Here is a 69446-nt window from a genome sequence, read left to right as displayed (position 1 = left end):
ATACAGACTGCACCCGAAGTACGTCTATAAGGCACATGCCCTCTCCTCGCCTCAGAATTATAACATCTTCCCAGGTCCCATGCCTGCTTATTTCCCACCTTGCCTTCTCCTATCAGCCCGTGTTATCTGATCAATATGCTGGGGCAGTCGGAAACAGCTGATTAGCACTAGCAGGAGAGCGCTGACACCTCGCCAGAGAAATTACAAGGAACAGAAGAGATAAGCAGGCACCCTGAGTACACCAAGATAATGCTGGTTTGGTTTTCCTTGCACTCGTTCTGCCTAGGTAGCACAGATGTGAGCATGGACACCCTCATGTGAGAATGTTAGCGAGTTCACCAGAATTTGGAGATACATATTTATGCTGACAGACGAATGTATATGATTCAGTGGGAGAAACAGCATCAGTCAGCAATGCTTTCTTTTCCACAAATTATAGAAGACAAGAAAGTCTATAAATAATACCCCTTTAAACTCCTTAGGAGGCAGCTAGGTGAGTCCCTCAGTTACATCAAAGGCAATTACCCAACTCCAAGACATCCAAGAGAGCCCTGAGGCCCCCGGCACAGCCACCTGGACAGTCAGACCTACCGCACAAGGGAAGAGTGATTGGATTTTACATGCTGAGCGTGGTGGGCCTGCTGGCACATCCACAAGCTAAGGGACTACAGGGCACCCTCATTTGTGCAGAGCAGAATGGTATTGAACCTACAGTGCTGGCTACGAAGCCCTCTTCAGAGGGCGAGGGAGAGGGCAGGAGGTAGTACCTGTGTGCCACGTGCAGACCGATTCATTTACATGGCAGGGTGACATGGAGCTCGACTGATCCATGGCTTTGGCTGCTGCAGCAAATCCTAAACCTTAGACTACAAGACAAATCAGAGACTTCCAGGCAGTAGACTTCCGTGGCTGTAGTTAATGCGCTTTCCTGTCTGTGTGCAGGAATGGCTCAGACAAAGGCGCAGCAATGACAAATTACACACCCTCCTGCAATTATGGTCACAACACGCAGGATGTATTTTTGACCTAGCGGCTCTAGCAGGGCCCCCTTTGAACGCATAAAAATCTTTTTTGTTTATTATGCGACAATCTGATGACACCATGCACATCAGAGTGTCTAATTGCCTGGAGTATTCCAATGGGTGCTACTTGGCTGATCATAAACTGTCAGTGAAGGAAAATTACTGATAAACACACTATCTTGCCTCATCATATAAATAATTGGTGGTATTATGAATGCATGAGCCAGCACAATTAGGACCTGAAGGTTGTGCCATATGTCACAGCAAAGCTAATTTCTCCTAGATTTGCAATGAGGCCTATTACTCAATGTCACAAGCTTACTTAGAACTGGATTTGGCTTGATGTAAATCAGCCTATGTTACAGAGAATGGAGATGCTCTGACTTATGCCAGGTGATGAACTAGTCCGTAATGTCCATATGGGTCTGTAACTATCCATATGGACACAGACATGAACACTCTGCACAAAACCACTACTGTACCTTTTACAATTATGGTTCAAGATAATAAAAAGGCTAATGATGTATTATGTGCCCATCAGAAGCCCCAGATTAACAGGAGAGTAAAATTTTCTAATTGTTACAGGTCCTAAGTAGACAAAATAATGTCCATTTTGTTTTGTAGGTTGGTTGGAACTGAATTAGTGAGAAAGATTAACTTAATAAGTACAACACTAACACTGGAAATGTCACATATTGACAATGGATACAGACATGTAAATTTTAAGGTTAGAATGGGCACTGCAAAACATGAATTCACTGCATAGGAAATATGCAGCAGAGCAAAAGACCTGAATCCAGACCTCCTAAAAGCTAGTCTGGTATTTGGAGCATCTTTTCTCCAGTGCCACAAGCCCTTCATCTTCAGTAGGCGGGAAGGGATACGTGAGTGAGAGGTAGGGTGGCAGGAAATAAATCAGCCTCCTCCGTACTTCAGCGCAGACACGGCATGAACAAGGAAAGGCTGCTCTGCCTACCAATGGGTTTGGAGCCTCCTCGGAGGGAATCCTAGCGATGGCAGGATGTGAAATACGAACATATGTATTGCGAGTCAAGTGTGAATGCTCAGAAGCTCTGAGACTATACAAAGTTCAAGACAGGTCCACATGAAGCTCCAATGGCTGCGTGGAGGCTGCGGGAAGTAGTGCAAGGGCCTGGGCAGACAGCGCTCTGCTCCCTGCGTCCTTACCGAGGCAGGGCCTGGCTCGCAGCTTCTGGAGAAGGATACTTGTCAAATTCTGTACAAAGCATGAAACAGAGGTCTGGACCATTCCTGAGCACTGATTTTTCCTATGGCAATGGGCTTATTAAAATAGCAACAGTCCACCTACTTTGCTGGCAGTCTTCTCACTCGCTCAGCGCTCCTGATGTGCCTTGCTGTTTGCAAGCAGATCTGCCCGTTCCTCAGACCCTGCCCCAAGCTCTCAGTGCCCTGGGCAGCGTTGGTTTGACTGCACTGTGGCGATGAACGGAAAGGTGCCTGCTTATGGCTGATGTCTCACATTGCATTGTGCCTTGAGATTCTTGAGTGTTTACAGGCTACACTATAGAAACAGAGCTTTTTCTGCATCTTCTAAACCCATGCAAACCGCCAGCAGGACAGAACAGTTTATTTTATTCAGAACAGGATAGCAGAGCTAATAAGCACTAGCAAAGCGAGCATTAATAAGGTGCTATAAATACCAGTGTCCCCCTCAGAAGCAGCAAGGGGGGCTCAGCTTTCAGCTCTGTGCCTTCCAGCAAACCCAAGGCTTGAACCCACACAGAAATCCCCTCTGATCCGTTATGGGCTCACATTATCCACAGCACTAGCTCTTTTAATTTGACATTTTCCTCCAGCTTTTCCAGCCTGATTCAAACTCCAGCCACCGAAAGAGAATTTACATTTCCAATTCATAGGCAATACAGTCCATTAGGTTTAACAAGTGAATGAACTTCACATGTAACCTACAGCAAGCATCAGCTCTGTGGCTATTCATTTTAACTGATTACCTCGTTTGCTATATCTAGGAGCCCCTGGCGTGGCCATGGCAACTGGTTTTGCTTAAATGCAGCTGAACAGTGAAGTTAATTTTAGATTAGGTGAGGAGGAGGCTGGTGCACCAAGGGAAGCTCAGCACTAGATTCCTCCTCTCGTTCTCTTTAATGGAATTCACTCTGCCTGCCAGTTTCTTTGCAGTTGGCTGTACCCTTGCAGTCATGCACCAGGCCTCCAACGCACACATCCACTGTGCTCCCCGGGGTATGCCAGGCTTCAGACATCCATGTACCAGACCAACCGCAAGTTCATTAGTCATCCACAAGCTCTCCAAGCCACCGGCACATCCTCTTCAACTCTGCTGGTGGGTTCCTCTGTTCTACCTGGAAGTCAGCCCTCTATGTTGGAGCTTCTCCGCTAGACTTTGTATATAGTCAGTGGAAAAAAACAGATGGGGTGGTTTGTCTCATCCCAAAATAGGTATCTAACCCAGGTGGGTTGACTTGCCCTCTCCATTCTAGCACTGCATATATCACTGAGATAGTTTTCTTTTGGTGTGTTATAAAGGTGTCACCAGTATCTTAAAAAAAGAGAGAAAAAAAGGCCTGTGAATAGTTATATGCCAGCTCAGTACACTCATGCATGTATATTGATGTGAATACTCCTACTTTAGCCAGAGAAAAAACATAAATATGCCAGAAGTGACCTTAAACATAATTAGTACTTTGGACTTAAGAGGCATGTTTTGGTTGTGCTTATGAGGATGTGAAGTAGGTGGTAAGTGGGCATTTCCTAAGCCTCCTTATTACAAGTGCTTCCTCCAGAATTGCAGGAAGCAACCAATGCAAGACAGATTTCCTAAGTCTCTTCTTCCAGCCAACACTCACCCTGGAAAGCTTTCTCGGGGGCTGTGTTAGCAGGGCCTCCTTTGCTTTTTTGGGTTTTCTGCCTCTTCACTGCCTGCTTCTGTGATATTTCTGGCTCCCTGCGCTCACCCACACAGACTGCTCCACCCAGCCCCAGGAACCCTGCTGCGCGTACACCTCCTCCCAGCCAGCTTGGGCTGGTCCTTCCATCACTTCAGCTATTTCACTCCAGCTGGAGCTTACCCACCCTTTACATGTAACCTGCAGGAAGGGCAGCCACTACAGGCATCAGGCTGCACTCAATCCCGGCAGGACAATATGCTCTGTGAAGCCGTACACCGTCCAACAGACACAGGCACTTGCTGCTTATCGTACATTCAGCAGCACCCGGTCCACAGCCTGACTGGCCGATAAATAGCGAGTTGACTCCCCTGATGGACACACCACAAATCTGCAGGCGGGCAAATGCATTAAACACACAGCAATGTCAAACAGACCTGTATCAGCCCAGTGGCATGTGGTATAGCTACACATACAATGCGTGCACCCAGAGTCATGCGTTAGCATTTTTGTTATACATCCATACGCTGTATGCAAACCATGACTGTCTATTAATACATATATACATATGCTCATATAAGAAAGCAACAGTGAAATAAAAACAAAACCAAAGCATGCCTTGCTTTGGCTCCAAGCCGTTGCCTAGCGTAACAGGAATGTGTTTGTCTGCATTCATGCCTGCAGTACAGCCGCTGTAATGGGCTGTTTGTACAGCATTTAACACAGCGACGCCTGAGCACAGCTTCAAGGGTATCCGTATTGCAAGCAACAGCCAGAGGGAAGGACCTGGCTCATTCAGGGAAGGCACCTTCTAGATCTCTTAAGCAACTTTGTATTTACTTGGCAGCAGCTCTGCTGATTCACTGCGACCTTGACCCTCAGCCCGAGCAGGCAGCAGCCCTGCTGCCAGGCTCATAGACCTTCTCCAGGCGCCCCAGCCTCCGTTGCTGGGCTCAGTCAGCTGCAGAACGCACACTGCTACCCATCTCAGGTGACATGACTGGTTTTATGATATGCAGTGACAGGTAGCAGGAGGCCAAGTTCTGTCTCTTAAACAGTCCGCAGTAAATCTCTAGGGACTTTTAGGGGGAACCCTACGTAGGACAGGAGGAATGGACTCCATGTCCTTGGGGAGGCTGTCTCCATCCCGGTGGCCCTGGGTCAGAGCAGCTCTTTCCTCTGAGCCTTGTGGTCATAATAGAGACCAGAGTCTGTGCCCTGCTCCGTCCAGTGTGTCCCTTCCCTGTTGTCCAGCATAGCCATTGCCAGTCCTCCCCCACCCAGCGCTTCCTCATGCTGGAGGACTTTTGCTTCTCTTCCCACCCTCTCCCATGTCCAGAGCCCCGAAATAGGGCTGAACCAAGCCCTGGTTCTCTTTGCTTGCATGAGGTTGGATGACAAGATTAGCATGTTAGAGTCCCCTTCGTTTATGTCTTTTTGCTTTGAGTGCAGGCCTCTGTCCATCCAGGCCAGGACTTCAGAAGAGACAACAATAACCAGCATCTCTCTAGTAATTATTGCTAATGCCAAGAACTGGGGGAGAAGAGAGAGGGAGAAGGAAAACATCAGCTGCTACAGTCTTTTCCAGGAGACAGTTAAAAAGAAATTCATGCAGAGAAACCTATTGAGATTGATTAACCAACGTTGTGATTTGTAATTTTGCTTAATGCTATTAAAGAAAAGCATTGACCATTTGTTCAAGAGAAAGACTGGCAGGGTGCCAAGTTTTTGCATAATGAATTCAGAGGATTAATCCTATTAGTCTTCCTCCCTTCCCCCAGCCCCTTAACTTCTCTGAAGATGAATAGAAGATGCAAAACCAGCCAAATATCAGATGCAGCTCAGCCAGTATCTGGCTATCAGAGACCTTTGTGCCTGCCCTGTCAGACAGCAGAATGACTCGGAGGAGCAGCAGTAGGTGAGCAGAACAATGGGCGATATTATCAGCGAGGCTGGGAGGCCCTTTCAAAGCCTCCAGCAGCTGAAATGCGCAGAACAAGAGAGGAGGAAAGAAGCTGTGTGGCTGGGGAGTAGGCAGAGGCATATTATTAGCAGGTTGCAAATGGCGCAGGCGAGGGGGCTGCACTCCAGCACGTGGCATGCAGAAGGCATGCCATGGTGCCACCCTCCATCACTCGCACATCTGCATGCTACAAGGGTTTTGGCCCCTTTGGAGAGTCAGCAGGCACCTGCAGCTGGGTGTTTCCATCGAGGGTGTCAGGGTCTAGGTCACCCTAAGCAATGAGTCAGATGCTTGCAATTGCCAATACCACAGGAGGTGCCGTGAGCAGGGGTGACTCCTTCCTTGCATTCCCTCCCCTGCCAACACCTCAGCTTGCAGAGGGTGCAGCAGCCCCATCTCTGCGAGTACCTCTAAGGGCTCCGACAGGAACAGCTCCACACAGGCAGCCTCTGCTACCACCAACCCAACGCACTGAGCCCCGTTGTAGAGCCATCAGAAAGACTGAACTAATTTTCTGAGCTTCCTCTCCCTTACCTTTAAGTATCATGGCAGGGAGAAAAATAACTCTTCCACACCAAGTTTTCTAGTCCTCTAGCTACACATAAAGCATTGCTAACACACTTTCCCCGGGAGCCGGGCATGACATTTGCCAGTTTCCTTTGGTGCAGTGTGTCACCTATAGACAACATCACGTTAGCTTCACGTCATTACATGTGACAAACCTCTGCATTAGGGGCCATAAATATTTATATAGCATGAACTCAGAGACAACAGAGCCGACACCTTGCATTGCAAAGCGATTTAAGCACGGAATATTATTTACAGCTTCCTCAGTGATACTTGTGTCTCCCGTTCAGTGCCTCCCTCTGCATTATTTCCTCCAGGAAAGCAATGCTGCCCAAGTGTTCTCCTGTGCCTTCAGGCATCGAGGAGTTTTTCCTGTGTCATTTTTCAGCTGGAACTGATTGTACAGCCCTTTCCCTTTCAACCGAGCACATCCCACACAATCAGCTCTAACCAAACGACAGCAGAGCTAAAGAAACCAGAGCTACCTACAACACAGCAAAATACAACAAAACCCAGCTGATGGACTGCCCATGCAGTGTTGCTTTACTGGCTGTTTTCAACCACCAGAATGGTAAACTGCTCATTGCTTCATTTTTCTTAGCAGTTTATTTCAAAGCCAGACCTGATGGCACTAAAATGTGCCAGTCAACACCTATTTCCGAGAGGGTTTGCTAGGTTAAACCCTTTCAGCAGTACCTCAGGGCTGATGCGGCATCCCAAATCCAGCCAGCCACAGCAACCTATTCACCAGTGAAATTCGTGCTGGTAGGAGCTGCTGGAACTGCTCCTTCTCAGATGCATGTGCTCCCTCCTCTGCATAGCAATAGCACAGTACCTTTATCTCCCATAAAAAAAGGTTTCATTCCTTACCTGACCACAGGTGTGGGGAAGATCGCTGCATCACCACCGCACGTCCGGTCCTTAGTCTTCTGCAGAAGCTGTAAGCCAGGAGGGAAGCTAGCAGTGCCAAGGGTTTCTGGTTGTGGCCATGTGTCCTAACAGCCATAGATGCCTCAGCTGCTGCCGAGGTTTTTCCATCATTGACAGCAAGCTCAGGAAGGAACGACACATGCATCAGTGCTGCATCAAACCAGAGCATCACTGTGGTCTGCCAGGAACAGCAACACCATGGGGAAAGCAGACCCTCTTATTTAGTTTTTTGTTTTTTCTTTTCTTTTTTTCCCCCACAGCAGCTATTACACAGGTGCTTGGTGTCTTATATTTCCAATACTCTGATGAAAGCAATCAGCTGTCAAATATCTCCTTTGCACGTTCTTTGATGGACACTCAGACTTTGTGTTCTTTTCCATTAATAGTTTACTAATAAATTTCTTGGCATATGTGCTTGAAGAAACAGCCAAATTCAAAGCAATGTTCGGAGAATATTTCCAGAAAGCAAATTCAGAACTCAGTATCGTGACCATTTGAGCCCAAATCAAAGTATCCTCCAGCTGGGGAGCAGGATCACAGGGGGAAATATCCGATTCAAGGCTCATCCAAGCAGCTTATGCTGAAAATACTGTCTGCTGCTTGTGCATTAGCCACAGTTTGAGAAGCTGTTGCAGAAGTGATTCCACCATTGATTTTTAAAAGAAGATCTGGCTGGGAAACTTGTAAGCTGCTCACGAGCAAATTTCAAGCTAAGATTTGTCCAGAAAATTATTTTCCACAAGGTTTTCGCTCAGTTCTAGTTTTAACCTAACAAATCCATGCTTTTAGAGTCCTCAGACACCATTGCAGTTATCTAGCCCGTACCCCAGCATAACAAGCCATGAAATTCCTGCATCTCACACTTATGGGTTGTGACTGAACTGGAACATCTCACCGGGCTTCCTGCGTGCAGGGGCAAGGGGCCGGGCAGCATTTCCTCATATCTCAGCTAGCCGGACAGGCTCTGTCCACGCTCACGCGGAGCTTCCCAAGAGTCCCAGGAGGGTGGTAATGTTTCACCTGCAGAGTTATTTCACAGGAAGCAACGCTTGGTGGGACAAGCGCTTGTTGATCCTCACAGACTGCCAGGTGACCACCACATTAAATCAGCATCTCCTCAAGCAGGCGCAGAGGGATGGATCAGCAGGAACAAGCCTCTGGTGGTGGTGGATCAGCAGCTGAACATCAGGATGCTGGGTGAATGGTGTCCCACTGCTGCAAGGCCTCACAGGATCCTCCAGGCAGCATGTCCATGGTGGCTGAGCTTGAACCAGGAGCATGAGGCAGGATCAGACCCTGCCAGGGCCCCAGCCCATGGGGCCAGGCCTGCCCCAACATGGCCCCACCAGGCAGAGCCAGGCTGCAGGCCCCGGCCCGAGCTTAAATGGAGCTGGGGGCTGGGGGCAGGGCGGGCATGGAGGCCCCAGGTGTGGCCACTCAGGGCTTATTAGACCCCCAGACACCTCCCTGAGGCCCAGATCCTGGGGTTTAGGTGAGAAAAGCCTTTTTGGGTCAGCTTTGCTCCTCCTCCTCCTCCTCCTGCAGGCCAGGCTCTAGGGGGCTCCCCAGCCCTGAGGGGGGAGGCGCTAGAGAGGCGCCTCCATTTTGGGGCTGAGGCAGCAACCAAGTGCTGCGGGGCCTGGGGCTGAGGGCTGCTCTGCCAGCCCCGGCCTGGCTCCAGGCCCTGGTTTCCTCAGGGCTGGCCTGACCCCCGTGTCCCATCCCTGCGGCCCCTTGGGACAGCCTGACCCCTAAGGCCCCTCAGGGCGCCCTGTCCCCCCCCCTTCCCAGCCTGTCCTGCAGCCCCTCAGGGCAGTCTGACCCCCCCCATCCCATCTATGAGGCCTTTTGGGGTGCCCTGATCGTTGCACACAAGTTTCCAAGTTATTACCGAGAGAGGCGAGAGCGTGCGAGCGCGCCAAGCGCACTTACCCGGCAGCCCTCCAAGGGCACGGGGGGCGATTGCCAGCTCTCCTCGCGGCTCAGGAGGTGGCCTGGCACCAAGTGCGTGCGGCCACCCCGTCGCCCTTGGCCGAGCGGGGATGGCCTGCCCTGCCCTGCCGTGCAGCCGCCTGCCCACCCCGTGCGTTGGGGGAAGGAGCTGCCGCATGTGGGATGGGACCTTGAAAGGCAGCAGATGGGTTTGATAGGTCCTACCTGTGTCAGGGGACACCTGCCAGAATATTTAGCAGCCACCAAGTCACGTATGACCCACGGTGACGTACTGCTGGAAAGAGCAATCACTGCAAGAGGGAGAGCAAATCCTCAGAGTGAGTGTGTCTGTGCTTTTCTGTGAGCTCCTGCAACAGGAACCTGGCCTGGATGGATCTATAGCAGCTGGAAACCCCGTCAGATCGATTTCCACGGCAGCTGCAGGATGTTCAGGCACCGGGCACGTATTCTCGGTCCCATTCAAACTCCTTGCGTCCCCAGCTGGGACAGCCCTGCCACCAAAATGCACGGGACAACTGCAGGCTGGGGAAGGGTGCAGCTGGATGCTGCTGGCAGCTGAGGCACGGCACTGATAGTCAGCGGGGTTTCTGGATGCAAAAGAAACATCCTAGAAAATTGCTCCTGTCTTGTTTCCTCAAAATGTTTTGTAATGAGGCTTGCAAGCCATAAAATTTTCAATACTACGATGATTTTGCCCTCTCATTTCAAGCAGTGCGTCTCTGAGAATTAGCTGCCTGAATACCTAAAGACAGTCTCCGCTAAGAGAGGCTTATGAACGCATGATAGGGCGTCCTTCGAGCACCTCGGGCTCCCGCAGGCTGCTACGCAAAGACTGTGCCCAGGGCTCCTTTTTGGCTTCCCAGGATTATATAGGAGCAAACATCAGACCTCTCCAGCCTCCCCCAGTTTCTTCGTGATGAAACCTGAACCTGCTGCCTTGGCTTCTAGAGGTGTGAGGTCTCAGTGTTCGTTCTGCAGAAGAATTTGTGCGGCTCATCTCAGTGCCATGAGCAAACTTTGCAGTGAGAAGTCTGTGCATCTGTGGTGTCAGGAGGCCTCAGCTGCTGGGCTGCACGTGTGCATCGAGCCTGGTGCAGCCTGTGTACATGCATCTAGATAAGAAACTCGTCCTGGCTTTAGCAGCACGAGCTGGCTGCCCTCCCGCTTAAAGAGCGGGGCAGGGAGTGCCGCGCAGAGCCCAGGCCCTGCAGAAGCGGCCATGGGGCTTGGACACGGGTCCCACGAGCTTCACGGCTTGGGAGGCAACAGCGAGCAGACAGCCGCCACGGGAGCAGTCGATCCTCCATCTCCGTGCAGCTGCGTGCTGCAGCTGGGTGTCCCGAGGGCTGAAGTCCTCCGGCCCATGTGACTTGGGAGGCTGCCGGATGGATGTGATGAGTCTGTCTGGCCTCTCTGACCCAGCTCCCACTTGCCGCCGACGCGAGGGGCCGGGAACGGCCAGGGCTTGCTGCGCCGGGGAATCCGGGAGCCCTCGCGGCGGCGCGCACAGGACGGAGCATCCGTCACCGGAGCGCTGCCGGACCGGAGCCGCAGCCGCTGCCGAGGCGGCCGGGGGAACGGGTGAGTGCCGAGCACGTTAAGCAAAGAACATTGTGTCTTATGCCTGCCTGAGGGCTATTTACACAGTTCCAATTGATTTGTTGTAACCTGTAATTATTTTAGTTGATTTTGTTCATGCTCTGTTTGTTTTCACTCTCTGGAAGACGGGCAATATTTCTCACCGCTAAAGCGATGCTGAACGCGATGGGGAGGGTGGGGGTCTGGCAGAACAGCAGGTCTCCAAAGGGGCGGCCGCTCGCCTGCTTTCCAGCCACCCTCTGTGGGCAACGGCTGCTCGCTCCCCTGCCCTTCCGACGGGCTAACAGGAACGCACCTTTGACAGCTAGCTGGATTCCTTCCTCTTGTTTATCTCGCATCTATTCTTATTCTGGTGATTTGTTTTAATATTTCTCCTCCTTGCCTCCACGCCACCCTTACCATGGCGAAATGGCATCATTGCACGGTAAGTCAGTGCTTCCTGCCAACAGCAGAACAGAGATCCGGGGAAGCCAGTCTCGGCCAGAGCTAGCTCCCGCGCCACCGAGGACTGGCTCTGCCCGTGTCCCTACGAGCTGCATCCCTTGCTTCATTATCCAGGCTGCATTAGTAGCTAGAGACACCTCTGTGCTTGCTCTTTGGCTGGAACCGCTCGGTGTCACCTGAGAGCTAGAGGGAAATCCTGGATGGGACCCATGTGCTCGCCCCGGTCTGGGGGTTGGTGAGCAGCAGGTTTGTTTGTTCCTCTGATCCATTTAATGGGTCACCTTTCTCGTTTGCTGCCTTTTACTTCTCAGTTTCCTGGGAATGCTCTGCTGGTATTGCAAAGGAAGGGAATTATTATGCAGAAAAGAAGTGGGAGAGATGCTATAAATGTAAAGAGCAAGAGCAATCCTTAATCATCGCCATCATTAGTTAATTGCTGTAGCCCGAGTCCATTCCAAGGAGAACACAGAGTTTTAAATATAGATGTAGAAGCTGGATCTATTTTTATAATTTTGTGCTCTCTTTCAAAAGGATTCCGAGTGCCGCGAGTCCTGTGGATGTCAACACCGAGTACCTTTCCAAATGGAGTAGGTCTCACTAGCATCCAGTGGGACTTGGGCTCCTGACTGGGACATTTGGGAATCTGCTTAGAGAGGGCGATGCCTAACAAATGTGGAAGGATGTTTGTGTTTCTCATGTGTGGCTTTGGCACTCTGCACCGGCAGCGGAGCTGGCAAGGCAGAGCAAGAGGCGTTTGCTCCGGTCCAGGTGTACGGCAGAGCAGAGCGGAGGCCTGTGCTGCCGTCCAGATTAGCCCAGGCTGCTGGAGCCAATTCCTTTGGCAGTGCCGGCAGCTCGGCTGCATGCGGAAGGTGGCTCCGAGAGATAAAGCCCCAGTTAATGCCTTTTTCCCATCGATGGCAGGGCTCCCTGCGCCGCACGGCCGTAGGGATGGACGCGTTGCCCTTCCCGTGCTGTCATGCTCCGCGCCGTGCCGCGGCTGCTTCAGCGTGTGGCCAGGTTTGGCTCGAAGGGCAGCGTGACCATGTGCAAGACAGGGGATGTGCCCGTCCCTGTGCTCAGGAGCACACAGTGTGTGTGCGCACACCCTTGTGCAGGGTCCGTGGGGTGCACGAGCGAGTGTGCAAGTCCACGTGCGTCTCTGAGCATCCAGACACGACCCAGGCAGTGTCTGAATCCACGTGCTCAGCCCGGTTGGAAAACACATGTGGATCAATGCATGTCAGCACAGTGCTGCCGCCTGTCACAGCGCGAGCGGGTCACCGGAGCCACGGTCACGCTGAGGCACAGCTGGAGCATGGGGACGGGTACGCTTTGTCCCCGCGTAACGTGCTGACAGGTGAGAGTGTCCCCGTCTGCAAGAGCTTGAGTGTGTAATTGTGTGCGGGTGTCTGAGCATGTCCAAGCGCGCACGTCCTTGAGCTTTGCAAAGGAGGATTAAACGCCAGGCGCCTGCGGAGCTCTGCCGAGGGCTAACGCCTGATGGATTGAACCTGCTGGACTGTTGACAGATACCTGGGCTTAGTCGCTTTTCTGCACTCTGGCAACACTTGTACAGCATGTCATAACTAAAAATTCTGCTGCACTGAATTGAATCGTGTCCCGGGTGTGACAGTGCAGGGCGATGCGTGTGCATGTACGCACACCTCTTGGCGCAGCGCGTCCTTGCGCCTGTGTGTTCCCGTGCCTGCACACACGGACGTGTGGGTGCACACTCGATGGCATGCGTGCAGCCAGGCGCGCCTCAGCGGTGCACACGTGTGCGTGTGTTTCTGAGGTGTGCTTACACATTTATTTTTAAACGTGTGTGGTTCCCCCTATGCCGGGCCATGTCTTGGCATGTGTGTGTGGAGCAGATTAAGGAGAATTAGGAGCTTAATTACCTATCTCTTGGTCCACAGGGCTGGCATAATAAGGAGAGATGGCTGAATTGTGACTACCCTGCAAATACTCAGACTGAGCTTCAGAGACCAGGGCTGACCTCTAATATTGATCTCTGGTACCCTGGGGCCACCTTTGTCCCCCCCTTCTCCTCTCTCCAGGGACTGTGCGTGCGTTCAAGCCACCCGTAACTAAAAGCATCCATTCTACCCAAAGGTAGTAATTTCCCTGGGCTGTTCTGCAGCGGGGAGGTCGTGACAGCGTGCGCGTGGCCTTGCAGCGCATCCCCGAGGGGCAGCTGCCCGTTTGGGGTGAAATTCTGTGCTTTGTATGGGATGGGTTAATGGGTTCTCTTGGCTTTGGTGCCTGTGCGCTGACTCGTTCGAGATCCCAGGTCAGCCTGGCGGGGTGCTGGGACAAGAGGCTTTTCGCTAGCGTTGTTTTTCCTCCTGGCTATCTCCATCAGCAAAAGGGCAGCTTTCAGGAAGGAAAGGCAGATGGGCTCCCGAAGGCACGGGGAAAGCGGAGATAATGTGCGCTTGCTGCATTACAGGGCGCACAAAGCCCAGCAGCCGTATATAGACTTTCCTGCAGCATTTCCACGATGCTTCGCCTTTTTGCGTGGGAGCGACCGCGGCATTGCCTACAGCAGTGCCTGGCGGAGGGCGGCCGGGCTGCAAACGCTCCGTCCCCTCTCAGCCGGCGCGTCTCTGTCGTAATTCAGACATTTCCCCGCTCAGGGAGATCAGGAGCCCAGGGCTTGCCTTCTGCTCCGCTCGGCTGAATCTCCCCCTTGGCGGAAAGCAGGAGAGCAGTCCTCACACCTCCATCCCTTCCTTTTGACACCAGTGCTCCCAGGAAAATGCAGGGGGGGGATTGGGCAGAGGATCTCGAAGGGGATAGAAAGGGAAAAGTCAAAACTTAGTAAGACATTAAGACAACAGATTCATTAAAAAGTCGTTAGTCTCTGTCAGGAGTTGCTTTAATTAACAAATGCCAGGGACTGCAGTCCTGTCTCGCTGCTGCCATGGTGGCTCAACACTAGTGTGACCACCTGAATGCCGCTAATTAAATGCCATTTAAAGCTCCCCCAAACCTGGCAGCAAATCTTCCCTGCTCTGCCAATTTTCTCTGCAGCCTCCAAATTCACCTCGTTCATCACTGTCCTCCCCACACGGGGGGGCATTTCTTGGAAAACCTTCCCTTCCCCCTGCCCAAGAAGTGCTTTCCAGAGCTTGTTTCCATCTTCCACTTGCTTAGCCAAATGCCAAACTTCCCCTGCGTTTCTCGGTGGGAGCCGTGGGGGCGTTTGCGGTGCGGGAGCCGGGAGAGCCGGGCTTTCTGCGAAACGTGGGATGGGGAAGGGAGACGCCGGCTCTGGGAAAAGCTGCCTCTCATCTAAGCCTCCTTCAGCATCATCGACTCATGCCCATAATTAGCCAGGGAAGGTCCTGGTTCCTCCTTCCTTGTGCAGATGACATAGATGGGGGAGGATTCGTCAGCAGAGCACTACTGAGGCTTCTTGCTCCACCCTGGCTTACCCCAGCTTGGAGTTTGTATCCTGAGTATTTCAGTCTGTAAGTATAATAGCTCCTGCTAAAGCACCCTGAGCTCTTTGGCTCTGGCCACCTTTCACTCGCTCACTCACATCATTTCCCCTCGTGCCTGAAAATAGCCCGGCTGTTCCTTGAATAATGGGATTTCTTTGTACAGTTTCAGAACCTTAATACTTCATACTGACCTCTATTGGCAAAATCAAATCAATTTAACCACAAGTCCCTGATTTCCTTGAGTTTTTCTTTGCTGCTACTGTCCTTACGTTTCCTGTGATTTTTTGATCCTGCAATCAAAGGTATTTCTTTAGCTGCGCACACACTCAGGGATGTTGGCAAACACACGATCTTTAAAATACACAGCATCGTTACAGTGGGATTTACATAACAGTGCCACTGAAGGTATCAAAAAGAATCCGTTATTAGATCCAGAAGCAATTACTGAAATGCCTCAAATAAAGGGGGAGGAGTTGGGAAGGTGACGGGAAGCGCGGCGCTCGTTCATCTCTCTAAGTGACACTTGTCATTCTGCTTTACGCCCTGCAGAGAAGCTCCCGGCTACGAGCTGCTAGACGTCGCCCCACCGTCCCCTTGTATTTCATAGCCCGAGTGACAGAAGGTTTGCAGAGAGGCATCTGGAAGTCGTTCAGGCTCCACGCCAGTCGTCTTTAATCTCTGCAAGCGTCGTAAGCTCGGCCTCGGCGGGCCGGATCCCCCCTTCGCTGCAGAGCGCGAGCCCGGGCTGTGCCTTGGCAAAGGGACTTGCGGTTGGATGAGGCTCAAAGACCGTGCGATGCTCGAGTAAAGGAGCGAGGAAGATGGCATGAAATACCGTAAATCAGAATTATTCAGTTACCGCTGCTGAATTTTGGAAGCTGCTTTGGAAAGCACTGCTAGCAGACAGCCATCCGTTCAGGCCCTGCGGGCAAAGCTAGGGCCTGCTCCAAATCTACTCAGACGCCAAAATTAAGTGGCTAATTAAAGAAGCCCAAACCTGGATTGCATGGGCCAGGTTTAAGCGTCGCCTCGTGGGGTCTGCCAAAGATCTGTAGGTCTGTGGGACGTTTGGGCCTATACTGCCCCTGAGAAGGTAAACGGCAAATAAAACAGCCGAAACTTTGAGGAAATGCGAGTGTCGGCACTCGTGAGCTCTTCTCCTGGGGAGAGGCTCTTGTCGGGGCTGCGCGGGCGACCCGCGCACGCGGCTGCTGGTTTACACCTCGCTCCCGCGCCGCCGCGAAGCCACCTGAGCTCCCGCCCTCGTTTCACTTGCGCCCACGGATAACCCTCAGCCGAAAAGCAATGCCTGACTTCCACCCAGCCCAAACAGCGCGGAGGATAAATAAGCCGAGGATTTGTAGATGCTTGATCGTCATGGCAACCCCGCAGCCCCCCCCCCCCCCCGGCACAGCCTCCTTGCCAGCCTTTGCCAGCGGCCGCAGGCTGCACCATGATCCAGCGGTGCGATTTCCCCGGCTCCCCCCGGGTTGCAGGGCTGCAGCCCCCCGCGCCTCGCCAGCGGGGCCCCAGGGTCGGACCTGGCCCCCTTCCCAACTCACACTGTGAGAAATCGGGTTTTGTCCCTGTTTTTACCCCCGACGGCGCTAGAGCAGCCTTGGGGTGGCTCTAGGGCAGCTCCCCGCTGCCTGCAGAGCCACGACTGTCACCGGCGCCCCAGAGCTGGGAGAAGGGTCTCATTCTGCCTGTCCCCGGTAGATATTAGCGCCCTCAGATACATCAGAGCAAGGTAAATACGTGGAGTGCAATGAACTAGCCGGTCGCAGGTTGTGCCCCTGCCGTTTGCGTGCGCGGAGGAGCGTGCACGGTTCTCCCCGCTCGGTTCTGTTCATTCGAGCAGGTTTTGCCCTCCCGCAACGCCGCGCTTAAGCCCGCGCGCGAGAGGCAGGGAAAGCTCCTGCTCCCACGGCAGCTCCGTTGGCGTTAATGGGGCTGGAGATCAAGGAAACGGGGCGCTGAGCCCTGGTCCCGGGGGAGCCCCGATGCCGCTCGCAGCTGAAGCGCAGGTCCGGTGCCGCCGCCAGCGGAGCCAACGGAGCCAACAGAGCCGTGCCCGGCTCTGGAGGCCGCTGACGCAGGGACGGGCCCCAGCGAGGGCTCCTGCTCCTCCGCGAGGGTCCGGGGCAGCCGGGGGCTTTGCCGTGGCATCGCGGACTCTGGGAAGAGTTGCTCCGAAGCCCTCCTCAAAGGCGCCGCTAGCACCCGGGGATTTAATTGCATGCTTGGTATTCTGTTCAGTTCGAGACCAGGTATTATTTATAAAAATAGAAAGCAGGGGAAACAGGCAGAGAGGAAAAATATCAAAGAGCTCTTGAATTTTCATGCTGCGTGTGAGCGAGCAGCCTCTTGGATCGGATCACAGCCCGGCACCAGAGGCCTCCGGGAGCAGAGCGGCGGAGCAGCAGTGCGGCCGGCGGCGGGACGGGGAGCGCGGCACCGGCTGCACGACCGCACCGGGGCTGCGGGGACGAACCCGCACCCGGAGCAGCCCAGGGCCAACTCCGGGCATCCCGAGCTGCGGGGGCTGAGCCGGCAGGGTGCCGCGGGAGCGCCTGTGCTGTGCACGCAGAGCGGCGGCGGCGGCGGCGGCAAGGCAGGGAGTGAGGCCCGCTAATGGATGAGTCATTCGCAGTGATTAAAAAGGGCTCTTCTTTTTTTTATAAAGGAGCCGTGGAAGGATGCCAGTGAACATAACCTCCGTGGCTGCTGGAGGAATCATTCCGGGGAGGAATTAGCAGCACAATATTAGTTGCAGGCAAAGAACTTAATTAGCAGATTCAGCGGAGATTCCAAATAGAAAAATAAAACGGGGGGGGGGGGAAGCCGTGCGCTTGCCTTGTGGCTCTTCGGGAGAGGAGGCGACGCGGCGGGGGGGGGGACGGCGCCCCCGAGCCGGGCTGCTGCAAAGCCTCTGATAAGAGGCCACGGAGGGAGCCGGCAAGGAAAGGCTAATGGGATGACGGAGGCTGGGGTAGCTACAGCAGGAGCCACGGGTGATGATTAATGAGGGATCTGTTTCGGTTAAGACGACAGCCGCCGCAGGGGCGCGGCGAAGCCCGGCCGGGGGGCCGCGATGGGCGCTGCCTGGCTGGGAAGGCGGCCGGACGCGGCGTCTGCCGGAGGGGAGGATGCTCCCGGGGCGAGAGCGCCTGAGTGCTCAGCGTGCTGCCGACAGCGCTCGAGCCTTTCCGCAGGGGCGCAACACGCCGCGCCGTCCAGAGGAGCCGAAGCGGATCGGGACACCCCCGCTCCCCATGCCCCCGGCTGGCTGCTTGCGATGCCGAGCGGAGGAATCCCGGCGCCTCCGTCCTCCGGGCAGGGCTGGCGCGACGCAGCGTGGGGAGGCTGCACGGGCAGCGGCGGCGCCCGAGGCATCTGCAGGCAGATCGCTCCGGCGCTCTGCCCACGCAAAATCCCGCCGCGCTCGGATGCCGCCTTCCGCTTTGGCAGCTGCGGGTCTGGGAGCCCACGGCCCCGGCGCTGCCGGTCGCTCTGCCCTCAGCGGCTCTGCTCCGAGCAGCAGCACGGACACTCCGCAGCCTCCCTCGGCCCCGGCGCCCGGGTTTGGCCCTGCTGCGGATGATTCTGTCCTAATATCTCCCTGGAGTTTCCCTTCCTGCAGCTTGTGTCCGTTGACTCTTGCCCTTGTCCACGCGCACCTCCGGAGCGCCGGGCTCCCTCCTCTCTAGGCGTAATTAGCTCCTGTGCTGGAACCTGTGCTGGCAAAAAAGAATGATTTTTTTGGAAATGCCAGTAAGGAGCCGCTCTGTGGTGACCTGGGGCAGTCACAGCCCGGCGCTCATCGCAACCACCGCACGCAGAGCCTGGGCGCGCGCGAATGATCCAACAACAGAGAAACAAATAAAAGCTACATCTCGTAAGCGCAGCTTTCGCCTCTGTAGTTTTATTCCAATCAGTGTTCAGCCGTCAGCGCAGGCACTAAAAGCAGCCTGCCCGTTATTGCTTGTTAGGAGCAAGCAGAGCCTGGAGGCCTGCAAAACCTTCCCTTCGAGCGGCAGCGGAGACACAGCGAGAGGGGAGAGGAGCTCTGTGCATGTGTGCGTGCGTGCCAGTCGTGTGCGTGTGCATGCGTGTGCATGCATGCGTGCACCTGCAAGCATGTGAGTGCCTGAGCTTGCGTGCATGCAGATGAGCGCGTGTGTGTGAGCAGCGCCTGCGTGTGCGTCCATGTGTGCATGCATGTGAGCACGTGTGCATGCCTGCAGCGACTGTGCGTGTGCACGTGTGTGTGCACGTACGAGGGGAGAGAAGGTGGCTCACATTGTCATGGAAACGCTGACAAATACAAATACGCCAGTAAACACCACTCGCTCTGGCTCACTCCAGAATTGTTTCGGAGCAGCGGCTCTGAGGCAGGTAGCATCCCAGTGCAGGCGAGGGGCAGGAGGAATCACATCCCGCGTGGCGCCGCTACCGCCCTGCTACCCCGCTACCGTCCTCTCTGCCCCATCCTGGATGCGGTGCCCCACTACGGGAACTTTTATATCACTGTGTGATGTGGGAAAACAAAATAAAAGCATGCAGTTAATTTTTCAGTCCAGAGAGCAGGAGGGAGGGCAGTGCCCTGAAGCCTCTGTATTGCCGTTCAGCTGCGTACATCCCTGCTGCTTTGCTTATGTATCTGCAAGGAGTCAGCGCAAGAGGCAACCGGTCCTGGGAGATTAAAAGACCCAGACACAAAAGGTGTTAATGATCCTGTCTGCTAACAAATGCAACAAGTTCGGTTGCAGATGGCTGACACTGCAGCCTTTTAATTACAATTTTGTCTGGCAGTAAAAGAAACAAATTTGACGCGTAAAGCAGCACGTCACACAGGAGGATTGTCATCATTTTCTTTAGCGGTTTTTCCTTTCTTTATCAGCTAACGCTGTGCTCTTTAGGAAGTTTATTTCCCCTTGGACCAATCTCCTGCCTGTAAATTTGAGAGAGGGTGGGGGCCAAGACAGCAAGAGGGAGAGAAAGAGAGCGTAACATAAAATTTCTGCAATGCAAAGCGCATGCCATTAAAAATGGACACATTATTCAGCACGCCGTGCCGGCGTGTTCATATAATGGGGGACTCCATCAGGCTCACTTCACCCCTATGACTTCCTCCCCAAGGCAGCCATAAAGGCACCTGGGGGGGGGGAAGATAAACCTCGCTGCTCGTCCTGCATTTCTGGGGCTGGCAGAGGGAGTCAGTCTCTTTTGGGCTCTGACTACGGTTGTTCCTGCATTTTACAGCATCGCCCCTGATTTATTATCCGCTTTTATAGTAGCTGTAAACCAGCCCCAAAGTAGAGAAATAAAGTAACTAGAAGAACATTTCTCCCTTCCCACCCAGCTTGCCTCTTTGCGGCAGCGCCTGGGCCCCGCCGGCTGCTGCTCGAGGCGGCCCCGGCCCGGCCTCACCGCCCGCAGCGTTTGCGTCCCGCCGTCGCTGCAGCAGCGGCCAGCGCCGCGCAGGCAGCCGGCAGCCGGCGAGGCAGGGATGTTGCCTCGATCCGAACGGCGCGAGCGGGGTTAATCGGAGCTGTGCTCTCCTGGCCAGGCGGTGTGTGCCGCTGTGCTGATTTACCAAAAGACGGGGCTTCCTATCGATTTCCTTAAGATGGTGCAAGGCTGGGTGCAGGCGCTCTTTAATCAGCCTCAAATTAGCTCGTGCGGGTAGCGAGAGGGACAGCGCCATAATTCAGGATGCTGCCCTGTGACTCGGGAAGGGGCCTGGATTTAATTCCCTTCCTTGTTACAGGCTTCTGGTGTGACCTTGGCTTGGTCGTATTGACCTGGAGCTCCAAGTGTATTTAGATACCGAATTCCCTGGGGGCTTGGAGGTGGATGCTTAAATGCCTTTATTAATCTGGCCCTTAGCCTCTCTGCGCCTCGTTTCCCTGCTCCAGCGCTGGTCGAGCACGCGCAGAGAGGTGTCCGCGGCAGAGCACCGCGCGGCAGAGCACCGCGCGGCGTAGCCGTATCCCCGGGGTCGGGCCTGTCGCCGGCAGCTCCGACACCGACTGCTTCCATGGCCTTGGGCTTGGCCCTTCGCCTTGCTGTTTCTGTGCTCCCCCTTTAGAGAGGAGATGCAGAGAGTGTCTCTGCACAGCATTGAACAGGCAAGGACCGGTCTTGATTAGGGATTTGGAAATTATCCTCCTAAAAGTAATCAAAACACTTTAAAGTATATATAAAAATGTAATTGCAAACATAACAACAGTAGGATGTTAATAGTACCTGATACCTACAGCAGAAGTGAGGATTTGCTGATAATCATGCAAAATGATGGTTATCAGCGTGGAGCTGCTTCAGATGAGAGGAAGCCCCTCCGGACCCGCGAACTCCGAAAATCACCTGAATGTTACCCCTCCCAAATGGCAATTATTTGAATGGTTTTGGTGGATGACTGTCTCCAGGCCCCCCTGCACGGGCTGCAATTTTGCCTACTGGGCTGAACTCCCTGGAGCGGCTGGCACGTGTCATCGGACGAGATCCGTGCCCCCGCCCAGCTCCCCGCGCTCTGCCCCGCGGGTGCCCCCGGGAATCGCCCCAGGTGCAAAACGCACATTACAGCCCGCTGCAAAGAGCTAGCTGAGCCCCGGCCCTGCGGACCAGGTCCCGCAGCGCGGAGGCTCCCGCGGGATCTGCAGCTCCGCGTCGGCTCGGGGCGAGACACTGCAGCTCCCCATCGAGGCTGGGCGCAGCAGAGGGGGAGCGAGGTCGGTGTCCACCCAGGCAGCAGGGAGAGGCAAAGGGCGAGGAGGAGGAGGAGGAGGAGGAGGAGGAGGAGGAGGAGGGCAACCGTTGATCCCTGAAAATCCCTCTTTGTGAGCCTGATCAAGGAAGCTTTGGCGCTGCACGAGCCTGTTTGTGTTTTTTCCCGGCTGGTTTTTCTTGGCGTCGCTGCCAAAGGAAGCAGGCTTATTGATCCCTGCTTACAACAACGCCCGAGGGGGGAGACCCGGATGCCAAGGGTAACGTATAGCTGCCCTGCCACCGCCCGTAGAGCTGCCGTAACTCAGGAGCAGCCGGAGCCCGCGTGAGTTACGGCTCTGTCCTGCACCAGCGATACACCTGCAATAACTTACTCCGTGCTGCTCGGCGGTGATTTGGTTTATTCTGCACCGGGGAGATGCGGGAGGGAAAGGGGTGTCTGCTCCCCGGCTCCGGAGAAAAGGCCGCAGGCAGCTTTTCCAAACACCTCCAGGGTTTATGACTCCATCGTGCCGCCTGTAGGAGCTGCTGTTACGTCCTTAAATCATTAAATAATAGTAATAACCGTGACACCCAAACCAATACCCGCATAAGAATAACGCCGAAGCGAGTCTCCGGCAGGGGCTGGCGCTTCTTGCCCAGCAGTTCCTGTCCCCGAGGGGAGTTAGCGAAGTCAGGCTGATACAGCCACCGCCACCCACGAGAGGGAAGGGGAACCGTGTGTTTTGGGGGTCCTATTTTTTGTCTTCTTCTGGGAAGGGGGTGTCAAAATGTTGAGCTGGCAGAGACTTCCTAGGCAGCCAAGAGCCTCATCCCCGGGGCCTGCTGAGAAGGGTGGTGGGTCAGGGGGTGGCCATGGCTGGGAAAGCTCATCCCTCTGTAGCCCGACTCGTTGCTCCAGCTGCAGGGCATGAACCTGAGCCCAGCTGGGCTGGATGGGATTCAGCTGGGGAAAATCCAGGCTGGGAAAAGGGCTGGCAGCAGCAGCCCTGGGTTTCAGAGCACCAGGAGGATGAGAAAGGGAGGCACCATGGTGGCAGAGCTGGCAGGGAGCAAGGTCAGTGTGACATTTCTTGTTTTCTTTTGGTTGTTTCTCATGGTGGCAAGTTCCTGGTCTGTCTCATGAGCTACCAGTCCCCCATGGGTGTGAAATTAAAGCAACTGGATGGCTTGGTGGCCAGATTTTCAAATCCCAAAGGTATCTGTAAGAGGAAGGGCTCCTGGTGTGTTGGTCTCATGTGGTTTCTTGTGTCCGTTACTCTTTGCTGGAATGGGAGGTGGGGTGAAACAGCACCATATGCTTTGGCCTCTCCAGCCCCAGAATGATGAGCTGTGCCAAAGGCTCACGAGGAGCCTGTGCAAGGAGTGTCCTTCACAAATGCAGCTTTGGGAGCTGGAGAGCTGGTCTGGAGGGGAAGCAGAGGCACTGGGGTAGCAGCTCATCCAAATCCCTCAGAGCTAAGGTTTGTTGGGGAGGGCTGAGCTTGGGCAAGCTGCTCCCAGTCCACGGCCTCCTTTGCAAGGTCATGTTGGTGCTGCTACTCGAGGAGCTGATATTGTGTCCTAGAGGATAGGAAGGGGGATGTGAGGCTCCATACGACAGTACACATGTACCTGGCTACAGGCAAAAATCATCCCCAGGCTGCAAGCTGCTTCTCCAGTGAGAAAAGTTTTTAACCCCTTGTACTAAGGGAACATGTTTCAAGTGGCTTCAAGTGCAGGGCAAGTATGAGAACTGCTGAAGCAGCACAGAAAATAAATTAGTGCCATCTTGGCTAAAATCCCACACAATTAAAACCTGGATCAGGCTGTACTCATCTGCTTGAAGATAGCATCTTGAGAATGACATGCATTAGTCATCAGCCGCAGCGAGCTGGCTCGGTGCACGGCAGGAGCATGTTTACCAGCAAGGTGTTAGACGGCGACGGCTCCGGGCTGCCCGGGGCTCATGTCTCCCTCCCCGGCACCCTCGGAGCAAAGCGGGGGAAACGCCTGTTTCCATTTTCTTGCTTTGCTTCCAACTCAGATTAATTTAAGCGTGTTTCCAGAAACACTTCTCCTCCTGCACCCCAATCATATGGGGGAGTAAATGTGGGTCAGCATCTCCCCCCTGCCACCCGCAAGGCAGAGCGGCTCACTGGCCCCCGTCTGGGCTCTGAAAGCAGGCACTGACCCCTCTGCGAAGGGAGCCGGCAGCTCCGCGCGGCCGGCTGCCCTTGGGATCCCAAGGAATCCCTGGAGAGGGATGCACCGAGTGGGCAAGTGGCCCCTGCTGCTGAGGAACAAATGCCGGGAGTGTTTCTGGGACACAGCATCTCTGGTGGATCGTGCGGAGGCGAAGGAAGGGGTGTCCACGCGCTCTCTCATCTTGGGAGAATTTGGGCTGTTGTCCCTGCTCCTGAGCCTGGGTCTAGCGTGCGTCTGGCTTGGCTGGTGGGCAGAAGAGAGCAGGCTGCTCTTCTCTTGCACCCTCCTCACTCCCCCTCAGGTGCTGCGCACCCGTACGAAGCCGGGCCCTCGCCGGACCTGAGCCGTCTGGGCCTGCTAGCGCAGCCGAGGTCCCGGGCAGCAGCGGTGGCTCAGCGCAACCCAGCTCGGCGCTGCGCCGGCTGCTCACGCAGCAAAGCCTGGTGACGGGGCTGGGCCGGATGAGTCCTCGAAGAGCTGAGCTGCTGTAAGCTCAGCTGCCGTGAGGGCACATGCCGCTTGCACGCTGAGCCAGGGCCTGCCATCCTCCTGGCGCCGGAGGGTTCGCAAACCACAAGTGATCCCATCTTCTCGCCCTGCTCCCTCCTCTGAGTATCTGCGCTCCTGGCAGCGGGAGCAAATCAGGGGCACTGGCACAAAGATCATCCTGAAGGGCTTTTTGAACTGCCTGGAAGCTCCGTGATCTCAGGAGAGAGGCGGCTTTGTGGGATGCTTACAGGGTTTTTGCGAAGTCGGGAGACGTGGCCTGCCTGCCCCAGGACTCCGCTGCAGCCTCGCGCTTCGCCCTTTGCTGTTTGAAGAGTCATGAGGAGACTTTCCAGCTGAGACCCCTCTTTGACTGTCAGTTTATGTTGCAAAGCATTTAAGCGAGACTAACATTAAGCATGTGTTCCCATTAAGTATCTGCCTAAATGCTTTGCTGAACAGGCGCCAACGTGCCAGAACATCACCCATTTGGTTTGGACACATGGGCAGGGATTTTTATGTTATTGAAGTCCTGCCAATTAAATCAGGTCACTCTGATCTCTCCCGTTCTCCCTCTCTGGCTCTCTGCGCGTGGCTGTTCTCCGTCTCCACGGTCCAGCCCACCGCCCCAGGCAAATGCTCTGGGAATGAGCCAAATCCCCGGCGCAGCTCGCGCCCGCGACAGAGGCACGGAACGGGGATGCAATGGCTGCTGTCGCTCCTGGGGCATGCGGCATCCCAAGGGCTCTGCCGCCGGCCAGCTGGGGCTGCGAAAAACATCTTGGGGGGGAGAGGCTGCTGGAAAGAGAACAGAAGTCGGGGCTGGCGCACTGCCATGGCACAGGGGTGGGCTCCAGTCCCCAGTCCTGCCCCTGTGCGAGCCCCACGTCTGTGCCCAGATCAGTGAAGAATCTGGAGTCCATCTGGGTCTCAGTGCACCTCCTGGATCCTGATGTTTCAGGCATTTGGAATCCCATTATGGGCTTTAATATATATATATTTTTAATTGTGACTGAATCATGACTTAAAAAAAAAAACCCACTGGCTCGGCTGCAATCCTGCTCCCTACCAGGCTTTAGGTTACTAAAAACTGCCGTTCTTCCTACCAGCCCTTCACCGCGAGTTGGGGACCTCATCTTCCCATCGTGGGGCGCTGGCGCGGCCGGGGCTGGGCTGGCATCCCCCCGCGGCGCCCCATGGCTCTGCCTCCCTCGCCTTGCGAGAGGCGCCGCTGGCTGGCAGCCCGGGCCCCGATCCCTCCCTCTGAGGCACAACAGAGCAAAAAGTGGCTTTTCGCAGTGTTTTCAAGGCTAAGGGGCTCGAGCATCCCCTTCCAGCAAAGAGGAGCCTCTGGTGCCGCTGGAAAAATGTCCATTGAATCTGAGCTCAGAATAGCCAGATTAAGGACAGCCCCAGCCGCTGCCCCCCTGCGGCCTCCGATACGACCCCCGTTAACCATCGCTGGCTTTCGCCGTGGGGCGGAGACCCGAACGAGCCCGGCGGGGGGTTAGCAGGGAGCAGCTCGGGCGCGGGCCTGGCTTTGGGGTGACCGGGGCTCCGCGTCCCGCTTGGGGACCGGCGTGGGCGCCCCGCATGCCTCCGTGCCGGAGCAGCGAGGGCATCCCGGAGGCGGGAGCGCCGCGACCCCGGTGCCGCAGCGGGAGCGGGGGGAGCCGCGGGGGCTCGGGGCTCGCATCCTTGCGAGCATCCTCCGGAGCGGCTGCAGCGGGGAGCCCGGCCGAGGGTGGCCGGTGCCGGGCGCGTTGCTGGCCGGAGCCGCGGGAGTTAAGCGGCGCAGCCGGCAGGAGCTGATTCAGGTGGGTGGCACGTCGTGGCGACAAGACTGGAGCGAGGCGGAGGAAGGAGGGGGGAAAGGGAGGGGAGAAGCGAGGAGGAGGAGGAGGTGGCGGGAGCGGAGCGCGCGGCTGCCAGCGAGGCGCGCGAGGGGGAAGAGCGAAGGTCTCTGCCCGCGGCCTCCGGGCACGGCGAGGCGGGCGGCAGGGCGACCCGCAGCGGCCCCCCGCGCCGGGGCAGGGCCCCCCCCCCGGCTCCGCCGCCCCCGCGCCGCCCGGGCCCGGCGCTTTGTCCGCCGCAGCCAGATGTGCGGGCGGCCGCGGCGGGGAGCGCCCGGCGCCGTGACAGCGCGGCTGGCGGCGGGAGGAGAGCCCAAGGGTAAGCGGGGCCGGGGGAGGCGTGCGCGGCTCTCGGGGGGCTCCGGCGGCGGGGAGCGGCGCCGCCCGGAGCTGGCGGCTTGGCAGTTTGTTTGGGGGATTTTTTTTTTCCCCCCTTCCTTTCAGAGCTTTGCTTCCTTTCTCGTGCTCATCTCTGGTGTGGAGGCTAAATGGTGTATTTATATTTAAAAAAAAAAAAAAAAAAAAAAAGCAGATGGAAAATGGGAAACGCGGGCAGCATCGGTGCCTTAGGGCTGCGCCGGTCCGGGAGGGGGCAAGGGGTAAGCGAGGCAGCGGGGGGAAGGAGGGCTCCGGCGGCGCCGATGTTGGGAGCCGGGTTCCCGCTCTGGAAACTCCCCCCGATGGGGCAGCTCCTCGCCCGGGCGCCGGTGCAGCAGGGAAACGGCGACGAACCCCGCGGCGATGCTGCGGGGCTGCGCCGGTCTCGGCGAGACCGAAATCCAGCCTCGCGCAGCGGTGCCGGCGGGACGCGGTCTGGCCGGCGGCGGCGGCACCTTCGGTGCGTTAACCCGTCGGTGCCCGAGCCCGGTGGAAGCCGCTCAAGCAGGGACGGTGGGCGCCGGGAAGAGGCTGCGCTCAGCAACCCCGTCTGCTCCAGGTCTCCCTCTCGCCTGCCGGTGCTAAGCGCGGCCCGCGCTTGGGAGAGGGGAGGCTGCCCTGGGGGTGGCAGAGGAAAAGGGATCGTAGCAGCAGCCCCTGGGAGCAGTCGCATGCCCTGGGCATCCAGCTGGAGCCGCTTGGCGAAGATGCCCCAGAGAGCCTCGGGCACCCGGAGCCACTCCTGGTGCCCTCATGCATGGAGCCAGGGCGAGGGCAGCCGGAGCAGCGGCCAGGCAGGAGATGCTGATGTCGGGCGATGGGGAAGGTGGGAGGGGATGGCTCCCGGGGGAAGCCGGCAGGGCTTCGGGCTGGGACGCCAGCCCCTCTCCATGCCCGAGACACCCAAGGTGGCATTTGAGTGATGGCTCCGCCGTTGGCGTGTTTACCTCCACCCTTCCCAACCCCTCTCCCCTGGGCGCGCGCCTCCCTGTGCAGCTCGGCAGGAGACACGCACGCGGCCTCCCTGCACGCACGCCGCCCCCATGCACCGGAGCTGTGCGGTGCCTGGCCGGGGAAGGCGGCAGGCCGTGCTCGGGGGTGTCCTCTCCTTTCCTCTCCTCTGCCGTTGGGGCAGGTGCTGGGTCCTCCCCACCTCTTCCTCCTGCCAGAGCCCGAAGAAAGGGATTTAGGAGCTCTCAGCAGGATGGGGAAGGGGACTGAGCCCTCGGTCCCCCGGTGACTTGTCCCAGCGGGGCCTCGGGGGAGAGGAGCAGTGCTCCAGGTTGGGCACTGCACAGTAGGGAAAGGCCCTTTGGAGTGGTGTTTCTGGGGAGGCTTTTGCTGGAAGCTGGGGGGAGAGCAGGAGCCCTCATTGCCTCTGGTCATGAGGATCTGGTTCCCTGAGCCAGGATCCACGGGGCCGAGGGGTGAGAAATGGGGCTGTGCCCATGCATGCTGCCCATATTTCGCCCTGTGCTTGGGTCGTGGTACTGGACCAGGATGCAATTCCTGTCCTCGGTCTGCACACGAGCAGCCCTGATCCTGCAGCCTGGGTGCGGGAAAGCTTGCAGCAAAGCTGGGAAGCATATTTTCCTCGTCTGTCTTTAAAAGACCGAGCCCAGCGTAGCTGTGGGGTGATGCGATGTGCCCAGCACAGCACAAGTTTCCCCAAGTGCTGCCTGCTCCAGGGCTTCTCTTTTTGTGGGTTTCCATTGGGATTTGGGACGGGATCCTCCCGATCCAACCTCATGGCTCTGGGCAAAGCCCATCCCTGTGCTCCTGGGGCGCAGCCGGTGCTGCCAAATGCGGCGCCCTGGGTGCTGCACACCCGGCGGTGCGGCTGGGTCGGGCACCGGTGCCGGTGGCTGTGCGGAGCGTGGCTGGGGGCCAAATCCGGCTGCGGGTCCCTGCTCCCAGCCGTTTTAACCCTCTTCCTCCTCCCAGCGCACGGCTCTGCATCCCCCAGCTCCGCCGGCCCCTCGTCTTCTCCCACGGCCGTGATGTAAAGCGAGGAGCTTGTCGGGGGCCGAGCGGCGACAGCGCCGGGGCTCCGTGCGCCGCGACGATCCCTCCCGCGTGGCGGGAGAGGGGGAGGCCGTGAGCTCGGCCCAAAATCCCCCCGCGGGGAGGGGAGACGACCGCGAGCCAGGAGAGAGGATTAGGAAAGGGGGGAAAATCCTGCCCAGGCATTGGCAAAAACAACTTTCCTGATGGCGCCGTGTAACCGCCACCCGGGGGAGCGGGGAGCCCCTCTGCTCGGCACCAGGAAATCTAGGCCAGGAAGGCAGCGCTTCCCGGTGCCGAGCAGCGCCGTGGCGGCTGCTGGTGCCTCCTCTCGCTGCAGGAGCGATGCTGGTGGCGGCGGGGGCCTCCCCGCTCCTTGCCGTCGCTCAGCACCGCTCTTAGCCACGGGAGCCTGGATGTCCTGGCCGGGATGGGGACGGAGGATGCCAGAAGGGTCCAGGGCCTGGTCCGGATGGGCACCTGCAAGGCTGGGAGCTTCCCCACCCGGCAGCACCTCTCCGAATCTGGGGCCATCTCCCAGGAGCGCCTTTCCTTGAAATGCCACCCGGGCGCTCTGCCTCGATTTGCTCCCAGCGGAGGAGCGTGCATCCTCTCCCACCTCGGGGTAGACCCTGGTGACCAGCGCCTCTTCCTTTCGGGGGGGCTTGTCCTAAAAGGCACCCAGGGGACAGCGTCCCTCGGACACGGCCGCCCTCCGCTTGCCTGTTTTGCCGGGAAAGGCGAGGAGGGGCCGTTTCGCGGCCCCCCCCCCCCCCCCCCGGCGCTGATTGCGGGTTGCTCTTTTGCTGCCCGGTGCACGCGGGAGGCACCGGTGACTCGGGTCCTCCCAAACGGCCTCCCGGAACCGCAACTGCTGTGCTGGGGGCAGATGCCCTCCTCTGTGCACGGCACTGGAAACTGCAGGCTTCTTCCCGCCTCCGGCCGGGAAAGCCAAGGGAAGGGGGGATTATGGACACCACAACGCAGGAGAGCGCTGCCTCTGTTTGCTTGGAGTGGATCGGGAATGGGAAAACATGAAATTTAGATGGGTTTAAAGCTTGCCCTTAAGCAGGGAGACGGGCTTTGCCGCTAAACCCTGCACGGCGCCTCTGGGTTGCGGGTCTGTCTCGAGCTCCGTCGCCCCTCTGCGAGGTGCCCGGGGGGGCTGGAGGCCGCCGCGCGCTCGGGCGGCTCATGGGGGCCGCGTAAAACGCCCGCTTTGGTGCAACTTGGTCGCGAGCTTTTGCAGCCAGAGCTTTTCCAGGCGATCGCCGCCACGCGAACCCCTCGGCGGTCCGGGGCATCATCCCTATCAGCCATGCCAGCCCGCTCCCCGCGTGCTCTCCAGCTCCCCCGGGACTCTCCTGCTGGACCGGGGACGGAGGTTTAAAAGCCTGAAGCTGCTCCAGGGCATGAGCCGCTTTATAGGCAGTGAAATATATGTGCGGCTTTAGAGGCTGTTGGTGGACTGGACTATTTTGCGATAAACATATTTATAGCGGGTTTTGCAAAAGGCCGTTCCGACGGGCGGGTTTTAGGGAGGCAGTAAATGGGTGAGGAAATTGCTCCAGTTGCGTCTCGGAGCATCGCAGCCCTGAAGCCAGTGGGGGCTGGAAGGGGAAAGGCAGCCCGGCACCCCTGTCCGGTCCTGCACCGCCGTTCGCGATCGCGGCCGGGAAAGCTGCTCCCGCCGAAGGCACCGTCCTGGCCGGGGGGGGGACGCGGGGCCCCTGGAGCCGGCTCGAGGCCTCGCTGCCATCGCTCCCTGGGAGCTGTTTGCAAACACCGAGGCAGAGCAGGAATTATGCGTCGACTCTGTTTGGCATGTAATTCTGAATAACAAATAAATATGGGAAAATTGGGATCCGTTCCCAGTCAATTCACAAAGGGCTTAATTGGGACTTAAGTGGCGCCTAAGTCTTGTGCTGGCTCTCGGCACCGGGGTGCTTTTCACCCAGACAGGGAAAAAAGACAAACTTAGTCAATAAATTATTTGTGATAAATTATTCACCGACTCGGAATTAATGCCAGCTCCCCTCCTCTAGCAGCTTGTAAATACTCTGATATCTCCTGGCCCTATACAGGCTCCGGAGCTGCCCACTGGATTTAAAAGCCTATCGCAGGAGCTATTATAAAACCATATTTTGTGGCGTTTATAACCAGTCGTAAAAAATCCCTCCAGGATTAGGCTTGGCAGGTGAGGTCTGAGCGTGACCGGCTTCGTCCTTCCTGGTGACCAAATCTCAGCCGACTCCGCTCCCGGGTGCAAGCAGGGAAAACTGCTTTGTGTGAAGACAGGCCCCTGCGCTTCCGTGGAACTTAATAACGCTGGCTGTGAATTTCAAAGCCTTCCTTGGTGAGGAATTTGTAATCAGCATAAAGGGTCTTTTGCCTTTTAACCAGCCTTTCTGAAAGGCAGAAGCGAACCAGCTCCAGTTTCCTCGTTTTAGAGGAGAAAGCGCCTTTCCCCAAGCCTGGAAAAGCACGGGAAGCGTTGCTCCCTGCTCCTCCTGTGGCCCCATGTCCCAGCGGTGCTTGGGAATAGACATCAATGCCTTGGGGAAAAAAAAAAAAAAAAGACTAGTATCTGGCCAACCGAAAATGGAAGAAAAATCTGTTGTTTTTTATTTTTGTGAAACAAAAAAAAAAGAACCAATTCATTTTTGGCTGGAATAAACAGCTTAATAGGGTGTCTGTCACTCTTTCAAAGTATCGTTATTAAATTTAATTCAATGGTTCAATCGTTTCCAAAAGCTTCTTTGGAAATGCCTAATCCAAACAGCTCGCTTGACGTTAAAAACCCGCGTGGCCCCGAGGCTCCGCGCGCCCCTCGGAGGGGCCCTGGGTCTGACCCGAGTTTGCAAACCGCTGTGGTCGCCCTCGAGCCGCATTTCCCAGCAGATGCTTTCCCCGGCATGAAAAACTTGGGCCGAGGCTTGTTGCTGCCTCCCCTTCCCGCTGTGTTGCGTCCTGCGGTCGGGTTTAGCGGAGTCTCCTGTGGCCCCAGGGTGCTGCCGGACGCACCGGAGCTCCGCGCTCCCTCGTTGTCCTCTCCTTTTCATTAAGCCGCTGTGAAATAAGGCCAAGGGAATTTCGGTGACGCTCTCCAGGTATCTCGATGGCTTTTTAATATTTTGTTGCCTCCCCCTGTGCTGGTTAGAGCCTCCTGGGAAGGTGCGTGCGGAGCCCCCGCTGGCCCCCCAGCCTCGGCTGCCGTTGTCCCTTCCCATTCGGCAAATGCTGCTTTTTCCCCCCGTTGTGCTCGGGTTTTAAGGGCAGTTAAATGAACAGGGCTGTTTACGCGTAAAAGCGATCACTTACGGCGCTGGAGTCCCTGCGTACGCGCCGGCAGCACGGAGGGGCCGACGCACAAGGCGGCAGGGAAGCCCCCAAACCGCGTCGTGTTTTATTGCATGGTTTTAAGGGCCCCGATGGGAAGGCGGGGGGGGGAGCAGCGTGCAAAGTCGTTCACCTCTGGGAAACTGCGGGTGCATTTGGAGGAGAAACGGGCAATACGGGCTAAGGCATCGCCTAGGGGCGCCACTCGCCGGGGACAGCGCGCGCTTCGTCCTCTGCTGCCGCTGGGGGTTCGCCCACCGGCGGGGCGAGGGGTGCTGCGAAGCCCTGGACGCAGGGGGTCTCCGTGGGCAGCGGCCGTCTGTAATGCAACGGCGCGATTGCCCCCCGCCGCTCCGCTGATGACCGGGGCCGCGCGAGGCTGCGAGCCGCCGACGGAGACCCGAAAGAGAACAAATTCTGCAGATAAACCAGCGAGATGCCGAGGAGGGGAGCAGTTTTTCTGCATTAAGGACAAACCGGGTGCCGTTTCTGTGGCTGCAGGGTGACAGCGGTGGCGTGGGGAGGTGGCACCCGCCACGTGCTGGGTGCTGGCTCCCACCCAGCGCGAGGCCGCCGGTGCCCGCGGCTCCCGGAGACCATGTGAGCGCAGCAGCTCCTCGTGCTCCGCCTGTATCCGGTGCCTGGGTTGATTTACGCCGGCGGATCCTGCGGCTCGGTGTCGCAGGGACCCCGTTCTGTCCGGCACCGGCCGGCCCTCGCGGCGCTTTCCTGATGGGGACGGGAACGAGGTTTTCCTGCCTGCGGACGCTCGGGAAGGCAGATCCCCCGGGAAGGACAGCACCGAGGCAGGAGGGCAGAGGTGGTTATTCTGCAGCCCGGGCGCCCTGCAGAAAGCCGCCGCTCTAATTCGATGCGATGGATGTAGCGGAGGGGAGAAAAGGGCAGGAAATAGGAAGGAGGGGAAAACGGACCAGGGAAAGGTTGCATTTTTCTAAAGTGCATGTGAAAATGAGCCTGAAGCTGGGTGTTAAGCGCCGGGGAAGGGCCCGAGGCCGGATCCTGCCCTGGCTGCAGGGTTTGGGGACCCGGCTGCGACGGCCCACGGCAGCCCTGGGAATCGGGGCTCGGCGCGAGGGGGCGCGTGGAGGAGCAGCCAGATGCGCGTTGGGTCTTTACGTGTCCCTCGTTCCTGCGGTTCCTCCAGGGAACGTAAAACTTCAGGGCAGCTTCTGAGCTCAAAGGCTCAGCGCCCGGCTCTGCACCCTCCGAAACCCGCCGTGCCGGAGGACAGCTCGCCCAGCTCGGCCTTCCCTACGGGCCAATTCCCTCCCCGTCTTTCTGGCTGTGATTCCCCTGGCCATCGGGCTCCCAGCAGTCCATTAGACAATTTAATTTCAAATAAACTGGAGATGAATTTGCCAAGAATAAATCAAGCTTCTCCATCCCCTTTGGTCTGGGGAAGGATCCTGGTCAGGCCCTTGAGCGCCCCGGGACGGAGCGGGGACCCGCGCGGGTCGGGGGGGCTCGCTGCTCCCCGGCCCTTCGCCCATCCTCGTGGGAAGCGTCTCCAGGGCCTCCGCCGGCGGCAGAGCCCCTCTGCTCCCCGGGGGGTTGCTCGGCCCCTGAAAGCAAGGAGGAGCGATGCCAGCGTGACACCCCCCCCCCCCCCCGGCGGCGGCGGCGCACCTGAGGAAGGGGGGGAGCAGCCCCGAAAGCCGTGCGCGGCAGTTGCTATGGCAACCTCACATTTTTCTTGTGATTCCTAATGACTTATTGGCATTTGCGGTAATTTGCAGCTTTTGGGGCTGCGGGAGATCGACTTGCCGCCCCCGTCTTGGCCCCCCTCCCCCTTTGCAGACCCATCCCTTAGAGCCCGGGGCCGGCTGGGGGCTGCTGCTCCGGCCTCCCGCGGGCGCAGCCGCCTCCTCCGCTGCCTCCCAAGAGGAAGCAATAGCCTGGGATCCGCAATCCCGCCTTTTGCAAGAGGCAGGTGGCAAATCCCGGCTTGCTGCCCCGTGAGAAGCAAGAGGGACCCCGCTGTGACCACCGGGGACCGTGCTGAGCCTGTTCCCCCCCACATCCCCCCCAAAGCCTGCTGCAGGGGGTCGGCGCACGGCCCGGCGCTGCAGGAGGCGATACCCACCGTGTGCAACACCTTGCACGGTGGTCCCTGGACGCGGGCACCCAGCGTGGCACCGTGCTGCTGCAAAAGGCACCTTGGAAGCTTTTCCAGAGATTCGGAGATTATTTTTGCCCTCGGCTGGGGGCCAGTTTCTGAGTGCTGAGCTCATATTTAGCCCTGAAATCGGTTGTGGGGTTTTCAGCACGGTGGAAGTCAAGCAGGTGAAAGCACGGCGCTGAGCTCTTCCGCGTAATTCCTTCGGAGAGCCAAAGCAGATGAGGAACCAGCCTTTTTATTTGGAGAGAGGCTGCTGTTTGCATTGCGTATTGAATACGGGGTCCTAAGGAATTTCTTTGACAAAAAGCCTTGTTTCATTAAACGGGAGAAGACTCCAAGGTGTAATAGCAACCAAAGCTGCTGCCAAAGCTGGCTCCAGCCACGCTCGTGCCTGCTGCGTGCTGAGCTCCTGGCGCTCCGCATCCGGACCTGGGACACCCGCCGCCTGCGTGCTCACCCCAGCGCCGGCCGAAACGCCTTTAGCCTCAGCAAAACCACTTAATAACCCCCATTTCTCTGTTTGCACAGGGGGATGGTGGGATTTCTCTGCTAGGGAGCCGACGGGGAGGGTTAATCAGGTAATGTTTGCTTTGAGCGTGTAAGTTTAAGGCAGATGAACGCTGGTTACGGTCATGTACCACCTCTTGCTGTTGCCTGTTGGTTGTTTATAGCACAGCAGCAGCTCGTGTCCCAGCCCCGTGTGCTAGGCGCTGCACGCACGGAGCAGGAGCCGGCTGCAAGGAGCCGGCGCTCGCCTGGGCGCGAGGCAGGGGGGCGACGAGAGACGCGGGGGGACAAAGCCACCGGCGGAGCTGGGAGCAGGGCTGCTGCACGTTCAGCCACCGAACTGGCCCGTCACCGACTTGTTCTTTATGGCTGTCATGTCCTAATAAGTTGCTGAAACATTGGGATTGCAATTACTGGCTGAAACGTTTAACCCGGAGCAGAAATCTGCGTGCGTGGGACCTCAAATGACATCGCGGCAATGCTGCCAGGCTCTTAGGCTCGGTGAGAAGCTGTTGCAGTGCAGTGGTGGGGGGGTGGTTTCCCAAAACCTGGGCGCTGGCACCCGGAGCACCACGTGGGTGCCCTGGGAGGGCTGCGGGAGGGACGACTGCAGGGACGCGGGGAGGGCCGGGGCCCGGGTGGCAGGAGCGCGGCCCGCTGGAGCGGCGCGGGCTGGCCGCGGGTCCAGTCTAGCTGGTATTTTTGCCACCTCGATCATGATTTTGTCTGGGTTCCTCATCTCTCGGCTCCGACACAGGCGTAGCGCGTGACCTTGAGCGAAGCAGCGAGCTGTTTTAGCAAGGTGTCAGGTGCACAACTGCGCAGTTTACCTCCCGGCTAAGCACTGGGAGATCCCAGGGGATCTCACATGGCATGGGCTGTTCAGTTCTGATCCAACCTGGAACGATGCCTTCTGGGGCCAAAATGGGACACCATGAGCTGCCGTTGAACCCACTGGGGTTTCCGCTGGCCAACAGCATGGGGAAGGGGAAAGCACCCCGGCTGGTGGCTGGGCATTTGCCAGCCTGCACAGGGCAGCTTTGGTAGGACATCATGTCACGGAATGGTTGAGGTTGGAAGGGACCTCTGGAGATCATCTAGTCATCTAGGTATCTCCAGGGGCATCGTGGCAAGAGAGCACCTAAGGGAGGGCCAAGAGCTGGGGCAGATGCAGGTGCTGACCTTCCTCCCTGGAGAAGAGGAGGATCCCAGCTGGTGTGGAGGAACTGGCTTGGAGATGCTGGTGGCAGGGAGCTTGCCAGGCTGCAGCAGAGTCCAGTCGTCCTCCAGGCAGCCTCAACCCCCCAGGAACACCTCAGGTACCTGCAAGCCCCGCTGTCTTTGGGCTCCACGAGCCATCGTGTCCTCCGTGGTGGGGGCACGCTGGAGCCCCCAGCAGCTGCTTTGGGACTCCAGCCCCTAAGTGCAGCCATGCAGCCCAAGGAGGCCCGAACATGCCAGGAAGATAACAAGGAGACACTTCCCCTTAATTAGAAATTAAGCCTGATTTTGCAGCACTTAAAAGCAGCTGCGTTGCCATCCTGACCTTTCTTCTGCTGGAGATGAAATGGAGCCGGGCTGGGCTCCAGCAGCAGCTGCTCTTGCCCCGCGTTGCATGCACGAAGCGGCCCCGCTGGCACTGGTGGGACCCGTCTCTGCAGAAGACCTCTGAGGGACCTAGGAGACATCCCAATGCTGGCGTGGCCACGCTGGTGTCGGGCTGCCTGCCGTGAGTCGGGGACGAACGGTCCCCTTGCGGATCCGGCAGCGACTTGCCGTGCAGACGAAGGGAGCCGGTTCCTGCGTCTCCCTGGTTGTCCCTGCTCTGGCTGCAGGTGCTCTAGGACGCGCTGCTCGTCTTTGAAAGCGGAGCCCCAGCGAAAGGAGGGCCGAGCGAGGCTTCTGGCCCTCCTGCACCTCGCCTGTTCTCCGAGCTCTGCCTCGAAACGTTCCCTGCCTGGAGCGATGCTGCCTAGCCGAAGAAATATTGTTTCCAACAACAGACGTCTCTAGAGAAATAACAGAAGACATCCCAGCATGGTTTAGATTTTAATTACGCTCAGGAATTCTTTCCTTTTTTTTTTTTTTTTTTTTAAGCTTTGTTTAATAACCTCGTCCTCCCCCGTCCACCCCTCCCTTCGCGAAGAAAGTTTAAAGAGCCTTGATTTATCCCTCTGAAGGGATCGACATCCAAACACTGCGGCGGCAGAACGTTTCTTCCTAAAATAGCCCTGGGTGGGAGGAGGCACCGTCGTCTCCTGGGGAGGGAAAGGTGGGACTCCCCACGGCTATTCCCGGCACGCTGCTCCGTGTGACGCGCCGTGTGTCCCCGAGAGCCCCGGGACGAGCTGGAGCAGCCCCAGCGCTTGCAGCTGTGCCTGCCGGGGATGATCCGGCTCCTGGCACTGCACCCACCGGTATTTTACCTTATGTTGTCGGAGTCGATACCTTATTGCAGGGACTTTTTTTCTTCGGCCCAGCATGCGGACAGCGCAGTGTCCTGCCCCTCATCTCTGTCCCCTTCCGAGTCTGTAGCTCGGATTTGCTTCTCCACTGCATGGGATGCAGCGTTTGGATGCCTTGGACGTTGCCTGGAGCATCCTTCCAGCCCGGCCCCTCTCCGAAGGGTGCCGGCCTCCTTAGCGTCTTTGGGGAGGGAGGATCACACAGGCTTTGCCTGCCGGCCGGCGCTCCAGCTTGTTTGGTTGGTTAGAAGGATGGAGAAATAAATGGAAGAGATTAAAAACATCCCCCTTCAGCTCCTCGGCAGGACTGGCTTGATTTTTCAGAAATACTCGGTGTCCAGAGGGTCGGAGCAGCCTGCGCCATTTGGACGGGTCCGTAGGGATGAGCCCATCCAAAGCCTCATCCCAAAAGGCTATCGAGGAGCCGTTCCACCCGCCGTGCCAATCCGTTGGGTCCTTTCCTGTATCTGCAGCGCGCAACAGAGGGAAATGACAGGTGACAGCGATAGGTACCATAACCTCCCGGCGTGCGCCTGCCTCCCCGGCGCTCCGCTGCCAGGCACCAGCGCGCGCTTGTGCGTTAGAGCTGCTGCTGCTGCTGCCGCCGCCGCGTTGTCCCAGCTCAGCAGGCGTGTACAGCCGCAGGCGTGCGGCACGGCCGCCGTCCGATCCGGCCGCGCATCCCGCAGAGCCACCGGCAGCCTGCGCTGGGCAGCGCTGCCTGCGTCTCCCGGGGCACGGGCAGGAGGACCCTCGTTGGGTGCTGCACGATCCCCTCCCGGGCGAGGGGACGGCTTCGGACCTGGGCTAGGTTTTGTAATGCAGGAGGGCGAGGAGGAGGAGCGGAGCAAGGGAGATCTGCTCGCTGGGCTGCTCCGGGTCCAGCTGCGGTGGCTTTGCTGCCCCTCCGTGTCCCCCAGCTCTGCCCGTGTCGTCCTTTCCGGGGAGTATCAGCCCCGCTGGCTGCCGCCGCGGCTGCTCTTCCTCCATAACCAGCTCCCCGGGGGGGTTTCCCACCCCGTCCCCCTCCACGGGTGTCCCGGCATGGCCGGAGCCACCGCGCAGGACTTGCGCTCCCACGCCGTGGTTCGGAGCTGACCCACCTAGGACTGCGAGCAATTAATTTTCCCAATCTGCGCAACGATCTGCTGCTGAGGCAAACAATTAGCTGGTCATAAATTGTAATTGTCATCTCACTTCAGATTTTAATTTGGCCTAACGAAGGCTAAAGTGGTTCCCTCACCCTCCTCCTCCTCCTGCCGCCGCAGCCCTACCGGCGAGGGCAGCGCTGGCCCCCCCCCCCGCGACCGAGCGCCCTGGGGGCGGCTGGGGAAAACACTGATTCCCCTTGCGAGCTGCTTGTTTGCAGATATCATGGCCAATAAAAGTTTTATTTAAGGGAATTGGCTGCATGTGTCCGTGCGTCCTGGTTTGTCACAGCTTGTTAGCCTCGCTCGCGCGCCCTTTGGAGCGGGGGGCTGTCGTTTAATCTTCATCTAAAATAATACACTGATTTTTTCCCACTTCTGATTTTACCTGGCTGCTGCTTGTACGTCCCTGTCCGCATCCCTCTCCTCCTGCGCTCTCTCCCGGCCCCGCGTTTCCCTTGCGTTGTCATCTGCAGCACCTTTTGGATCTAGCCATGTTTTCTAATGAATTCCTGGTCTCGCGCTGAATTGCCTTTCACTTCACTACTTGATTTAGATTGAAGAAGGTGGTTGCTGGCTCGTGAATACCGAGCGGGTCTCTGGCGTGGCTTTGGCTGGAAGCGGAGCGATGCCCGGAGGGGCAGGGACGAGCGAAGCCCGCCGAGCTGGGTGAACTCTGCTAAGCGCCCCGCTGCTCCCGGCGCTTGCCGACCGGCTGGTTTTGTACCCGTTCCCCTTCTCCCCGGCCCCACGTGTCCGATGGACTTAACCAGTGGGCCGAGCAGGGAGGAGAGGGCGCCTTCGCCCGCTTAGGGGGACGGAGCCTCTCCTGGGGTGCAGCGTTGCAGCCCGCTAACAGCAGCGCTTAAAACCGCAGGGGGAAGGAGGAGCTGGCGGGAAGCGATCGCCCAGGCCGGCGCAGGGCCGGGGCATGGGCTTTTACAGCTTTACTTTAAAGGGAAGAATGTAGTCTCTGTGACCCTCGGATGAACAGAAAGCTGGGTTTTGAGCTTATCCAAAAGCTGAGGAGTCGAGCATCCGCCTGCCCTCGAGCCCCGCGCTGGGACGCTGCGTCCCTGCTGCGCGCAGCAGCCCCGGCGCCTTTGCCCATTAAAAGCAGCAGGCAGCGAATCCGAGCGAGAGGCGGCGGGGTGGAGGGAAGAGGGGAAATAAGCATATTAGAGAGATGGAGATTAAACGACAGCCACGTAATCGGATCTCTCAGGGAAAAGTGCCATCTCCAGTCCGAGGGGCGGAGGGAGGGAGGGGAGCTTGCGACGAACTTGCGGTGAACGTGAAATGTCTTTCAGGGCCCGTTAAAATAAGCAAAATCGTTTCCTGCTCATCAGCTTTCTGCAGCAGCCCAGCGGATCGTTGGCGTTGTTGTTCTGCGATTTAAACCGCACACGTCCTTGCCGATTTGCAGAGCCGCCCGCCGACCCCTTCCCGTCGCTGCCACCGGATTAATTTGTGTCTCTGGTCCTTCCCTGCCACCTCTGGAGGAGGCGAAGGTGACAGTGATCATCCCGCAGCTGCGTCCCACCACCTGCACCCCCAGTCCGTGGCCCAGGTGCAGCTGGGCTCTATCGGCATCCTGGGCTCACTTAGCACCGATTTGGTTAGCTGTTCACACGATTGAGGTCAAAGCCCATCTTGCTGGAAGCTAAAAACAATTAAAATCACTGCTATAAGGCCCGAGCCCATCTAAAGAGGGACTTGGCTGCCCGCAGCGTGGCATCCTGCTGGGCACCTGGAGGAAGGCTGGAGCCCTCTTCTTCCTCCTCCCCCCTGGCAGCGCGCCTGCGCGGGTCTCCCGTCCCTCGGGGTGCCGCGGGGCCGCAGCCAGCTCGCCCGGCTGCTCGTTAGCGATGCCGCCCCGTTTGCAGGTTCCTTGTTTACCGTCTCCCAACGGATCGTCTGACCCCGTTAGCTCCAATGGGCTTAATTACTGCTCCCCACCTCAAGCTGTTTGTGCCAGGTCTGGACCTCTGCTCGCGGCCATGGCCGGCTCCCCGTGGCCCGGTCCTCCACTGCCGTGCAGGAGGACGGTGAGGGACGGTATTTTTTTAGCGCAGAGATGCACATGGGCATCTCTGCAATGGCAGCACCTCTCCCAGCTCCTTCATCCCAGGGTGAATCCTTGGGGCTGCTCGGAAAGCGTTGCCGGATGCCTGGAGACACGTCCTGCTCTTACCCCCACCGCGGGCATCTTCTTTCCACCAACTCGCGTGGTCACGAGGGTCAGGACGTCTCTCCCAGGTTGGCCAAACCAGTGCGGCGCCGCTGCCCACCCGCCCCGGGGCCACCGCGTCGGGCGTCTCCAGCCCCGGCTCTCACTGCCGCTTGGAGAGCGCTCGGCAGCCCGCTGGGTCGTGACTCTGCCGCGCTTCAGGCGCCGGAGCCAGGAGGACCCCGCTGGAGCCGTCCTCGCGCTGCGTGTTTAATTGGGCAGCGGCGCTGGTGCGATGGGCCGCGAGCCGGCGGGGAAGGAGGAGATGCCGGAGCTGGACTCGGTGTGCTCATTAACCCCGGAGCCCGAGGGGCTAATCACGGCCGCGTGGCAGAGGGGCGAGCGGCGTGCCGCTTCTGCACAGCTCCGGGCTCCCCGCAGCCTCCGGGGCTGGAGCACCGGGAGCGCCCGGTCCGTCCGTCCGTCCCGCCAGCCCCATATGGAGGATGGATGTTGGGTTGGGGTTTGCCGAGGGAGCCCTCGGGGGAGCCTGGCCCCCGAATCGGCCCTTCCGTGCGTGTTTGAACTCTTTCCTGGTCTTCCTACCATGCTTGACACCAATACCCCGGAGATAGCTGCAGAAGAGGGCATTAGAGAGGTAAATTAATTGATTTTTTTTTCTCTACATTTTGAGGACAAATATCTTAGCATGTCATTTCCACAGTGGGTTTTTGCTTGAAAATGGCCCTTTGAATTTCCTTTCTTTATCTTTGTCTGTTAATATACATACATACATACATGCACACATGCATACATTCAGCATCTGGTTTATGTTTTACAGCCCTTTTAAACCCGTAGTGACACATCTGAAAGCTCCTCCAAAAACAGTTCCTCTCCCTTTCTTTGACGTGAATGGATGAATATCTCCTCAGAGCTCAGTCATGCGAGTAGTATCTTCTGTGGGTTTTCTTTCTTTTTCTTTTTTTTATAAAAAACAATATTGTGTCAGCTCCTCCTCAGACAAGTAGATCTGGGGTTGTCTCTCCCCGCGCGTCTTCCAGCGGCACCAGCTGGCGCAGGGAGAGCCACGGCGCCTGCAGCAGCTCCCGCCCGGCGTCCTGGCCTCTCCGCTTGAGGCAACCGGGGAAGCAAAATGGGATGCAAATGCAATGGGAGACAGGAAGCCTCCGGTGAAAAACTGAGTGCAGGTTTTCTTCCTCTCTCCACCGCTGCGGAGAGCCAACCCTGGCCCGCGGGGGGACTTCACCAGCCACGTGGGGTATTGCTGCCGCCCCAACATTTTTCCAGAGGGGTCCTGTATTCCTTGCAAACTCTCCTCTCCAGAAGAGCCATAAAGCGCTGTGATATTGTTTTAAGTAATTCAGGTGTCTACGCAGCGCCTCGAGGAAACGGCAAGGAGCTGCAGCAGCGGGTTTCTCCCAAGGTCTCAGCATGCTTCACAGCCTGGCAGCGCCCCTCTGCCGCCGATACCCCCCGGGACGGCTCGCGCGCGGGAGCAGAGGCAGCGTCGCGGGCTCAGCGACTCCCCTTTTGATGCCAAGTAACTCCGCCGCCGCCGAGGGTGCCCGTGCCGATCGGATCTCCCCGGTGGCCGGGCGCGTGGGGAGCTCTCCCGGCGGTGCCGCTGTGCACGGTGCAGGCGCCAGGACGGGGGTTTCTCCCTCCGCTCCGTGCATCCCGGGTACATGTCGGATCTGGAAGAGGGGTTTGGGCTCTTGCTGTGTCTTAGCAAAGTTTTGCTTCTGGAGGGAAGATTCGGCCGCTTTCCCTCCAGCCACGTGCACCCATCAGTCTTCCTGCATCTCTCCCAGCCCAACACCAAATTGTCCTGTTGCCAAGCTGGGAACTCTTTAAAAAAGTGGGACAAAGGTGGCAAATGTTTTCCGTTTTTCTACCTGTTCCTATCTGTTTTTTATAATAATAATTATTATTATTATTATTTTATTTTAGATCCCTTTTGAATGACAGCTCTATCAAAACAGCTCATTTGGAAATGTCAGGTCCATTCTTGATAAGTCATCAGTCATCATGATTGGTGCTGACAGACGCCCTGCAACAGTGCTGTGGTGTCTAATATACTGTGCTGCAGTCTTTTGTAATATCACATTATCTTATTTATTCGGCATGGCATGAAATCTCTCCTTCAGGAAAGGGGAAGGGAAAAATATTAACTCTTCCAGTGATGCTTCCCTTTCTGCATAGGCCACACCAAAAGTAGCAGAAATCTGGCTCGAATGGAGCACTCCCATAGTTTCAAGCTCCCGGTAAAGCCGCTGGAGCTGAAGCAATGGATGGATCCTGATGGACAGTCTATTTTTGCTTTGTTTACCGTTTTTCCCCTGCTGACCCCCGTTTGCTTTGGAGGCGATCGGGGGCGTCTCCCCACGCGGGGTCCCCTCTGTTCGAGCCGGGACTTTCGCGTGGCCCCAGCACACTTGTTTCCTTGCGCGATGCGGCGCTGCTCCGAGTCGGTCTGAGCTTTCAAGGTCGCTGATGGCCCTTCTGGCCGAGACGTGGGGGAGAGCCCCAAACCCACATCCACCCCCCCTAAACCCGGGGGTTATTGCACAGGGAGCTGAGCTCTAGCCATCTCTGCTCTCCTTCGGGCGCAGTCTGCTTCAAAACCACGGTTATCCCTGTAGCTGTGCGGGGTGAGGAAAGCGCTAGCAAGCTTCATCCCTCGGAGCACGCCGTGATCTCAGACCGGATTCAGGGAAGTATTTGCTCTCTTTATCCTGCGCTCCACCTCTGCCCCGATGCATCACGCGCTGAGGGCTGTACCGTCCTCTCGTGCTCGGTTTTCCCTTCGGTGCAGCAGCGCTGGCCCTGCTGCGGAGACGATGCTGCATTTCCTAGTGCTGAGACACCGGATTTCACTCTGCGTGGCAAAAACTGCGTTCCTAAATATACCCGAGACACTTGCGTGGGTGGCAAACCCCACCTGGACGTGTCCCGGCCTGGCGCAGCTCCTTGGGGGCTCAGCACCCTTCCTCAGCCTGGGGTGCCGCCACGCCGTAGCGGTTCCCATAGCCTTCCCTTGTATTTCTGTGGTGCTTGGCTGCATGAAAAATATGGCTTTTGGACGTCCCGCGTCCTCTCGCTGTGTGCCCGCTGCACGAGTCCCCTCGCCAGCCCCCGGCCCATTTCGGGAGCCCCGGCCGGCTCCGGCGTTGCCAGCCCTGGGGCAGCACCGGGGACCGGGTCGTCTCCTTGGAGGTGGCCGGGGCTCGCGGCCGCTAGCGGCTCTGCGGGAGCATCGAGGCTGCTTTGCCTCGAGCCTTGGGACGAGGGGAGACCCAAAACCCGGCACGCGGCCGGGAGGGCGAACGTCAACGGGGCCGAGCTGCAGGGGAGGGGTGGAGGAGCCAAAAGGCGCTGCCACCCGAGGCAGCAGATGCGGCGTTTCAGCATCATGGTGCTGCCAGAGGGCAGGGTCCGGCCGTGGGCTCCGGGTGCTCTCGCGGGTGTCCCCTCGACCGGGTCGGCAAAGGGGAAGGAGCTGGGCTGGCCACGATGAGCTGTGTCCGGGCTGGGAGCCGCCTTTCTGCATCCCCGAATCTGCATCCTTTGTTTGCTCTCATTAACGCGCCCGCGAAGTGCCTGATGTGTGAAATATCCTTCTGATTAGCTGGAATTGATGGGGCCGTCTGGGACTCGTGGCTGCTCCGCTTTCCAGGCTCGGGCTCTCCAAACAAGCTGGCGTTTCTCTTGCTCGGCTTCTGGTGTGCTGCGGCCCAGGCGCTCGGCATTCGCTCTGAGCTGGTGCCCCTCATCCCCGAAAGCGGGAGCGGGGTAGACCCTGGGGTGCAGCCACCCGTGCAGTGCCGAAAACGTCCCCGCCTGGAGAGGAGCTCAGCAGCTCTGGGAAAGTTGGGTGGGAAGTTGCAGCAGTGAGATCGACCCAACACAGTGCCTTGGCCCGCAGGGAATCTCTGTCTCCCTCCTTTTTCCCCCTCTTTTCCCACCATTTCTCTCCAGGTTCATTTTCACCCTCTTTTCCTCCTGTGGCCCGAAAGTATTAGCACAAAAAGCAATTGGTAGGCACCAGCGAGGCAGCCGGCTCCGTTCCTGCGGGCTTCACCCCCTTGCAGAAGGTTCCCAAGCAATATTAAACCTTGGCTTTGCAGCCAGCCTGGCCGAGATTAAATTCACCCGCATGGACAGGCTTCCTCCTCCTCCTCCTCCTCCTGCTGTGGGAGCATGAAACCTGCCTCTCGCACGGCCCGGGAAAAGATCCGCATCGCCACCGGGCTCGGGGACCCGGTTCTGCCCTCTCCCGCCGGCCCCGGTGCCAGCTCCATGGCAAGCTCATTAGGAAAGACCTGGAGGTGTTTTCTAGGCAGTTCAGGATCTCACCTGAATTGTTTAGCAGGCCGCTCTCCCGCGCGGCGGGGAGGCGAGCGGAGGGATCTCATTACAGGGCCGGGGCTGGTTGTCTCCCGGCCGCGGCGCGGCGGTAGCAGGGCCGGGCTGTGCCTGCGGTGCGGCTGCCTGCTCCCTCGCAAGGCACGTGCGAGCCGTTTCGGGGAGGGGAGCCAGGCTGGCACCGGCTCCCAGCGCCTCCATCCCTGCCGTGCACCGGGCGGAGAGGGACCTGCGCGTTGCTGATCGGGGTGTGCATTGCCGGTCAGGGTGCATGTTGCTGGTCGGGGTGTGCATTGCTGATCAGGGTGTGCATTGCCGGTCGGGGTGCACGTTGCTGGTCGGGGTGTGCATTGCTGGTCGGGGTGTGCATTGCCGGTCAGGGTGTGCATTGCCGGTTGGGGTGTGCATTGCTGGTCAGGGTGTGCGTTGCTGGCTGGGGTGTGCATTGCTGGTCAGGGTGTGCGTTGCTGGCTGGGGTGTGCATTGCCGGTCAGGGTGTGCGTTGCTGGTCGGGGTGTGCATTGCCGGTCAGGGTGTGCATTGCCGGTCGGGGTGTGCATTGCCGGTCAGGGTGTGCGTTGCTGGTCGGGGTGTGCACCCCGTTTGCAGCCCTGTGTGAGCTGCCCAGCCGAAGGGGGAGCAATGCACCGAAACAAGCTCCCCGGGGACCCCAGAGGCCCGTACGCGGCTCAGCAGGATACGTCCCTGTCCCCTTCGGCAGGGGTGATGCAGGCACCGGGTGCAGCCTGGCAGAGGCTCCTCCGTTCCGCTCGCCTTCCCCCCACTGGTGTGCGGGGCAGGCAGGCTTGCACCTCCCCGCACCCCGCTCGGAAACCCAGCCGCATTTCCAGGAGCGGGAAGGATCGGCACTGCCGACAGATGTGCGGGGAGTTTGATCCGCCACCCGCGCAAGCGGCCGGCTGCCAAATCCGTCTTTGGTTTCACTGCCAGCATTATCATAACGAGTGCCGGCTGCGGGTCAGAGGGACCCACTCCGCAGGGGTCGCTTCGGAGCTGGAAGGATGGGAACTGAGCCCGGCGGAGAGGAAGGCAGAGGCTTTTTGACGAGCTCAGGACGCGGCAGCCAGGAAGCCTGGCTCGCATCCTGGCCGCTGCCCTGGGCGCTGAGGATTTGGGAACGCAGCTCCGCGCAGCTCCCCAGGAGCACCGAAACCACGGCTCTGCGCGCCCGCGACTCCGAGCTTTGCCAATCGCAGACAGCGTCTGCGAAAGCCTCTGGGCGATCAAGGAGCCGGATGCCATTTGAAACCACGCGCTAGGCTGTGAGAGGCCCGGCGACGGCTTTTGCACCGTGAAGGGCTCTAAATTAGCTGTTGCCACTCAGGAAGGAAGACGCTGGAGAGAGCTCGCTGCAAGCAGCGGCAGCGCAGCAACAGTCGGAAAGGGCAAACGGCGCGTGGGGGGTCATTGGGAAACGAATAAAGCAGCAGACCAAAGCCACGGATGCGCCGGCGGATGGAGCAGCGCCCGCAGCCTCCCTTGGGAGGGCAGGAAGGGGTCCGGGCAGGGGAGCAGCGAGGCCCCCGTAGGAGAAGCAGGACGGACTAGGACTCTTCAGGCTGTAGGAGAGATGTTGGGGCGGGAAGGAGATAGTTGCTTGTAAAATTATGAATGGCGTGGGAAGGATTATTCACTCTTCCTTACGGTACGGTGATGCCGCGGCGCAGGGAATCGGGGCGCCAGGCCTCCAGCGGGCGAGGGGAAATACTTCTCGAAGCGTGGCGGCAAGCGCGGCGGTCCCGAGGAAGGGATCCGATCGCAGGTGCGGACGTGGGCCGTGCCGCACGCGGGGGGCTCGGTTCCTCCCGCAGCCCGGTGTCTCGCTGCACGAGATGCGGGGCTCAACCGGGGGAAAAAACAACCAGAAATGTCAGCAAAATAGGGGTTTTCAAGGCAAACGTGGTGCCATCCAGGTGCGAACGCCGGCTCGGAGCCCGGCCAGCCCCATCCGGCGCTTTCACATCCTCCTGGCGCCGCCTTAGCCGGGTCCGGTCCCCGTGCGGCAGAGATGCCGTCGGTGGGCAACGACCCGGCGTTGCGGCAGGGGGGCTCGCACCGGCCCGTGCCGGGGATTTTTCTTTCCTCGCCTCCGTGCCGCCTTGCCGTGCTCCCTGGTTTTGTTTGTTTGGGTTTAAAACCGGGGAGAGGATGGGGCGGGAGCATCCTACCACCCCTCGAAGCAGACAGCAGAGGCGCAGCGCTGCATAATACGCTGGAATTTAATAATAATAATAATAAAAAAAAAAGCCTCAAACAGACAAAGTTTTTCCTTTGCCAGCTGCTTAATTAAATTGCCTAATGCTGTTTGCGATCACAGCACAAACTCCTGTGTTTAAAGAGCAGCGCGTTGCCATGGCACTAACCCAGCGCCTGGCGCGGGGCTGTGACAAGGCATACAGATTAGGGAGGCTCGCGCGGTGCAGGGGAGCCGTTGCCACGCTACAGGGGAGACTCAGCGCGGGCTCGCTTTTCTCGGTTTCGGGGTTTTTTTTATATATATATATTATTTATTATTATTTATTTTCACCAGGGCTGCAAACTCCCTGCCAAGATTTGTGGCAGGATCATCTTCGCTTTGAACGGAGCAGCTGCTTTCCCACCCGAGGGCCTCCGAGCCGCTTGCTCGGAGCCGCGAGCTTCGCGGCGGCAGTGCCGAAACATCCCGGGTTTGACAGGAGGGAGGGAGAGGATGTATTTGGTTTGCAAGGGGATCAGGCGCTCGCTGTTGCCGTCGCCTTGCACGCCAGGTTTGTAAGCACCTTGGAACAGCAAGCCCGAACTGTTTGCCACGGTTGCAGTGTGGGGCTGAGCTGGGAACTGAATCCTGACCCTCAAATCCAGGGTTGAACCTGGAAATGTATTTGCACTGGGAAGGGACGTCTTCCGTTAGCAATGGGAGTGAATTAAAGCTTAGGACGCAGGCGACCTGCGGCGTCCCCTCCTCCGAGGCGTCCGGCCGCGGCCCGGGGCAGGTTATCGCATGCAGCCAGCTCAGCGGTGCAGTGCAGCGCCCGGCGCCCGCCCCGGGCTGGCTCGGTGCTGGGACCCTTCATCCCTCCATCCCGCGAGCAATCAGCCGCTCCAGGTAGTCCGTACGCTGGAAAAACCCTTTCGGTAGCATATATGATGTTTGAAGGATGTATTTGTTTTTCTTGGTGCCCAAGGAGTTATGTCTCCACATCACCCCTGCCACCATAAGCCCAGAGAACGACTTGACCTCCACGGCTTAATTGAGATTTAATAAGTCGGTTATTGTATGTTAAGCAGGAGATCATTAAAAACATTTATTCAAGATTAGCTATCTAGTAGATACCATTAGTAGCCCAGCTCTGTAAGCGGCCGATCCGGAACACATGCAGTTTAACGATCCCTCGGGATGTGTTTACCGTACCGTGACCACGCTTTTCGATCTCCGTTCAGGATGGCCCCAGCGTGTCCGTTGCGCAGCCCGTTCCGCCTGCGCAGGGCCGGCTCCGGCCAGCACCGCGCTGTCCTGCGGAGCCACCGGCTGCCGGTGGCCGAGGGCGGCGGGCAATCGGCCCGGGGGCACCGGGCTTCACTGCGGCTGCCAGCCCCCCGCCTGGAAGCGCCGCAGCCGATCCGGCTGGTCGGGAAAAGCCCTGCAGAATTCGGTGCAGCATCCCCTGCAAGATAAAGAAATGATGTAGGGGCGTTTCAGAGAATGGCAGAGCACCTTATTTCAAAGGGTTTGCAAGTAATTGATGCAGACTCCTATTTAATTCCTGCTGGTTTCATTGCTAATCAATGCTGCGGAAGCGTTTACGCGAAGGTTTAAACAGGGAGAAGTGACCCCAGCGCTAGGGAGGGACCCGCGTGCGCCGCGCCGCCGAGGCTTGGCGGCCGCGCCGGGACGTCCACGGCAAGGCGAGCTACGAGCAGGGGGAAACGGGCAGGAAAATCCGATGGCTCGGCCTGAGATCGGGGTAAAGCGTGACATCAGTCAGCCCCTTGGTCTATGGATGCTATATGGCCGTGCCTATAGGTGCAGCCGGCGTGGGGGGGGGGGCGATGCTCCCCCAGCATCTGGCTGCCGCTTCTCCTGGGGCTTTGCCGGGAGCTGCCGGGGCTGCCGAAGGCGGGCGAAGGCTTAGCGACAGCAGGGACGCGTCTAGGAAGGACCGCGAGGCGTCGGGAGAGACGTCCCCGACACAGGCCGCTGCGCGCGCTCGTTGCTTAGAGCTGTCACCCGGGCAAGGCGGGGGCTTGGCAGGAGCCTGCAGCCCTCGGGGGGGGGGAGGCATCTCCCCGGGGCCGCGGCAGCCGGCGAGGGGGCCCGGCCGAGCCGGCGGGTTGAAGCGGGATAACGGGCGGATGCCTGCGCCGGCAGCGCCTCTGCAAAAGGTGCTGCCCAGCCGCGCCGCGGGAAAGCCACCGGCCCGTCTCGCTGCAGTGAGGGAAGGGAAGGGAAGGGAAGGGAAGGGAAGGGAAGGGAAGGGAAGGGAAGGGAAGGGAAGGGGCGAGCCTGGGACTCAGCTGCAGCCATTTATCTCCCGCTGCCGGGCTATTAGACAGATGACAGAGGGAGAGAGGCAGCCGGTGCAAGCACTGAGACCAAGGCTCCTTCCACTTGGTGATTTATCTCCCGGCTTCATCCAGCAAACTTGCTGATGAAAAGACTCTTCCCTTCTCTGTGCCTCATCAATTCTCATTCTCAGTGCTTTTCTCTCTCTCTCTTTTTTTTTTCCCCCCCCAGGCTTCTGCCTGCTCTCGGGTAGCTGCGCTCGGCCCCTCTGCCCCTGCTCCGCGGCTCCCTTTCCCTCCTGCTCCCTCCGGCTCGCTCAGCCTCTTGTACTGCTTCTCCGTTCGCCTCTTTGCTCCTTTTTTACTCCTTCTCTTCATCTCTGGTCCTTCCCTGCTTTCTTTATCTCGTAGTCTGCCTCCTTATCGCTTCCTCATCCCCTCCATCATCGTTTCTTGGCTGCCTTCCCCTGTGCCTGATGGGGATGGATGGAGACGGGCACGATTCCTCAAGCCCTGGAAAAACCCCAGGTTAGGTCAAACTCAGGCCGGGAAGGTCCGAGGCCAGGTTTACCCGGTCCCTTCTGGCCGTGGCCCAGCCCTCGCTCGCAGCCTTTGCCGCGACGCAGGTGCCTGGACGGCACCGTTTCGGGTGCAAATAAATGCACCTCCCATTTTGCGCCTGCCGCTGGTGCCAGGCACAAACCGGAGGGTCGCCGGGAGGATCCGGCTCTTCGTCTGCACAGGGGGAAGCGGAGGCAAGACGGCGATTTCACTGACTGCACGAACCTCTTGGAGCCGGACGGGCATCCTCTCTTTCCTGGAGGTGGAGAGGGAGCAGCCTGCTGTCCGGGGGCTTTTCCCGCATCCCTGCATCTCCTAGCACTGAGTCTGATCAAAGTGCTGCCGCAAAGCAAACAGTAAATCAGCAGGTGTCTCGGCAGCCAGCTCGGACCCCGAATCCCGAAACTGCTGCAGCCGCTGGGTGCTGTGCGCTAGCTCCCGGCGGAGGCAGCTCCTGGCGGATGCAGCTCCTGGCGGAAGCTCGCAAGCCTGGAGCAGGCACTGCTGATCTCTCGCTTCCCAGGTCTGAGCAGGCTGAGCCCTGCTGGCGGCATGGGAGGAACAAGAGCCGTTGGCCCCCGGGAATCCCTCCTGGGGAACCGGCTTCCTCAGGGTCTGCCAGCGCCGTTAACACCGCACGGTCCCGCCGGCTCGGCCCCGGAGCGCTCAAGGTCAAGGAAGTGCATTCGCGTATTTTTTTGGCAAATGGAGCACTAAAACTGGCCGTGTGGTGCATTTAATTACGTGGCTGATGGGAGGTATAAAGCTGCAAGAGGCAGGAGGGAGAGCAGGATTAGCAGGGGTGCTTCTTGCCCTTTTTCTTTTCAGCTGGCCACCCAGCTAATGCCTTTCTCCCTCTTCCCGGCAGAGGCCTTTGGAGCCAGCCTGCGGGGTTATTGCCCCAACCACCTCTGGTTTAGTCCTGACCGAAGGCGTAAGGGAGCTCCAGCTTCTTTGCAATCACAGCTTGCAGCAGGGAAGCATGCCCGAGGGTGCATGCCCAACCTGGGCAGAGGCAAGCGGCATCCCAGGGCGGCGCGGGGAGCCGGCTCGGTCCCGCAGCGCCCGGCGGGAGCCGTGCAAGCAAATGCAGCTTCAACAGGGGGAAAAATAAGGAAGAAACTAGGTTGCTTCCCTTCTTGTCCCAGAGCACCGCAACAAACCTTCCCATTGCCCCGGCTCTGCATTTCTCAGGAAAAACAAACTCTGGGCAGAAACGTGGCCCAGCTCCCTGCTGTGGCTCCCGCCATGCGGAAGCCCACGCCAAGGAAGAGCCTGGAATAGCAGGAGGCGCCGACACCACACTCCTGACCTCTGCCGTGGGAAACCCGCCGGCAGCCCGCAGCCTCCCCTCCTCTTCTTGCTGCCGCCCCTTCGCTCGCCCCCAGCGCCGCAGCTGGCTTGGCGGAAAGTCTCCAGTTATCCTGGGCAACGTCTTCCCACCGCCGGTAAATCTGTCTGTCTCGGAGAGGAGATGAAATCCGGGCTCCTTGGGAGAGACCGCTTAGCCTTATAACCTCCGCCGCTTCCCCAGCCTGATCTCTCTGTTTGTCAGCCTCCAGTCCCGGTTCCCTGCGCTTTGCAGCGCCGCGCTGTGCCCCGGCTCCGCTCGGAGTCACGGCTCGGCTCGTGCCTTGCCGGGCACATCCATTCCTTTGCTGCCGCCGCGGCACCTCGGTCGGACGGGGCGGGTGGGGGGCCGGGGGGGGTTGGGGACGCGGGGCTGCTTCCCGGGCGGGAAGGCACGCGGACGCCTGCCCTGGCGGCTGGCGCTCCTGGGTCGGAGGCGCTCCCGCCTCCGCAGCCCCTCTTTGGTGCAATGCAATAAAAGCCTAAATGAGTTTGCATGCTACCTACAGGCTTCCTAATTAAGAAATAATGAGGCAGACTTCACCGTCGCTTGTGCGACAGATGAAAGACGACCAGCAAGCTCCCTGCCCTCGCCCGCCCCTTTCTCTCCGCGCGTTTTGGTCGAGCTGCGGGAATTTGCCGTGCGGGTCCCCGGGGTGTCGCTGCCGTCGCGGGGAGCAGGGCCCCTAAGGCAGATGCGGGGCCCGGGTGCGCGGCGCCCGCCCCCCTGCATGCACCCACCCGAGAGGATCCCGCGTGCACGCGAAACCCCCCAGCAGGTGGACAGAGGTTGGATAAAATACTCCGCGGGGAGCAGCCCCGCGGGAGGCCGCCGAGGAGCGTTTCTCGGCAGGCGTGCCGGCGCGTGCGGTGCCGGCGCGGGGTGCTCGCTCCCTCCGTCCCTCTCCTTCCTCTTCGCGGCGGTTTCCTCCTCTCCGACAGCTTCTTGCCCTGTCTGCGCTGCCCTGCTGAGCGCAGCGAGAGTGGGACAGCGCGAGCTCCCCGCTCCCTTCCCCGGTGCTTTGCTGATGAGTTTTGGGCACTCGGTAGCCTGCCGCCGCGGGCTGCGTTTGCAGACGGAGTCGGCAGAACCCCCCCGTTCAGTCTGCTCGTTTGAAACCGTGAAGCATGAAGTTTAGCACCCAGGGTTTCCAAAAAATTACATTTTTCTATAAGCACCAGTCCTATTACTTGTACAAACACCTGGCTTGTTACAGCATAATCTTGCATGCAAGACTCTCTGCGGCCATCAGTTCTGCAACCCGGTCCCACACTGGGCAAAAGTGATAAAACCCCGTGCTGAACATGAAGCCTATAAAGATATCACCAGAAAGCAGAGCTAGTGAGTCTTTCCTATAAAAATGGAGTTAGAGCCAAGGTACTTTTTCTGGGCCCTTTTTCACAGCCTTAAGGAAATGAAAAAATATTCCTCCATATTATTTTTTTAAGGAGAGAAGATTCTGTAATATTTTAATGGCCAGAGAGATTTATAGGCACAGAAATGCCTGTGCACTTAAAAAGAAAGATGAGGGTCCATCAGAAGGATGCAGAAATCAATATAGCCTTCCTCTTCTTTAATGCTGTTTCTCCGGGAGACGGTTTAAAGACCAATGCCCTCGTAGCAGGCAAGAGAGGAAGTGTGCAGGATCAATTCTGGTGCAAGGCCTGGATGCGTCAATGCTGAATAAACTTTGGTTGGAAGCCTTTATGGGGAGAACAGGGGAGTGATAAAATACAGCAGCTTGTAGACAAACTTTCTTTTCCCACTCCGGCTGCTTTGTGATGTTTTTCCTGCTGCGGGAGAGTCTTTTAAGGTGGAGGAAAGCTTTGGGGCTGAGTTCGAGTTGTATCAGCACAGGTCAGAAGAGCTGTAGCAAATCAAAAATCAAAGGCAGCTTGGAGGTTGGCTCCAGCATCCTCTGACCAGAGGGACGTGGAGGGACAGCGTGGCTCTGCTCCCTCGCCGTGGCTGCTGCCCAGCCCGAGCCCGGGGCTCTCGCGCTCCCGCTGTGGCTCTGTGCGCCTGGGAAAGCAGCAGCGACCAACCTCAAACCCATCTTCTCCAGCAAGGGACCAAGCCAAGCCTGCACCCAGCAGAGAGAGGGTTAATTGGGATTTCTGCCTTCACCCAGGAGCCACTGATGAGCCCAATTAAGGTTTATTGCTCCCAGGCAGTTGCTTGCCCTTAGCTTTAAAAGCAGCTGCAGGGCTAAGGCTGCCTGGCTTTGCCTTGCAGGGATGTGGGGGCAGAGGTCTGTGAGGCTGCTCTCTGGAGGGTTTCTCTCCATCTTCTGTCTCTCTCCTCCTGCTGCTGCTTTGCTGAGATGAGAGCTGCTTAGAGATCCTCAAAGAAGGCAGGGGCCAGGGGGACCTGGGCTGTGGGAGAAGCTTGGCAGGATGAGATTTTCTGTGCTCAAGGAGCCTAGCTGTGAGTGCTCGCTGCAGACCAGCTGGGCTCCCTGCGCTGCTTTGGGTGGGACAGGGGGGCAGCAGGTAGCCAGGGCTGACTGTGGGAAAGCTCATCCTCTAGAGTTAGCGAATTTAACCTAATGGAGAAGCTAAAGAGGAAGGCAGAGGGGAGGAATCACAGACCAGTCTCTGATTTGTGAGGTCTGGAGACGTTTCAGCTTTACCGAGTCCTTGTGCTGCTCTGGGTGCTGCAGCCCTGCTGTGCTGGGGGCTCTGTGTGCACCCTTCTGCTTTTTTCTTAAAAGCTTGTTTTTCTGTTTGCCATCAGCTTTCTGGGCCACCTGCTTCCTCAGTGTCTGCTATTTTAAACCTTGAGGTCTAAGTTTGCTCGGGGGCAGGTGTATGGGGGTTTTCAGATCCTTCTGATAGCGGCTGTGATCATAGTAGCCCTTAGCACAGGAAAAACCTGGTGGTGGCTGCAATAATCAGAAGCCTTATCAGAAAATGGGAATCTGTGTTTGGAGAGAGAGGAAAAGTACAGCTAGCCTGGCTGATTGCAAGGGGCAAATTCAAAGGAAAACGAGCTTTAGTTTCTGTTACTGCTTGACTAGTGCTCACGCTAAAAAGGATGAGATTGATCTGTGTGGGGCTGCAGATAATCTATTCCCTGTCTAAAGCAAACGGGAACTGAAGACTGTAAAACCTTCACCTGGATTTACTAACCCCGTGAGGTGCTCGTGTGCAGGGGAGGAGCGTGTGGGCTGGGCTGCATCTGCTCCAGTGTGGAGCTGCATGAAGCTTGGGAAGCTGTTACAAATGCAGGGGCAGTAAATGCAGATCCTGGGGAAAAAAAGCTCATGCCAGGGGCTATCTGTTCTCCCTCCTGCCTGCCAGCAAGGGGCTGGGGTCTGGCTGGCATGGTAGCTCTTAGCCCACTGTCCCTGTGCTCGTGATCCCTGTGTTGCAGCGCAGTCGCAGAGCAGTTGGTTGTGTGTTTATACACGTTGATAAGATCCCTCTGTCTTCTTTACTCCAGGCTACACAGTCCCAGCTCTCTCAGCCTTTCCTCGCATGAGAGATGCTCCAGTACCTTAATCATTCTGGTAGCCCTTCGCTGGACTTGTTCCAGTAGCTCTGGGTCTCTCTTATACTGGGGAGCCAGTATAAGCCAGTATAACCTGGACATGGCACTCCAGGTGTGGCCTCACCAGGGCTGGCTGGAGGGGAAGGATCACCTCCCTGGACCTACTGGCAATGCAACCCAGGATACCATTGGCCTTCTTGGGCACATGGGTGGCTCATGGTCAACTTGCCCATGCGGACCCCCAGGTCTTTCTCTGCAGAGCTGCTCTCCAGCAAGTCAGCTCCCAGCCTGTCCCGGTGCATGGAGCCCCATGGAGCAGGACTCTGCACTTTCTTTTCTTGAACTTCATGAGTTCTGAGAGCCTGGGGGAGCCGTGCTGGAGCATGGCCCTTCCTCACCTGGCACAGGACGCAGCAGAGCAGGGACAAGCTGTTGAGCGAGGCTGGCCCAAGGGCCCTGGAGCTGCTAGTGGCTCTCTGCAGAGCAGCCTGCTCTCCCTGGTGGGCTGTCAGAGCTGCCCCAGCTCTCCTGGCCCCACGCTCTATGGGGGAGCAAATAATAGCAAATAGGCCCTCCGGCTCCACGGTTGGACCAGAGCCATGGCCAGCACTGTGGCCAAAAAAGCTGTGCCAAAATCCTGCAAGAGGCATCTTGGAGGTGGTCTGCCTGCAGGGGCATTTCTTCCTTGTCTCACTCAATGGCTATAGGGAGCAAGGGTTGGGATAACACCCAAAAAACTCTTGGGCTGGGAGGGAACATTTAATGCTATGAGTATAAAACATTAAATGGACACATTAGAGTCTGCCACAGGGCCAGGCAGGGCGCTGGAGCTCCCGTGTGCGGGGCTCTGATTGCCTCAGCAGCCCTCCCTGTGCTCATTTATTCTCTCCAACATGCTTGTTTGCCACGTGCACGAGGTCTCCTCTAACACAGCTTGTTGTCTGGCCTCTTTCAGGAATGACCTTGAAGAGCAACCTGAAAAATGCAGCAAAGTGCAAAAATGAATCATTTGGGGAGGAAAAAAAGGAGAAGTTCTGATTAAAGGAGCAACAAGCCTCTGTCTGGCATATTATGACTCCTTCAGCAGGGAGGGCCAGGCAGGGCAGCTGTCAGCGGGGGCCATAGCACTGCTGGGAGCAGGGACTGCATGGTGCACAGGGTTTGCCTGGGAGATCTTTTCCTGTGGACGTCATTTCCACCCTGCTGCCACTCAGTGCCCTGTTCTCGATGTGCCCCATGAACGTTTCCTGCCTGGAGGGAAGCCAGTCTTTCCGGTTGAAAATGAGACGCTTCCAAATCAGCTTGCTTCTCCTCTGTGTGGTAGCTGCCACCGCCATCCCCACTGTGCCCTGGAAGGTCAAATGCCCGCTGCAGTGCGTCTGCCAGATCAGGCCGTGGTACACTCCCCGCTCTGTGTACCGGGAGGCTGCCACGGTGGACTGCAATGACTTGTTCATCTCCGCGGTGCCTGAAAACTTGCCGGAGGGGACGCAGACCCTGCTCTTGCAAAGCAACAACATTGCCAGGCTTGAGCAGAGCGAGCTGGACTATCTCAAAAACCTGTCAGAGCTGGACCTGTCGCAGAACAGTTTTTCTGACGTCTGGGACTTTGGCCTGAAGAACATGCCCCAGCTGCTCAGCCTGCACCTGGAGGAGAACCAGCTGGCCGAGCTGCCTGACAACAGTTTTCCCGGCCTGGGCAACCTCCAGGAGCTGTATCTGAACCACAATCAGCTATGCAGGATCTCTCCCCGGGCCTTCTCCGGCCTTGGCAGCCTGCTCCGGCTCCACCTCAACTCCAATCTGCTGAGAACGGTTGACAGCCGCTGGTTCCAGATGCTCCCCAACCTTGAGATCCTCATGATTGGAGGCAACAAGGTGGATGCTATCTTGGATATGAATTTCAGACCCCTGTCAAACTTGCGGAGCTTGGTCTTGGCTGGAATGAACCTGAGGGAGATCTCGGACTATGCGCTAGAAGGCCTGCAGAGCCTGGAGAGCCTTTCTTTCTATGACAACAAGCTTGTGAATGTCCCCAAGCGGGCGTTGCAGCAAGTTCCTGGCCTCAAGTTTCTAGATTTGAATAAAAACCCATTGCAGAGGGTTAAGCAAAGTGACTTCATGAACATGCTACACCTCAAAGAGCTGGGGCTTAACAACATGGAGGAGTTGGTTTCCATAGACAAATTTGCCTTGATCAACCTCCCTGAGCTGACCAAACTGGACATGACCAACAACCCCAAGCTGTCCTTTATCCACCCCAGCGCATTCCACCACCTTCCTCAAATGGAAACCCTCATGCTCAACAACAACGCCTTAAGTGCCTTGCATAAGCAGACGGTCGAGTCCCTGCCGAACCTGCAGGAGATCAGCATCCACAGCAACCCCATCCGCTGTGACTGCATCATCCGCTGGGTCAACAGCACTGAGAACCACATCCGCTTCATTGAACCCCAGTCTACCCTGTGCGCTGAGCCCCCAGACCTAAAGAGGAGGCATATCCGAGATGTCCCCTTCCGGGAGATGACGGACCGGTGCCTGCCTCTCATCTCTGCCAAGAGCTTCCCCTCCCATCTTGAGGTTGCAGACGGTGAGAATATCTCCTTGCACTGCCGAGCTCTGGCGGAGCCGGAACCGGAGATCTACTGGGTCACCCCTTCAGGTGTTAAGCTGATCCCCTATGTGGAAGATGGGCGGTACAAAGTGCATCCCGAAGGGACGCTGGAGATTCACAGGATCTCCGCTCAGGAGGCTGGGCTGTACACCTGCGTGGCTCACAACCTCCTTGGCGCAGACACCAAGAGCATCAGTGTGATGGTCAATAGCTCCTTCCCGCTCAGTGAGGACAGCCTGGAGCTGGTGGTGATGGAGGTTCAGACCTACCACATCCTGGTTGCCTGGAAGCCGCATCTCAACACCATCTCCTCTAACCTCACCTGGTCCAGCTTCTTGCTTAGCTCCAACTTGGACATGACCAATGTGGCCCGGATCCCTACAGGGACCCACATGTACAACATCACCCGGCTCCACCAGGACACTGAGTACTGGGCCTGCCTCCACGTGGCCTTTGTAGACTTGCAGACCAAGGTGGCTTGCGTGAACGCCAGGACTAAAGAGGCCAGCTACCGCTACAGGTTCCTGGAGGGCAGGCAGAGCATCCTGACAATGCTGGTCCTCTGCACTTTGCTGCTCTCCGCCAGCCTCGTAGGTCACTACGGCTTCGGCTCCTTTGGGGCAGAGCCCAGGAGCACCACGGATCTGCTCCCGCGCTGCAGGCCATGCAGCCCGGGTGCTTCCTCGGTGCGCGTGATCTACCCACCCTTCATCCAGCACTGGGGTCGGGGGCAGCACGGGGAGAAGCTCCTCACCGTGGAGGTGCAAGCGACCCCGCTGGACTCTTGAGTGCTGACGCATTGGAAGGGCCAATCGTGGGACAGTTCAGGGTGGGGGTGGGGGGGAAAAACTCTTTTTTTACCAAAAACAAAACAAACGGACAAAAAAAAAAGGAGGGATTTCAAGCAAACAAAAAAGGACTTGACTATCAAAGCAGCACGGCAGATGGGAAGAGCAGAGCCGGCTTGGGGCTTGCGGAACCCCTTCATAGCCCTGCCCTTGCCCGGGTCTCCGGCAGCGTCCGGACCTGCACGCGGCTCAGAGGTGCCGGCGGGGCCGGTGTCAGCGGCGCTCGTGCCCAGGAGGGGCACCGGGAGCGATGCCCTGAGCCGTCGAACAGCCATACGGATGATCAGCAGATCACCCCTTTCCCCACGGCACTGATACGACGCCCCAGCTGCGTCAGCTCCTTGCTGGACGGTCCCTGTTTTGGAAATAAAGGAAAAAGGCCTTTCCCTTTGGGATACATGTTCTGGGTTTGGGGGGGGGGGAGTTGGGTCTTTTTTTCCTTTTTGAGCAATCACAGATAATCAGCCCCAAACCCACCCCTAGCTCCCTTCCCGCCGCTCTGTCGTTTGCTCGCCCGCGATCGGCCAGAGGAAAGCGGAGGGGAAGGAGGCGACTCGGGCAAAAGAAATAAAAATGATCCTGACGACACATCTCTTAATTGGCTAGCGGCATCTCTGTAGAGCCGGCTGACTTCTGCCAGGAAGAGTCAGTTGGATCCCATATCCCACAAGTGTAATTTCAAGGCTATTTTGTAAACTTTTTGTGGATAATGTTACAAAAAAGAACAAAAAAAAAAAGGAAGAAAAGAGGGGAGAAAACAGGGGAGAAAAAGAGGGGGAGGACATTCTTGCTTTTCTGTTTTTGTAAAAAAAAAAAAAGAAAAAAAGAAGACAACTCCTTTGTACGCTGGTGTTGTAGCTGGAGGGCTCCATGGTAGAAAAGCCTTGCTTCAGAGGCGGGGGGGGGCGAGGGGGGGGCTTTGGTGCGCGAGGGGCTGCGAGAACAAAGCCGCCCGCGCCGCCGCCGCCGCTGCACTTCGCCCTCCGTGCGCAGCCCGACGCCCAACGCCGCTCGGCTCGGCGGATGAAAGGGAGGGTGCAGGGCGCGACGGCTCTTCTCCTGTGCCGTCCTCGCTTCCCGTTCTCTGCTAAGCAATTAAAATTGCAAGTGAACCGTAGCAGTGGGCAGCGCTGGCCCCCCCCCCGTTGCGCCTTCGTTAGCGGCGGATGGGGGCTTCGGGGAGCCGGGTCACGCTGTTCGAAAAACCTGCATGGTTTTGGGTTGCTTTTTAAGAACTAAATGGTGATGCTTTGGTAACCACTTGGAAAAAGAGAGAAAGGGAGAGAGCAGATGAGCAGAGGGGTCAGTGACGGAGAAGTGACGGGAGAGGGAGGGGGAGAAGCCGTCAGGAAGGGGCGACCTGGTGGCCCTTTGCTTCCAGGCAGGCTCGTGTGCGCCTTGTGCACGTGGCTTTGCCCTTCGGGGTCCAGCAGAGGTGACGCGGGCGGCAGGAGAGGCGCGAGCCGCCGGTCCGTGAGTCGGGAGCGGGGCGCCGGGCTGCTTTGGGGCTCTTTGCCTGAGCGGAGGCGACGTGAAGGATGCCGGAACCCAGACGCCAGGGCTCACTTCGCCGCGTGGCTATTCCAGAGGGGAACAGCTCTCCCCAGCCCCTGTTCGACACTGTCGCCATCCGCCGAAACCCTTCAGCACGTGTTTGGGACCCGGTGGGATCTCGCGGGGCCTTAAGCACATGCTGAAAGTTAAGCGCGTGCTTAAATACGGCGCTGAATTGGCCACAAGCCGCCCTGGCTTTCCGGCTGAGGAGCCCCAGCCCGGGCAGCGGAGCTGCTCAGGTGCGCAGGGTTAAATGTTTGCAAACTCAGGGCCTAAAACAGCCTTTCTCCTTGGCCTTCTTTATGATGGGGGAAATTACACGCAAAATACGTGCCCTTCGGTTCAGCTAAATCGGCGCTGGAAGCCACGGGAAATACGTGCTGAGGCGTTTCCCCAGCGCGAACGCATCCATCGTCTAACGCCGTCCCTCTCCGAGAGGTCGTGGCTCGGTCCCGGCCGGCCGGGCGGCAACGCTCTCCTCTGCCTTTCGCCTCCGACGCGCGGAAAGATCTTGTCCTCGCTCCCGGCAGAGATGCAGCCAGCCCCAAGCCAGGCAAGCACCGAGCCCCCGGCAGGCTGCGGTTTTGTGGGTCTGGAGAAAAAGCATCTCTGAGCGTTGCTGGCGTGGCCGCGGCCCCGGCAAAGCAGGGATTAAAACCTAAGAAACAGAGGCCGTTCATCTCCTCGCCTTCGAAACGGGGGCGAGGCGGGGGGACGCGGCGGAGGCCGGCAGAGCCGCCCCCGGGGTGCGCGGCCCCTTTCGGCAGCCCCCAGCCAGCTCCGGCCGCGGGAACGGGCCCCCCCGGACGCCCGGCGCCTCGGCAAGGAGCGCTGGAGGAACCTCATACGCTATTTATCGCTGTTGTTATTTATTGTTAAAGCACCGACCAGTTTTTCCCGGGCACGGGGCTAGACGAAACACTTCAGCAATGGCGTCTCTGCCCCAGCCCGGCTCCGGTTTGCCACGTGCCCGAGCCCCCACGGCCGCGGAGCGGGAGCAGCTCGGAGGCAGCCCGGGCCACAGCTCGCCGGCACCCCGCTCCAGGGGGATCCCAGGCCGTCTGCTCCGAGAGCTTCGCTCCCACAGAGGCCACGTCCAGGGAAGGCGTTTCAGCCCCGGCCGGGGAGCTGGCACGAGCGGCCGAGCCAAGCAAGCCCTCGCGGGGACCCAAGGGGGATCCAGGCGTCTTCGCTCCGCGCATCCGTCTTCGCAGCCTCCAGCGCTGTTTGCTCAGGGAAGGACCCCCCCGCTGCTCCCCGTCTCGGGGACAAGCCTGCCTTCCTCCCCGACGCCCCCCAAGCACTGCCCGTTGCCGTCCGGCGAAGCCGCTCGCGCTGGCCAACGGGTCGAACGCGGTCCCGGGGTTTGCTTGGCCCGTTCCAGGGCAGCGTCGCTCCGGAGGCAGGTGGGTCCTCGCTTCGACGGTTTTGATTCAAGCACCAGGAAATATTCCCAGGTCGCCCGGTACCTCGGAACTGCCGGGCTTGGCCAGGTCAGGGCTCAGGCGCGGGGATTTGGGCGAGGGCACGAGGAAGCGGGCCAGTCTAGGGGGCCCCTTTCCTCCAAACCCTCCCCAGAAGTACTTGACGCTTGAGATCGGGAGCTGATGTTGAACCGCGCTTTCCCCTCCGCAAGGGAAAGCCACGGTCGTCTCCTGCCCACGCTTTCCCCGTGCTGCAGTGCTGCCAGCTGACGGAGGCTTGCTCAGCGCGGTGTCACCTCTCCAGCCTGCGTCTCCGTTACGGGCAGAGCGAGGGCAGAGGCACAAAATAACCACTGGAGACACTTCAGAAAGGGAGAATTGACCCAGGATGTCTCCAGACTAGAGGGCTCTTTAATCTACCACGCAAAGCCGTAACAAGACCCAGGGCTGGAAGATGAAGGTAGAGAAACCCAAATTAGAAATAAGGTGTCTTCCTTGCAACTTGAGGTTGAGTTGGGGGTGAAAAGGCTTGGTTGGGGATTACTCCTCCTCCAGCCTGTCCCGTCAGGTCCTGCCCCCAGGCACTGGTGTCTTTCCCATGAACCCCTCTTCCTTAGCTGCTCGTCAGGTTTCATTTCTCCTTTTTTCATCACCTTCACTTTGAGAACAGTAGTCAAGTCCTCATTTCTGCTTCTTCTGCCCTTGGTCCCTCCTCCTCCTCCTCTCTCTTTCTCAGTGTAAACAGCATTGTGGATCTCATATGCAACTTAGCTTCTCTTGACAAATCCAACCGAGAACATCGTGTGCCAGACTCTATTTTAAGCGTCTAATAAAACTGGTTTTTGGAACGGCTCCATCACTGTGTCCTTCTCGCGCAGAGCCCTTGCAACCACCGAGCGTCCCGCGGTGGCTGGGCTGAGGCTGGGCAGGGGGCCGGGAGGAGACGTCCCACCACGTTGCACCAAGCGGGGGCTGAGCAAAGGTCCTGAGGAGCTTCCAACCGAAATGGGCAGCAGAGGCTGCGGCGGCAGGGGGCATGGGGAAGGATGCAGTGATGCACCCACCTGCCAAAGCAAAAGCCAGGCCCTGCATGGGGAGAGGGCAGAGTTGTCCCACCATGCCTGTCCCTGTGCTCCACTGGGGACATCCCCGACCTGCCGTTATCGCCCCGTGCACTGCCCGGGCGCCTCGGCTCTTGCCTGCCTGAACCAAAGTCTTTCGGGCTCGCAGAGGAGTATGTGACAGGCACGTATTTATTAGTTTGTTAAAGAATCAAAGCAGGCCTCTCCTCCTCTCTTCAGCACTTCCTCCAGAATGATTTAAATTAAAACCCGCGGCCTCCCTGGGAAATGTCAGCGGCGTTATCCATATGCATGATGCCATTATGATGAAGCAGGTGCAGTTCGAAAAACCTTTAGGAAAAATCTACCCATCAATCTCCGTGTCGAGCACCTCTCCCTGCAAACACTGCAGCGCTTCACCCCGCTGTGCCTTCGCTGCTGTCGTATGGGGAGGGAAACTGAGGCATAGAGCAGGTCAGTGACTTATAGGGCACCTGCAGCAGGAGCCCAGGGGTCCCTTTGCCGTGTCCAAGCATACCCTCGAGCCACCAGAGAAACACCTCTTTGGCCTTCTCCTTCAGGAGGAACCCAAGCAAGTAGGAAGCAGCAGAGCCAGGATCCAAGGAGCAGAAATGATTACGGGTCATTTATTCCCTCTTCCCAGCCTTTCAGAGCTGAAACAGCTCCTGCTTCCCACTAGAACAACTGGTCTTCCTGGCCTGGCCCAATTAAGTGGTTTCTGCTGCGTTCAAGTGGGCAATTTAGGCTGAAATCAGGCTGATTGCAAGCAGCAGGGCAGCATGAGGTCAGTTTTGTGCTGTTGGAGGCTGGGAAGATGTCGACCTTTCCAGGGGCCTGATTTGCAATTAGCCACTTTGTGAACTTCCAAATTGCTGCAGCCTCAGCCCTGGGCGAGCCCTGGGCAGCTGCTTATCTGCTCGTCTGGACTCGCCTCTGCTCTCCTCCGTCCCTCCCTGCTGGAGCCCCGGAAGGGTTTTTGCAAGCCTGGCTCCCGGGGCTCCCTGGGGATGCACAGCCGCTTCTCAACGCGAGCGCCCGGTGGCATCGACAACCCAGGACCAGCTGCCAAGAGCCGCTGCGGCCAGCACGGAGCCCGCAACGCCGTCCTCGAGGCGTGTGCCGAAGCCCACGGCCCAGAGCAGCCCAAGGGAGAGCGGGAGGAAGGCACGAGCCGAGATTACATCTCCAGAAATGCCTTGCCGGCAAAACATTCCGCTTCTGCCGTTGCATCTCGGAGTCCGCTGGCAGCTTCCGGCAGGGCGCGTGAGCAATGGGGCACCTGCAATAACCTCATTGCTGCAGAGTCGTCCTGGAACCGTATTAAATCTTAATTAGGCGGGGGAAGGGGGAATCGATTTCAGATTTGCATGTGGCTAAATGGAAGCAAAGAAGGGAGCAGGGAAATGCAGGCAGGGCTCGTGCTGATGAGAAATGAATATCAATATGCAACAACGATCCCAAGCCCAGCTCGGCAGCAACGGGAGCAGAGAATACCGAAACCGCTGGGGCCACCCCGGGGCCGGCAGGGACCTTCCTCAAAGCTCCCGGCGCAAAGCGGAGCCGCATCGTGCCCCGCTCCCGCCGCTGCAAAGCGCCGCCTTGCAGCGAGAGCAGCGAGGCCGGCAGTGAAAGCGGGGAGAAGCAACGGCACAAATAGAGGCGATGCGGAAGGTGCCGCTGCAGGGGGGATTTGCACCGTCACGCGCGTCTCGGGAGCTCAGGGTCCTGCAGGAAACCTCAGGAAAGCTGGTGATTTCTAGTGCGAATACCAAACAGCTTTGATCTTTACCAATTCTTTCTAAATCTTGAGCAGTGTCTTGTAAATCTTTAATTACAAGAAAATTGCAACCTTAACAGTGAACACACAAACTGCATTGATAAATATTTAAAATTGCCACAGCAACAGATCTGAGGGGATTAAGAAAAGATATATTGGAGTGACAGTTATTAAACACTAAATCCCAGTAAATGTTACAGAGTGGATAAATAATGCAGGTCTCTGACAGCCATTCGGCTCCTGACTAGCAGGGAGAAGCATCTGCTTGGGGGAGCGGGAGAGGCTGGAGGGCTGGGAAGAGCCCTGGGCTACTCCCAAACCTCCCTGGGTGGAGGGGGAAAACCTGGGGCGGGGGGAGCCTTGCTTTTCCTGTTTGGACATAAATTTTGTGGTTTAGCAGCTGAGGAAGAGCCAAAAGTTTTGATTGTGTCTCTCAGCCCCTGGGCTCAACAGCTCACCTGGAAGCGCTGGCACGTTCCCGCTGCCGGCAGAGCGGCTGCAGCCGGAGGGAGCGCGGCCGAGGCTCGGCGTCCCCGAGGGCCCTCGGACCAGGGCAGCACCGCGTCTGACCGCCCGCAGCGGCCGCGCGGCCAATAAATACCTGGATTTATCCACCCTTCACCGCCACACGTATCTCTCATTCCGGCAGAAATGGTCTCTCATTCCCAAAGCCGCCTTGGTCGGGTTTTCTTTCTTTCCTCGCTTTGCCACCATGTCTGTCATTTTGTCCCCATCTGCCTCCCTCCACCAACCTTTCCTTCAAGTTTTGAGGTCACTGCCTGGATTTCCATTATTAAATTCCCAGCTAACATTAAAGATTTATTAGTTCGCTAAAGGTAACTGGCAAAAAGTTAATTAGTCCTAATAGTCCAGACTTCATTCACATGGAGGAAAGATGCTCTACGTGTGAATTACCCCAGCAGCCTTCCCAATAAAATATTGATCCAGAAAAGTTTGCTCATCGTAAATATTACAGGGGAGTGGTGAGGAAGTCCCCCGTTTTGGTGTGTTTTGCTGTCCTAGTGTATCACGGAAGGACACAGCTGTGCAGCCGTCCCCGTGCAGCCGTCCCCGCGCGCCCGCAGCGCTCCAAGCCCTGGGTCCCTGCACGATGCAGGAGCGGAGCCGAGGCGCCGGGGTCCTGCCAAACTGCGGAGGTGGAAGCGCTGCAGCAGGAAATGCAGTCAGGGTTTGGATTTTTAATGCGGGCTGAGGTTGTGCCCGCCTTTGAGGCGCCGCCCGGACTGCGGGCTGGCGGGGGCCTCCCACCCTCCTGCCACACGTTATTGATGTGCCCTTTCTTTAATGCAATGTAAAAGGATAAGAGGAATGACCTGGCGCAGTGTTTGCTGAGGACAGAAAAGACATCAGCGAGCAGGCAGCCTTTGAACAGAGCATCCGAGCCTGCGGAAACAGCAGGCTGAGCCAGGGGGAACGAGCTGCCCGGAGACGTTATTTACCGCCCGTTCCCAGCCCTCGGGATGTCAGGACCGGTGCTGGTGCTGGTGCTGTCCTGCCGACGCCTGGCAAACCGCTGTCCTCGCTGTCTTTTAAATAGACTTGAACCCAGACCTGCCACAGGAACAGCCCCTGCAGCTGCTTGAAGGGTGTTTTCCCTTATTTTGGAGGCCTCCAGATGATCTTATTTGGTCCGTAACGGGTTTGTGCGGAGGCTTCGGGCGCTGTCCTTGCGTGCTGCGAATCGGTGTTTCTCCAGCACGGGCGCCCGCGGCCGGCCGCCGATGCCGCCTGCAAACCCAGGCGCTTACGAGCGCTCGGGATCGCGGTGGGCGAAGCCCGGCGAGGTCAGACAAGGGCGGTTTTCTCCCTCATTTCAGCAGACGTTCAGCCAGGCGCCGCTTGGCACCTGGTGCCCTCTACTCACAAAGCAGCTAATACGCCTCCGCCCTGGGCCCTCGTAGCGTGCGCGAGCGCGTAGCAGCGGTTATTTCTCACCCCGGGAGCCACAGCATTAACTCCGAAGCGCTCCCGCCACGGGATCGATGGATGCGTGGCCGCGGCCACCGCCCGCCGCCCAGGGGCCTGGGCTGAAAGCAACAACTCTTTGCTGGGGAGCAAAACCATCTGCCGAGCACCCAGCAGGGCTCAGGCGGTGCAAGGAGGGACCGGGAGGCTAGCGGGGGGCTCCGGAGGGCCCCGATGCTCTGCCGAGGGCAGATGCGATCTTGCTGCCGAGCGGGCGCCTGCCCCCGCTCCGTGCCGGCGCTGGAAGCCGCCTTGGCAGGAGCCCACCTTTGCTGGCGGCCGTTCTGCTGCTTCCCGGCTCAGCCTCGCGCAGATGAATCAAGGCTCTGCAGGGTGGGTGAGTACGTGTTAGCGTGTTTTAGACCTAATTTATGGTGTGCTCTGCTGAACTGTGATAACGAAGCACTTAAAAAGCGAAGAAGGGGGGCTGGTGTGTTGGCCTTGCGTAAGCACCGATGCCTGCCTAGTAAATCTTTAATTGAAAGTGGAAGGGAACTGGGAGGCTCACCAGTACAGGAAAACGGTGAATATTTAATATGGATACAGTGATTACATTAACGAGGTTGAGGGAAAGTGGGGAGAAGACAGATGAAAGTGGCACCTATAGAACATTAAATCCAAATAAAGTCACCGAGGAGATAAATAAAACATCCCCTGTCAGCAAAGGCAGGAATAAACTGCTTCCTCCAGGCAACCGATCGCAGCTGAAGGGGAGAGCTGGAAGACGAGCCAGGGCGAGGGTTCGGCTCAGCCCCACGTGACCAAAAGCGCGAGGCAGAGCCCGGCGAAGCTCGGCGTGGGAGGCTGAGCGCAGCCCTCCAGCCAGGCCACCACTCCCCGCGCGCCCTTGGCGAGGCGCAGCCAGCTCCTCCACCTTACGCCTGCTCCGGAGCCGTCCTGCTCGCTTCCCAGCTCAGCAGATAAGGCCCCGTTGCCTCCTTGGGCACCAAAGCACCTACTTGAGCGCAGAGAGCAAGTGGGGCTTCAAAGCCCCTGCAGAATCGGGGCGCAGGAGAACGGTTAGTTGAACGTTTCCACCATTAAGCCCGCTTAGGGTTGCTAAGTGACAGCAACGTAGCTACCGACTCCGCTCCTTACGCAGAACGTAATAGCACAGGATTAATAGTTAAGGACATAAAGCCTGCGCTGCCCACACGATGAACAGACCAGGTTCATTATTCTCTTCCGTAGCGTTGTTGATTGATGGCAAAATGTCTGTGGACTTGTGTTTTAAGCCAGATCAATGCATCCTCTATGCATTCGGGTTTTGTTCGTATGGTTTAAAGGCCTGGCTGCACTGTGCTATATTTCTAGGTATTAGCAGAAAATACAATTTTCCCAGGAAAGGTCAGACTTAAGGGTTCTCTGTCATGATGAAGTAAGCGTTGCTTTATACCAAATGAGAATAACATCCAGACCGAGAAGGGCTGTGTCAGCATAGATTACAACCCTCTCTGCTAATAGCAGTATTGTAGCAAGTGAAATATCTTGTGCATGGCATTCTTCTTTGCATCGTCAATTTTAAAGAGAACATGGTTTCCAAAGAAAAATAATACCTAGCACTTGTAAAGCTGTTCCCACACTCGAAACAATATGCAAACATTTACATGCCACTGAGGGGTAAATACCCTTCCTGATTTACAGCTAGGTAAACTACCGGCTGCTGAGGAAAGGGGACTTTTCAGAAGCTGCACGGGGAAACGTGACAAATCCGCGGCGGCAATCAGGGCTCTGCGCTTGCGCTTGGCCCTCCAGCTCTCCCAGGGCCGGGTTGCGATTTGGGGGCTGCCCTGGCTGCACCATGCGTCTGCATCTCGGGGAGCTCCCTCCGCACAGCTCAGGGCTGAGCCATCCAGCCAGCCCCTGAACTCCGGTCCGGATGTGACCCAACGCAAGCCACGGGGAATGGGAGTACACGTGGCAACTTCACCTCACCCCTGACTTAAGATAGGCTTTAACACCGCCTCAGAGCCAGGCTCGGCTCTCCTGTGAGGCAAAGCCAGCGCAGACTTATTGAACGCAGTTACAAAGGCGAAGCGCAGAGAGGCCGACCTGGCCTGCCACAAACAAAAGGGATCCACAGATCTGAGAGCTGCCGACGCTTTGTGCAGGAGATGGCTCCGCACCTGCGGCGCTTCATTCCGTCTCCCCACGGCGGCCGGAGGACAGAAGGCGAGTGAAGTTGCGGATCCTCCCACGATCCCATCAGCTCAGGGGCTCACGCTGCTTCCTTTCAAACCACGTTCAGCGCCGCCGCTGGGACTGTAACGCCAGCTCCTGACTGTGCGGCCATTTCAGTCTTCAATTAATGAGGCTTTAGCTGTTAAAAAAAAGGCTTGTTCTCTTCTTTAAAGAACCTCATTTTTTTGTGCAATGCTAGTGCACACCCGGGATCACTGAGCCGGCTTTGCTAGCAAGATTTCACACAGCCTGCCTCCCTGCCATAGCTTGCTTCCAGCAAGCTCCAGCTGGACATCCTAAACAGACCTATCAGGTGGTCTCCTAGACTGTCCTTGGGGCTGGAACGGCCACATTTGGGTCACTGGCACTTCTGCTAAAGGTCTTAGGATTTGCACGTGTGAGGCTGTTTCGATTCAGTGAGCTGGATTCTGCCCTCTTTACCCCGATAGCTGGGAGGAAGAAGTACCGCTGGCTCCTACCAACAGACTTACGAGTGCAAGTTTTACAGGGTGCTCCTGCACAGACAGCTCCTGGCAAACAGGACTGACACGGATGCTCTGAAGCAGCCTCCTTCCCTTGGCCAGCTTGGTGAAAACATCCGGGCAGCTGATATGTAAAAAGACACTAGCGGAGCCCAGCTCCTCAGTGACCGCTGGTGCAGGGAGGAGAGGAGTGCCAAGGCATGCCTAGCATTTCTCCCAAAGCCTGAAGGAGACTGCAGGGATCGCTGCAGGAGTGGACGAGTTAGAGGAAGATGAAAAACAAACAAGCAAGCAAAACGCTGTGGGAAAAAGCAGATGAAGCAATCTGCTGCATTTATTCAGGAACAGATCATTCGCACCGGATTGTTTCCCAGTTAGTCTCCTGAGCATCTCGCACCTGCTGTGACAGAGGCAGAGTTCCTCTGTGTCCCGGCAGCCTTGCAGATGCAAACGGGGATGTACCATGCACTGTATCCAGGCTATGGGGAAGGAGAAAGCAGAGCTGCAATGGCTCCTCCACAAGGAGGGCTTCTCTTGCCTGAAGTGCACGGAGCAGCCCTAGGTCACCTTGTTGATTTGGGACCCTGCAGCAGGAAGGGAACCATCTTCAGAGAACCTGAGTGTTGGTAGTGGACGAGTGCTTTAACCTGCTCCGAGGGACTGGCTTTTTGCAGCGCATTGGGACTGGTTGGCCGGGTGGAAGGAAAGGCTGCACAGACAAAAGACTACAGGGGCAGAGCCACAAAACTCCCCGCAGACTTTAGGTTTGGCAGAGGTTACCAGCAAGTCTAAATACTGCTCTTACAGCTGTTACGAGACAGAATGGAAACGGCTGCAGGGTGCAACCCAGCTGCTTGCCAACAGGTGATCTTGGAAACCAGCCCTACCTAAAGCTGCTCTTAGTAACACAGCCAGTGAACAAGCAGGACCATAAATACAACCAACTCTGCCTTCTGCCAGGAGAAG

At 57.8% G+C, this 69446-nt stretch overlaps 1 protein-coding gene across 1 annotated transcript; it reads left to right on the top strand.

Annotated features, from left to right (window-relative positions):
* Nucleotides 1-26329: 26329 nt before the first annotated feature.
* LRRN2 (leucine rich repeat neuronal 2) lies at nt 26330-58816 on the top strand. The gene is made up of 2 exons (XM_067310817.1): nt 26330-26407; nt 55488-58816. Exon 2 carries the CDS (start codon nt 55760-55762, stop codon nt 57932-57934), a length of 2175 nt encoding a protein of 724 aa, XP_067166918.1. The 5' UTR covers nt 26330-26407; nt 55488-55759; the 3' UTR covers nt 57935-58816.
* Nucleotides 58817-69446: the final 10630 nt, after the last annotated feature.

This window comes from Apteryx mantelli, chromosome 25 (assembly GCF_036417845.1).
Source record: "Apteryx mantelli isolate bAptMan1 chromosome 25, bAptMan1.hap1, whole genome shotgun sequence".
Taxonomy (NCBI): Eukaryota; Metazoa; Chordata; class Aves; order Apterygiformes; family Apterygidae; genus Apteryx; species Apteryx mantelli.
Note: the sequence above shows the minus strand (reverse complement) of the source record. Positions and strands in the feature narration are given on the sequence as shown.

Excerpts from the sequence above, each read along its gene's own strand:
- LRRN2 (XM_067310817.1), top strand. The coding sequence starts at position 55,760 with ATGTGCCCCATGAACGTTTCCTGCCTGGAGGGAAGCCAGTCTTTCCGG.